Genomic DNA, 72,089 nt, shown 5'->3' on the forward strand with positions numbered 1-72,089 from the left:
TCACGACAAATGCATAACCCGAACCCTAACCCTAACCGCACGCGGATGCCACATAGTCGGAGAAATGGGATGTCGGACTTACGTATGCCTCCCCTGTAGATCTGTGGCCCTATCTTGGGCGCCGCCTTACCCCTCAACTTGATAGCAATTTAAAAAATATATATATTTTAAAATAGTTCAACTAGCCGATCTACATCGACACGTTGTGAACTATTTGAACATGTTTTTCAAAATAGTAAAAAATGGCAAAGTAGTTTATGAATAAGGGGTAAGGCGCCCAAGATAGGGCCCCTGTTATTTTTACCTTTACAAATCACCATTAATAGCAATCGAGGCTAAAGATTTTGATTTGAAGTCATATCACCCAACCCTAGCACAAATGCTCAAAGCCTTCTAAATTGCCTGTGTGCAGTCTTTATTCAAAACATTGCAAATGTCTCCACCTCATGGACATAGATGGGTAGGATACTAGTGCTAATACAGCAGGCTGAGAAATGTTTTGAATGCCTCTTTCCTAAATAGCCTCCAGTAGCTTCAATGGGTAAAGCCTGCGGATCACTGTTTAATTTGTCATTCATTGGACAACCATTCTTTAGTTTCTTCATGAATTAATTTGTAATGCAGCGAACAGGGATGCCAGGGTGAAAATGGTCAATTTCACTATACTTACACCAGCTAGAAGGTAAACCAAAGAGAGAATGTAGGCCTACTGTATGAATGAATTTATATGTTCGTGTCATGTCATAAGACCCATCCCTTACGGCATTATAAGACACCAAAACATAAGTAAACAATATCACATTCACTTCCTGGAAACAGAAACTGCACAAGTAAAAATGGAAATATTTGGTTAATCCCCAAAAAACTAAAATAGATATACATCACACATATGTTTTCTTTGTCCCATGCTTTCTCTAAATATTCTGCAAGTGCAAATATCTTACTGTATGTTCAAAGATCTCTGTACTGTATGACAATTCAGATGGTTTCTCTCTCCCCACCTATACAGTATACAGTAGACAGTTCTAGAATTCTGCACAAATCTAATCTAACAACTAAGATCTTCTCTTATGGGGGTGCTCGGTTACAAATCTTTTCAAATGGGGGTCCACGGCTTAATATGTACTGTATCAATGTGGAGGTCCTTGACAAGAATATGAAAACCACTATCTTAACCACTGAAACCCTAGCATCTGTATTGTGGGGAAAGCTGTCGCTGCCTGCCAGCCTTCTGTCTGTCACACATGAGTAATCTCCACACAGGATCAATATTGAGGTAGGTTTCTCTCCACAGGTGACATCGGTAGTTAAAACAACCCTCTTGGTTGAACACACATCAACAACATCCCCAGGGAAGGATGCTGTCCTTCACAGCTGTGTTACTGTGTGCACATCAAGGACACAGTAAAGGCCTCAATGTCAGGAGAGGTGACAGAGTTTGAATGTTAACCACATTTATTGGGATATCCAGTGATGGGCACAAAAGAAAAAGAAAAAGAACTAGAAAATGTGCTCCTCGGAGCACAGGTCTCCGCCAGTACTATTCCTGATTAATCCTGTCTTAAGTTACTTCAAAAGATGATCTTTTGAAGTGACACACTTATAAACGAAAACATAGTCTCCTGGCGGAGACAAAAAGAAAAAGGACAAGATAAAAACAAGGGAATGAGCAAAATCGACAGAATTAATTGAAAATGGAACTGGAACACAAGACCGATAAAATGATCTTTGTGGGGTTCACTCTCCTGATTGGATGACTTATGTAACCCTGCTGACAATGTGTTTTCTGTTTATTAAAGAGCTGGACAAACAAGGAGACTCCTGTTAAGGTCAGACACTCAACAGAAAATGATTACTATCAGGAGGCTTACATTTTAACAACTAACCTTTTGTTTTAAGGAAACAATATTACTTAAATAATCTTTGAATTAATAAGTCAGAAATGAAAGCTGACTACATACTGTAGCCTAGGTATTGGCAATCTGGGGTTGGCTTACCCCCGTTGGGAAGAATAGGCTCTATGCACAGCAGCCATATTGTGAACAAAACTTGGGCCTCTTCCTTACTTCCTTCATGTGGTCTTGCCAATTATACCATAATAAGTAGGCCTATAAGTGGTAAAACCTGTGAAGGAATTAAGGAAGAGGGCCAATTTGGATGAGATGAAGATTGAAGCGGTTGTGTTTCTGTGGTTAAGAGTCGTTTGCAAGCAGCAGAATCCTGCTCAATGCTCATTCAACATGCCAGACCAAGAACCAATGACGACGCTATACCAGGAGAGGTTTCGTCCATTTTATTGATAAATTATCATTTTTAAAAAGACCTAAGAGCCATCTTTTTCCTTCCAACTGCCACTACCGTTTTCCACGTAATGATTTAACTGTACAAAGAGTTTTTATTTTATTAATATCATTATTTTCTTTTTCATCATCATCATCATCACATTCAGAACAAAATGTTAGAGGTTCGAACTGTGCCCATTGGTCAAGAGAGGGATGCAGAGTTAGCCTGTAGCGTTGCTACTCTAGCTAGCACAGAGTTCACAGGAAGTTCCAAAAAAGGGCGGCAAGCGAGGGAGATACATTCTAAAGCACAGGTGGGAATGAGAACTATTTACGCTTTGAGCATTGTTACTGTAACAGAAAAGGGAGGGGGGGGGGGGGGGGACACCTGGGTTAAGGAAGATTTGGCTGACATGCAAACATGTGTGAAGATCCATGTTTTGCGATGGCTGGTACTGTAATACCGGCAGGAAGGCAACTTAAAGGCAATGAGGAACACAAAGATATTCTAGGGCACTCGTTCCCGTGGGGGTATAGGGACCCCCAGGGATCCTTGGGGGGATTCCAGGGGGTCCCCAGGTAAATGCTTGATAGTTAGGAACTAAATGGAGAGTACAAATGTAAACTCTCAAGAGTGAAATTAACACTGAGGAGTAAATTGGGGTACCAGTCTGTGGTCTAATGCATATCAAACTGGGGGTCCTTGAAGTTAAAAAGGGTTGAAAATCACTGCTCCAAGGCAGGGGTTCCCAAACTCTGCCATGCCAGGGACCCCCAAATAGCCATAGCCTCTGGCTGGGGCCCCCTATTGCAAAATGCCTTAAAACTTAACTAAAACAAACAAAAAATAGCCAATCTACGGTATATGCTCACGGCGCCTTGAAATGTGATGCGTTGTGAGCTTGTAGGTTGGCTATTTTCAAAGATTTGAGCAATTGTCAATAAAGACATGCCCAAAATAGGGACGCCAACAATTTCATGAACTGGATTAGAATTTTAAAAAATAGAGATTTTCCTTTTTTTCCTCTCTCTTCCAATTGGACCCTGGTGGGCCCCCTAAGGGCCACGGGCCCCACTTGAGAACCACTGCTCTAGGGCATAGAAGGAAGAAAGCAGAGATGGTTAGAAGGTCTGATAAACACAAAGGTTATTGCTCGATTAAAAACAAAAAGCAGCATGGCACAAAAAAAACTAAGTCCAACAGTTCGACAAGAGCTCCTCCTGAATGGACGCTCTCTGACTGAAGCCTAATTTATACTCCGTCGTGCGACGGTGTTGCTTGGCGAAAAGGAGAACAACACGACAATCTGTTCTTTTTGGCGAGCATCACCGCCCTGCGATGAGTATAAATTAAGCGTTAATACTGAGCAGTGACATTGGCACTCACAGATGTTTTAAAAAAAGCAAAATCACACTTAGGTAGAGGTTTGTGTATAACTTGCGATGATGTAAATTGTTAATTCAAAATAGTCTCCTCTTTGAATTACATTACACAGCGAAGCAGCTCTCAAAGTCACTCTTTTAGCACATAAAAGCAAACGCAAACAAAGCACATTCTGCAAAATCCAACACTGAATTTGTATTTATATATTATTTTGTATAAAAATGTCGACACCTTGTTTATTTTGCCATTTTAATTAGGAAGAATCCAAACTGAATAATCTGGATTATCAAATATTAAAATCAACAGGAAGTTGACATTTTAACAAAAAAACGAACAACTAAAACAGGTGTTGGGTTAATAGTGTCGGCAGACTGCTTTGCATTCGTTTGAGCGAAAAGAGTGACAAAGGCCTCTTTCACTGTGCGTTTCAACTATTAGATATCATCCTGGCAAAGTAACTACACAACTCAAACCCCAACCAAAGACTCATTTTGCTTTCATGGCAATTTCTTCTCTATCGCTCTCTCTTTTTATAAATTATTATAATTTTTTAAGTCGATCATTTCAACTTAAAACATCATAGAGTTAATACTATGTTGTCAGTGTACACACAGGCAAGGTAAATGGTTACAATACAGTATGAATACGCAGCTTTCTGTAACTGGCTTCAAACTAGCAGCAAAAAACACGTACAATTGCATAAATTGCAGTGCAATGGGTACATTGTTCGTAGGAGTTTGTCTGGTTTTGCTCTGGTCGGTAACAAACGGGTACCATCATCAGTATGTCCACCAGGCTGCTGGGAAAAAAACAACTTAAGTAGTCCCAAATGATCCAAATGCATCCACTTGGCATAAATATCAACCTTAAATAAATGTTATGATTTTATGGCATTCATTTTCCTTTGAGAGAAAGAAAATCACATTTAATCATTTAGCAAACCAATTAATATGCACTTGTTATCGATTCAGAATTTAATTTAATTCAACCACTAAAACCCTAAAGCCTGGAGTCCGCCAGGGCTCTATACTAAACCCCCTCCTGCTTTCTCTCTCTACAAAATTCTGTTACTGGAAATAGCGGATCTACAAGTTCAAAATGCGTCGGTTTGCAACGCGTTGTGAGGTTGTAAATCCGCTATTTTCACAAAACGTTCACCCCCCCAGAATACGGATGCTCGTGTTCAAGTGGTTTAACCACTTAAACCCCATATGGTTGAGTGGAGTTCCTCAGGGCTCTATACAAGTTTATTTTCTGTTTTCTGTTATTGTGGGGAAAGCTTGTCGATCGCCTATTTTCAGCTTAAGCTTTCCCCACAATATGTATGCTGGGGTTTAAGAGGTTAAATCAATTTATGCCAGAAACAGGGCTATTGGATTTCATTCCTTCTGGACCCAGTGGAGACTGTTTACCGACACTTTCGGTTTGCTCAGCGAATCAGAACTCTGGAGCCATGCCAAACAGAGAACCCAGACTTCGAAGTACATCGTTCCTGTCCAGGCCTTTTACGATCCACTCCACTCGAACACCCAAATCACAACAAAAACTTGAATAACAAAAAAAAGAAACTAAGTCGGGTGTTAATGCCAGACTGGGTCAGAGTGGCGGCCGTTCGTCCGTCCGTCCTAGGCAAAGCTGTTTTCAGGGTAGCTGACTTTGATGGCGCCCCAGTAGCAGGCCCGTATCAGACAGATGAGTCCCAGGAGGTAGGCGAACGCCCAGGACACATAGGTGGCGTTGTAGCGACTGGCGAAGTCCCGGGTACCCACCTGTTAACAGAGAAAGGCAAGCACGAGTCAAGAGAACAAAAAAAAACAATACTGGATGTAATGAAGTAAAAACAATATATTATATTTCAGATAAACAACTTAACACATCGGGTGCCAGCATTTTTTCATAACAACTTACCGTGGGTGCCAGCATTCTCCCCATTGACTGCGCTTTGCTGTTTAACGTGTCCGCGTGCGTTACAAGCAAATCCACGCAAAAAAAAGCATTGATTCATGTTCTGCCATGAGCCTGGCTACAGGCTGGAACCATAACATTCCACTCGCGGGTTACAACGGGGGGGGGATCGCGCATCGCGCATGACCGTTTTTCCCCACAGGAAACAGATTTGGAGATATAGGCGTTTCAAAGTAGGAAATAGACAGGAAGCGGATGGGGGGAAAAAAAGTGTTTCCGGTGAGCGATCTGGCACTTCCTTCGCAGGATTACAATGGGTGCTCCCAGAGCTGCTCTAGCCCCGCCCGCGCGGAGAAAAACGAAAAAAACAAAAGACTGAAATCACGGTTCAGACCGTGTTCGGCACCGAAGCTTCGGAACCGACACTATGTAAACACGCGGTTCAGACCGTGTTTGGCACCCGATGTGTTAAGACAGGTACGATGTGCAAGAGCATAAGGCATTGAGTATCTTTAGAAACAGTGCCAAAATGCAGGGAGAAAACGGGCAATATGGAAATGAAGTACACATATTTATGTTTTACACACACACACAAACACACAAACACATACTTAAACAAGTAGCCTGGCTACTCAATAAGGCTATGTTCAGATTGGCAGTCCAAATCATATTTTTGGCCTATCCAGACTGAAATCACATTTCACACGTTTGGTCAAGTCTGAACAGCAAAAAAAATGCATTTAACCACATCCCCCTAAGTTGTTTGAAACGTTCAAGGTTTCCCTATTGCAACATCGTGTGTACGCGTACATAACAGTACATATTTTGTTATGGGTCAAATCTGATTTCTAAAGATGTGGACACTTCTGTGTCCAGAAGCCAGATTTATACTTGATATGATGGTGTCGCTTGCTGAAAATAGCTAATCTACAAGCACACAAAGCGTCACATCAGGACGCAGTATAAGTTAACCACCCAGCATCCCTATTCTGGGCCAAACATTCGGCAACAATAGCGCTATGTTCGTCAAAGAAACTTGGTGTAGATTGAATAAAGAGCGCACCGAGTACAGTTGCAACTCGGCTCTGTTTTACTTAGGAGAGAGGCGTTTAAGTGGTTAAGCATTATTCACGTCATTACATCATTACTAAAGCAACCAATGCAGATAGGTTGACAATGTCTGAATAGACAAATCCATTCTGATCACTTGCAAATAACACTGTGTACAGTCACTCCTAAAGATCATATTTTATAACAGTGTGGACAGTCAGTCCTAAAGATCAGATTTTATAACAGTGTGGACAGTCAGTCCTAAAGATCAGATTTGATAACAGTGTGGACAGTCAATCCTAAAGATCAGCTTTGAGAAAGACAGATTTTCCTGCAGTCTGAAAACAAAGCCTAAAAGAACTGTCTCTGACTCAATAAGCTCTCTGACACTGGAGATTCATGGCAATATTGGCTTCTTGGCAACTAATATCAAAATCATATTAAAATTGACATGAGAGCAACCATTTCTGTAAGATGAAATTATATTTTCAACTAGGGCTACAGTGTTTCATTTGGGAGCTTACTGTGCCAACGCTACATTGATATTGTGTCTGGCTACTGTTGAGTGGTTAAGCATTCAACATGGGTGCATCACACTAAATAAAGATATTGGGTTTTGGTGAGCAAGCATGAATTTCTGGGTGTTCTAGTCATTTGGTTGACTATGTCATTGTAACATATTAATATCCTTCAACATCTATCTACAGTACGTGCTTAGTTCTCCCCTGGTAAACGCAGCTCCCCTGAAATGTTGCTCCAACATGTCGTTGGTCTTGAAACAGGTTTTTGACCATGGTGCATTTTGCACAATGGTATTACGCTGTTGTATGTATGGTGGTCGTGTCAAAGGATTTTTACTCGTACGTACGTACCTGCACACAAGACAACAATAAAGATCACCTTGAGCCTTGATGTGATTACATACACAACCAGCAGTTACTGCGAACCCACTTCATGAGCAAGAGACCTTAAAATGCTTTGAATTTAAAAAAGCTTTTTTAGTAGAACCTTGAGGTTGCATAGTCATGGTATAAGCCCAGATGTTATTTCTAATTCAAAGGGTAAAATAACAATAAAACATATGCTGTCGGGTGGAAACCTCATATGTCCAAAACTGTTACTTTTCAGGATTTTAATTCAGAAATAGCAAACGTAGCAGATCTACAAGCTCAAAGCGCATCGCTCCGCGCCGTGTTTCAATCTTGTACATCTGCTACTTTTGATGCTTTCGTGTGACACTGTAGTATGATCAAGTAGGGCATTCATTTACGAAAGAACACAACAAGTTAGAATATGGAGATAAGAGGTTTCTGCCCGACAGCAACGATTTACAAGTTTTGAATTGAGTTTTTAGTCTGGGTCAGTGAGTGCCAGTCACATGATGTGAGACCCCACGTGGCTCCCAGTGGGTGTAAGATCATCTATTGTATGTGCAGCACTCAGAAAAAAAACACACAAAAAAAACCCTAACCCACAAAACAAGATTTGTAAAATACTGTTGCTGAATATGAGAGTGCTTAAGGAACTTAAGGAACAAGAGAGGCATTCAGCATTCTCATGACACGTCTCTCCCCGTCACACTTTACACAACTGCCAACCGGCATCTAAGAAGAACGCATGGAAGACATACAAAGAGGTCAGCCCCCTCTGGTGGACACATTTTGAAGAGTATTTGAGAGTAATATTTTACAGTACACACACACAGAGAGACTAACGTCTCTACAGAGGAACACAGCACTTACCGTTAAGCCCACGCCGATAAAGATGCAGATCATTCCTACGGTGATGTAAGCACAGCAGCGCCTCCTAGGTAGCGCACTGCCAACAGACGATCTTTGGATGGGTGACAAACAAACAAACAAAACAAGCAGGGCAGTCTGTGAGAAGTGACCAAATGACATAAATATATCATCTCTATCGGGTGGAAACCTCATAATTATGTCCAAAACTGTTTTCAGGATTCAAATTCAAAAATAGCAAAAGTAGCAGATCACCGCGTTTCCAGCTTGTAGACCTGCTACTTTTTACACTTTTGTGTGACGCTGTAGTATGATCAAGTAGGGCGTTAATTTACGAAAAAACACAAAAAGGTTAGAATATGGAAATAAAAGGTTTCTGCCCGACAGCAACAACATATACGGTACTGTACATACATACAAACAGACAGACGGGTGAAACATTTAGACAAATGATTATTTCACAGGCCACCAGGTCGCCTTGGTTGCCTTGACTCAACAGCTTGAAAACGCAGCATTCTAGTCACATAAAACACTTTATCTACAATTAGCAGACCCATTTAACATTAAGTGTACACTATGCTAATGATGTGGCTTCCACTGCCGTGAGGCATCGGCCTCCCGCGGTGCCTTTTTTCCAATCGCAGATGAAAAGCACCAACGTTTGGGTTACATGCCCTGCTCCTGTAGTCATGATGAATTTCATTATTTTATTTTACTCCACAGAGGCCGTCATAAACAGTTAGGTTGAAATGCGCCCCAACTGACTTGAGATCAGTATTTTTCGGGGGGGGGGAAGGAGGAGGGTGGGCTCACTCCACTCTCTCACATGCTTTACATGTGACTGTACTAAAGCATTCTTCAGGAAGCGTTGTTTTTTTTCTTCAGATGGCTTAAGGGTTCTGACTAATCTTTACTAAGTTTCTCTCTGTTCCCTCCCGTCCTACGTGTTTCGTTTCCTGTTTTCCGGTTCTCTCTCGAGTGGACATTTTGTAGCTGTGTCAGACCCAAGCCTCCATCTGACTTTATCTCTCACTTTGTCACTGTCGGGGTGGAAACCTCGCATGTCCAAATCCCTTTACTTTCCAGGAGCCGGTGTTCCAATGGATGCGATGTAGTTATTATGTAGTCACAAGCTCTTGTTAATACTTTTCATTGGCTAAATATTCATAAACCCCACAGACACACTGAACCACTTTCAATGTGGCATACATAATTTGGGCATCATTATAGGCGTTATTTTTTTAATTCTTCAAAAACGTATTTGCATATCTTTCAGGATTAAGAGGGGTTAACTCATCTATGGCACACACTTTTCAGCTCATCAGCACAAAAAGGTATAAGCCAATATGAATATTTATTTTTACCTAAAGCAACTTACAATACAATGAATATTCATGAATGCATTACACTGTGTTGCGATTAAACCCATGACCTGGACCTAAAGTGATATTTCTTTAGTTAAAACAAGAAGGATATTTCTTTTAATATCCTTATTTCTTAAAGCTCTATAATCTGTTAATTTCACTTTTTTATCCTGTGTAAAAATTGGTAAATGGACCAGAAAATGTATTTTCTGTTTACTAAAGAGCTGGAGAGACAGGGAGACCCCTGTTACTGAACAAACACTAGATAGCAGTGATTACTATCCAAATATAGAGCTATTTAACAAAAAAAAGAAAATCACTTACAGCTCTTTTAATATAACCCTGAGCAAAGTAAACTTACATGCAATTTATAATGATGTGTAATGTGTCCAGATTTCAAACTACTGTAATCTGCTTGGATAAATTTGAGAGACTTTTCCTCAGAGAAAGTCTTACTGTATGCCCCCCCCCCCCCCCCCCCCCACCGTTCTTCTAATGCCCACAAAGTTAATTCTACAAACATATCAATGACTTCTGTGCCAAAATGTAATAGTCCATTAATAGCTCAATATACTTGGAGTAAGTGATTATTCAATCATTATGGCTCGCCAAAGCCATCTAGTCTCAAGCATTTTCTCCTCCCAAAATATTATCTAATGCCCCAACTTTCTTACAGAGTACCCTGTTTTTCTAAATAGAAATGGAAAATTGTTAAAAAACTCCCTTTACACACATCCTTTAAGAAAAAGGTGTTGCCCTTAATTTTGAGCCCCATCCCTCCTCTACTCTCGCTCCATATCTAGTTTGCTGTCCGTCTTAAGAGATAAGACAGCCAGATACTTACAGTACATACTCTAGATAAAGAGAGAAAAGGAGACAAAGACAGAGAGAGAGATGTGGATGGGTCATAGAAGTAATCAATAAAATACGTGCTAGCTGTAGCTTGTAGCATGATGTATTATCCTCCACTATCTCGCAGTGCTCTGACATACAGACGCACACACCTTTCCCCATCACCACCCCTGTGTTGAGCATTGTGAGTGCTTGGTCCAATTCCGCTTCCAGGAGCACTAATGCCTGTCACATGTTGAGATTAGCCTCTGGGTAACACCGCCTACACATATCACATGTCCACATTCCTACTACTGTACTTTTGACTGCATTGTATCGATCCAATGAACCAGAAAACTGCTCAAGAGTGATTTCCTAAGCCTAGATTCTTCGGTAGATTTATTTTTTTAGTCTTATAATATAAGACTAAACTGTACTTGAGTATAAGATGTAACAATAACACATTTGAATCTTGAGATACCGGTAGATAAATTCCATCAATCCAGTTCCAGTATCCAGTTCATTCCATCAACTGGATAAGAAAATATCAATCAGAATAAGGCAAGAAGTCATAGAATTCAGTGTAGCATCTGTAATCTGGCATGACACGGCATCTACGAAGACGCGCCCAGTACAAATTCCTACACACAATTTCTAAAAACAGCCGGCAGCATGAATATAAGCACATGTGCATAGGAATTTGTATTGGGCGCATCCAGATGTTATGCCTGAATTATACTTGGTTGCGCGCCTTGGCGAAGACAGAAAATAGCAGATTTACAAGCTCACACAGTGTCGTATTGCGGCGCTTCGTAAGTATGTAGATCTGCTACTTTTGGTGCATGCCAGAGGCAGGCAACTGAGTATTAATCTCTCAAGACAGATACTCCAATTTCTGCTTATTGTTTTACCGAATGGTTCCCAGATTGACTAAGTATAAATCACCTTTCTGAATCACTTGTCTGGGCTGGTTGTCGACAGGGAAACAGAGGTCTGGTTCAGGATAAAGTAAAATTGTGTGGTGAAAATAGCAATCTTAGTTGATTGTGGTGTGTGTATGTTCAGTGGAAGTTGGGGTGGACTCACATTTTTTTGCAGTGTGGACACTTGGCTAGCGTGTTAAACCGTAACTCCATCCACTGCAAGAGAACAGACAATAAAAAGTCATGTTAATTTGCATTTCATGCAGACTGTCCCTGTGTGTACACACACACACGCACGCACGCACACACGCACGCGCGCGCACACGCACTCTACTCTACCGTAGGAGTGAGGAGAATCAACAATAGCCTCATTGGCATTGATTTGAACTAACTAGTCGTGGTAACGTGGAGGTTTACCGGGAAAACATTGACATCTCCTGTATCAAGGACAGAAGTTAGGAATTGGAACAGTTTAAGAGTTTATTCAGCACCTAAAACTATTAAAAAAGATGTTAGCTGGCGGTGTCAATGTTTATTCTATGAAGTGCTTTGATGTTAACAAAGTAGGGTTAATGAAAGTATTTAATTAATTTTTCTCCTACTATGGGTGAACTTAATCAAACATGTCCTTTTTCACACGAGTGAAAATGTGGCTTTCCATACACCTGGCTCTAAAGATGGTTCTCTCTGAAAAGAGGGATTTCTGCAGCACAAGCTGGCGCAATCTGGCCGTCAACCTAGCAGTGACAACCTGTCTCAGACAAGAGAAGTTGGAGCACTGCTAGAACTAACGATTTCTTTTAACTATTATTTCACCACTTAAAAGGGCGATGAAACCGCAGGCTGTAGTTTGTTTTGTGGTTCAGGTTAAAAAGTACAGCAGGGTAAAATATGGCACCCAAATTAATAATGGGTGTTTAGATTTAGGTGTGTCAGATTGTGTATTGTAATGTCTACTGTCTGCTTGAACACTGGCACACCTAAATCTAACACACATCTAACATTCATTTGATTAGTTGCAGCTGTGTTGGTTACTAGTTTTTTTATCTGCTGTAGTTTTTAATCTCAAAAGGAAAACAAAATACAAATTCAGCCTAGGGTTTCATGACCCTTAATGCCTTATGTAAAGGACTGTATGACGAATAGTGAGAATAGATGATCTACAAGCTCACAAGGCGTCACATGGAAATGCTTTGTTGGCTTGTAGATCAGCAGATCAGTATCTTTTGATTTTTTTTGCCTAGGATTACATGTCCAAGACAGGGGACACCAAGTTCAAAGTGGTTAACTAAACATATCCCATGGGCTAAAACTCTCTTTGAAAATAAATAAAGCCACTTTTGCACCAGTGTAAATAAAGACAGAGATTTGGCTTGGATCTGGGTTAGGCTATAGTTAATATGTCCACCCATGGGAGCCCCCAAGCGAGCAGAAAGGCCAGCTTTCTCAACCTGTTGCTGGACTGGGGGAGAGCCATCAGTGGGCAGCTCAGTGAGGGGCTGGGATGAGCGGGCGTCCTCGCCGCCCTATGGATGCCACAAGCAACAACGGGCACAGTGTTAAGAGACGTGGTTCCCAACCCCACGGTTCCAAAGGCAAGGGTTCTATAAGCACAGCTCAGAGGATGGTACGGGTCCCACGTTGTACTTCAGACTCTCAAGAGTAAAGACGTGCAGAGTCAGAATGGATGGATTATTTCTAACAATTTGGGAACCTTGCACCTATTTATAGATTTTATTGACGCTAGTCCGAACAGGGACCACGTGCCTCTATTCTCTCTCACACACCCAGTCCCACCAGGGAGCCAGTTCCTCCTTTTATAACCAGTTGTCAGACCTAGTCCATCAGGATCCCAATCCCTCAATTTATCACATTAATCGATCTTGGACCCAGCCCAATACCTAGTGTTGCTTTATTTTCTTTTTATTTCCTTTGAATCTCAGTCAGTTACCAACAAACATTCATCTGTCTGTGTGTCTTTCTCCATCCATCACTCACCCACCCAAACCTTTATCATCTTTCTATCAACACTCAACAGCCCTGTGCAAACATGACTAGCTCTGTTAACCAGAACTACTACTACCCACTATGACTATCGACTATGTGACAAGAGACGATGTTGTTTACATTGCATGATGAAATGTGTGTATGTATACCCACAATAAACACTACTCCATTCTACAGGTGAGAGGTGGATCGATAACTTTACTTCTGCCTAAGTCCAATTCAATGAAGAGGATTTAGAAGAAGGAAAAGCTTGATTATAAGGAAACTTAATTACTTAAACATTATACAGGTATACTATACCATTCATAACTTACATACCGGATTGACTGTGCAATTTTAAAATCTGCTGCATTCCTGTTGGTTTCTCTTTTTTTTCTGTGATAGTGAAATGTTTTATATTGTGATGAATTTATTATTGTAGTGTGCGACAGCTAATGGGGATCTGTATAATAAACAATAAACAATACAGGGTCAAGTCCATGATTGGTCAGACACAGACAGACTAGACGGGGGAAGGCGGGATTAACGTACTAGGAAGGTGTTTCCACAGTGTCCACAGACGACCCTCATGCCCTCTGGCTGGACGGGCAGCGCCGGCTGGGCGGGCTGCTCCTCCGGGATCACCATCACCGGGCTCAGGTTGATGATGCGTCTGCTGTGGGCGGGGCAAAGACATTCTGATGACGTCACTTTGACGGCACGCGGAAGCAGCGAGGCAAGTTTAGGCAAGTTTAGGGATGTCATCTATTTACAAGATTCAAGTTGACGATTAATTGTCATACAAATAATCGCAATTAACGGTTTTATTGTGTCTTTTTTTACATTGAACATTGTTCCGTGTGAACAAGAATGCCATTTGTGTTTGCCTTTTAGGCTTCGTAATCAAAATTGGCACATGGCATAGTATATGACAAATTACTGACATATTTATTAGAGGAAATAGCTGATCTATAAGCTGCAGATCTGCTATTTCTGCGATTTTTGGAAAAACATTTTCAGCATTTCGTTTTCCATGTTGAACATTTTTTAACATGGAAACGATTATGCAAAATAATTGTGATTGTCTCAAATAATTGCGACAGGCGTAGGCATGTTGTGCAACAGTATGAGTATCATTTGATAGAATACTGTATAGTAGTATACTGTAGTAAAATAGCATTAATATTACACAATACAAGGAGCAATTGTACATACATATCCCTGTATTTCTGTTAAACAAAATACTGAAATAATACAAGCATAATGGAATACATCAATCATACATCAAATAATGTACTATACTATGTACCATATGTAGAGAGTGAGAGGGAGTTCACGTTTTTTGAAAATTAACCATTTAAGTCCTATATACCTCATCGTACGATGAATTAGCAAAAAATAACCTATCTACACACGCACACATTGTTACACAACATTTTAGTTATTTTTGGAATAAAACATACTGTATATATACATATTTGGACGCCAGAATTGGTGTGGTTAAATTTATATTCGGGTGAATTTTTTTCTCAGGTGGTTCCAATATTTGTTTATGATTCAACATTCAGACAAATTGACAATGTTGTCTTTTTGTGATGATGATGATGTAAGTACCAGTTGGGTCGAGGACATCCTATCCTCCTAGATGTGTCTTTACAGATCAGCAGGCAGTTGCAGGGACACCTCACATACTTCTTCCCTGTCGGGGGGTTCTTAATGGGCTGCAACACACAAGATCATTGTATTGACAATGTGATGCAGAGACAGCTCATCATAAAGTAACGATCACAGATCTATACAGGACTCCCCAAAAGGACCCACCAGTCAAAAAGGCTTTTTGATCAAACTGCCCACTTGTGTGGGAATATATCGGACTACATGAGCAATAGGTCTAATCATACACGAGTATGGACGGTGGTGCATCATCTTCAATTTGACGAAGACGGACAGGTAAACAAGGCTCTGTCATCATCACATCTATGCAGTTAAAGTAATGCTTGTTAGGTTCAGACGTGGTTGTCAGTCAGGTTTATGTCAGTACTGGTTCTGTCAAACACACCCAACTGTGACTGCTTAGGAACTGGTTTGATGGGGTTGCGAAGGGTTGTCTGGGGTTCATTTGTACAGAAGAACACGGTGGTGGCGTGTGGCTTAACACCAAAAATGCAGCAAGTGTCAAGTCATCTTTATGCATGTTTTACATCACAACATAAGCTGACCCAAAGTGCTTTCCATTCGTGGATGACCATTGACCAACAACATGATAATCATAATAATTCAGAATACGCAAAAGCAAGACTGAAGTTTTTAAACAACAAATCACAGTAAAAAAGTTAAAAAAATGCATAATTGACAGATGACATTAAAATGCTATTACAATTCTAATTGACTATGATCCGTGCTAGACACAGATCACGGTCGGAGGAGGCTGGTGGAATTCCGTTCCCTGCGGCGACAGCTCTCTCAAATCACAAGCTCAACCAGCCATAAATTAACTCTGGCATCCTTGAGGACACCTATCTGCCATGGGGTCTTAGAAGCATCTTAACCATAGACATATAAAGGTAGACGCCTCCTCCGGCTCTGAAGCGTATGTATGGAGCGTCTGTATCCGCTTCTGGGGGGGGCGAGGAAATTTCCGTGTGCGTCACAGAAGGGGGCGTTCAGTAGGCCAATCAGAGGCAGGTGGGGGCGGGACAACTAGATTCCGACAAGTCCTGGAAAAGACGCGCTGTGGTTGGCCAGTAGTCAACACGCTGTGATTGGCCAGTGCCCGTCCCCCCCGGAAATATGCAGAGGCCAAATATGCAGAGGCCAATGAGGTATCTAGGTTTCTATATCTGTGATCTTAACTTCACTTGTCACCTGAGTTCAGTTCAGTCCCTCTGCTCTGATCACCGTCCCCGTTTACACACACACACACACACACACACACACACACACACACACACACACACACACACACACACACACACACACACACACACACACACACACACACACACACACACACACACACACACACACACACACACACACACACACACACACACACACACACGTATAACGTCATTGTTGAGTCAAGTGCAAACCTCATATCTCCAAAACTGTTACTTTTCAGGATAAAAAAATACAAAAAGGAGCAAGCATAGCAGATCTACAAGCTCAAAACACGTCGCTTCGTGCTGCATTTTGAGCTTGTAAGACCTGCTACTTTTGTGTGACGCTGTAGTATGATCAAGTAGGACGTTAATTTACAGAAAAACAGAAAAAGCTAAAATATGGAGATAGGAGGTTTCTGCCCGACAGCAACGATATATATATATAGCTGACCTAGTGGATATACTGATGCATGACCTTAAATATGAACCTGTCCACTGCTCAGGCTTAATGTACAGCTGTTCCAGATCAGACATATACAGACAGCTGTCCATGACCGTCAGTTATCAGTGAGCTTCGTAGAACCGACGGAAGCTGTCATGGGAAGCAAGCTAAACCCACATCAGGAGGTGTCACTAATGTCAAATTAATGATAACCCCTAATTACAGGACTACCGTTCAATTCATTGCATGTGGTACTGCGAATTCAGAGCAATATCACAATCATATTGTAGTCTCCAATCTACTTACTTTGTTGCTGCTAAATGTCAGTCAGTGTCTCGCTATACTCAGCAGGTGTTGACAGGCTGTCGCTAATTGACTGTCTTGCGCTGACACAGCCCATATACTGCCCAGTCAGAAATGTAGAGATCAGAAAACAACGTGTGATATGTGTTCTTTTATCTTCCTGAGCCAATACTAAGATCACAATAATTCAAAGTTATTGTTTATTGATAAGCTTGTCCGACTCCCACTGACTTAAATGCATTCCATCAGACTTCTTTGCTTCCCCCAGTGCCCAATCTGGGAACCCATTCAGTAAAAAACTAAACAAATATGACTTGAGATGATTACCCAGTTTCTAGAACGTGACATATCTTACTATCAATATACTCCTTAGGTTTGATGTATTTCCTCATGCAACAGGATATTGAGGTGGGACTTAAAACAAAATGAGACTTTGGTAAATGTATGGGTTGTGTAGTTACCTTGCCATAACTCAAAATATTGGTGAGATATGTTTAATAGTTGCTCCGTTGATTAGAAATTGAAATTCCAAAATAGTCTCCTAATTGATTTACATTGCACAGTGAAACAGCTCTCAAAGTCAGCAAATAGACAAACGTGAACAAAGCAGATTCTGACAATAATGTGTGTTACAAAACTCAACACAGCATCTAAAAAAGAAAAAGAAAATGACAATGTCAACTTCCTGTTGATTTTACTAACTGAAGATCCGGAGCCAGATCAACGGATCCAATCGTGTTCCTAAATCAATACTGTGAAAGGAAGTTTTAGTTTCATTTAAATCCCCCTCAGCTATGTCATGATTTGTAATTACAACTTACATATCAGCAGAATCTGTGACCAATCTCACTTACCGTCGCCTCGTTGCAGACGGTACACTTGACCACGTGTTGGTGCAACTTGCCGTCCAGGGTGATGAGCGACTGGCACACACGGCAGTTGATGACGGGCACGCCGCCCGCGTCAGGACTGGCGATGGCTGTGTAAGGGGGAGGTAGTTCCGCTTTTAGGGTACAGGAAGGGGGAGAGGGGGACACAGCACACAGCGAGCTGTTAAAACACATGCAGACAACATGCCATCTATCTCCATGTTCAGCTTCACACACCTGGTTCACTGACCAAAGCTTTAATTCATTCTGCTTGTTTATGCCGATACCAAAAATATATTTTTCGGCCATTAGCGCAATTCTTACAGCAGTGGCAAACGTTTCTGTCACTTGAATGTCAAAATATCTGCATACTCTCTCAGCATGCAGAGTCGTTGGGTAATTTATGCTTTGCACCGGCAGGCCGCTTGTGGCTGTTTTGGCTAGTGTGGTGCTAAAGGTTTTGGAAATGCTTCACTTCTATGAACAAAACAGCTTAAAAAAAGTGTTGGTGTAACTCAGAGAAAGAGAGAAAACACTTTTTTTGTACATGCATAGATCAATGATACAAGCTTCATGCTTGCTCTTCATCACAATCTCTTACATCAACATTGTTCTTGTGAAGCAGGTTATAGATTAAGCATTTATTAAGATTGCTAGTTGCATTTGCTGTTGAGGCAAGGCAATACAGTGACAAGTTTACAGCTGGCTGGTCTCTAATATGAACATATTTTAGAAATACTTCACATTACAAACCAAACTACGAACAAAGAAATTCTACATGCATGTCAACAAAAAAAACTTTCACAAGTTGGCTTTTACAGACATAGCCATTGTGATTGGCTCTTGAGATTTACCATAATTTACCATAAAGTGCTAGCCTATGACAGATTTCAGTCTTTCAGATTTCAAGTCTCGTAAAGAGAACTCCTATGCATGTGAGCGGAGCGGAGCGAGACGATTTTTAACGTAGCGGGGAGCTGGCTTATAAAAAGAATGGAGCGCTACTCGGAGCGAGGACCGCCTGCCGCTCCAAGCCGCTCCGGCGGGGGCCGCCAACCGACTCAGACACACAGACATCCAGAAGTGCACAGCGCACGTCCTTGATCAAGTTTTCATTCAAATTTCGACTTTTTTTTTCCTTTTCTCTTTTTTTTTGCGTGAGCGGCCCGGTCTGAGCGGAGCGCGGAGTGAGAGGTGCGCAAATCAACGTGAGCGACGGGGAGCGGAGCGGGGGGGGGGGGGAATCAACATGAACGAATAGCGAGCGTGACAACTGACAACAGCCCCCTGGAGCGACGAGCGGCATTTCCCCCGCTCCGCTCACATGCTCTGTGTGGGACAGCCCTAGATTCTACACATAATCACATCTAACATTCATTCACTCTCTTATTGGTAATTATGACAACCTGTGAGAAGAACAAAGACAATATAAACATTGTCTTGAATCATCTCACTGGATATAATGTCCAATACGTGCTCTCGGTTACTGATCTGAAGCTAGCAGTGCTGCCAGATTTTGCGAGAGAAATAAGCAACCAGGTCTATGAAAACAAGTAAAAAAAGAAGCGACTATAGGCCGCATGAGCACTTTGAACCTATATACTGTATTCATCGGCTATTTGAATAATGCTATGAATAAATGATTTACAAGCTCACATTCACAACGCGTCGCATCGCAATGCGATGTGAGCTTGTAGATAGGCTATTTTCAAAAAATCTTGAAATAAAATGTGGAATATTTGGGAAGATATTTGAAACATTCTAACATACTGTACATCTGGTACGGGGGCGGGCTCTGAAACATTTTCAGATGGAGGTCAGCAGACAAATGATATGAAAATATTTGAGAACCACTGTTTTATTCACTTAAACCTGGAGTAACTGGAGTCCCTCAGGGCTCAATACTAGTGTCTTTTCTGTTATTGTGGGGAAAGCTTTCGCTGAAAATAGCCGATCGATAATGAGCTCACAATGCGACACAACGCGTCGCGTTGTGAGCTTATCGACCTGCTGTTTTCAGTGAAAGCTTTCTTACAATACGTATGCTGGGGTTTAAGTGGTTAAATAATAATAAAAAAAATTGTAAGCAAGCCCAAATACCGGTAACCTGGCTCCGTCAAATGGAAAAAGCTTGCGACACACATTTTGTTTCACAGCCTACTTCCATCTGAGACTTCGGAAGCAGAATCGATGACAGACGGCGTTTTCATTTTTTCATGCTACTTGGCAGGTGATTGGATGATCCCGCCCCTAGCAGCCGCTGATTGGTTCGAAACCGCAGCAGTTCGGGCAGCTTTACTCCCCGAGCAATCCCAGACCTCCTTCCTGAAATCAAATGCAAATTAGATTTCCGGAGGGAGGGGGGTTTACCAGGCTAAAATACCGGTAAGGAACTACACTTTAGAAACAAGCCCAAAGTAATGCAACCCACAATTGCCAATATCTACAAAGCGACTTTACAGGAAAAACAAAACAAAGTCTCTTATAATAAGTGGACATGGCAACGCTGGAAGCTAGCCTCCTGGCTACAAAACATCCACAAACCCATGACCTTCTGTCTACATCTCTGAATGCTGAACATGTGACTCTTTCCCATGTGTATGTAGTGTAGCTATACTGTTTATCCTTCTGTACGTGTGCATTAAGGAACAATGGGTCCTTTTTACAGAACAGACGTGACTGCGATTGAGTCCAGTAAGATTCATTGCCTGGAGTTAATGAGAGTATGTATGTGCTGAATTGTATGTTAGAATTAAACTGCCAAAGTCAATCAAGTAAATAAGCCAGCGTCACCAGCGCCCATACCCTAGGTGGGGTTGGCGAAAGGGCCTACTCTGTGTGGAGTTTGCATGTTCTCCCCGTGTCTCCTAGGGTAGTTAATACCCTCACAAAAACATGTAGTAATCCTGGTCACTATACTGCCTCCCCCTGGTCAGCCGGGGCGCCTGATGGAGGGGAAGGGTAGCCTGGCGTAGCTAGACTATATCACTGCGTGGATATGAGTCTGGTGCTTCCATGAGGACGATTTGTTTCCCAAGGGGCGGGATCAAAACAATGTCCCTCGACGCAATTGGTTAGACCTACAACCAACTACCAATTACAGTCGCCCATATTCGAATACTGGGCCCTGATTGGTGCCCCACGTCTTCTGGAGCAGGAAATGGATTCTCTATGGAGCGGTGCCAGACCCAAATCGCAGAGTGCAATTTTTTTTTGCACTCGCAGATTCGTCTGGTCCCAGGCTAGGGGAAGGGAACTGGTTGGAATAACGTGTTCCTTCCACGCGCTACGTCCAACCGGGGAAACTCCCCCCTGTCAGGTGACAAGAAGGTCAGTTGGCTCTCATGCATTGAAGGAGGCATGAGCTCGGCCCTGGCCTCCCTAGGTTGGTGGGGGGAGTGTAGTGCCCAGGATCACTTAGCAAATTGGCACCGGGTGAAAAAAGGGTTACAAAATCGAGGGATAAAAATGTATAGATTTGTTAGAGGTTGGAACTAAGAAAGAAAAAGAAGACAGACCCATTATAGGGGAACTGAAGATCTACTTTCCTGCCAATGAACAACAAATATAATACTGAACTATCTGAACACTGCATAGCGATGGCGGCGGAATATAATAGGCTACACTGCAGTCTTTTTTTCTCCTTTGTTTTATGTGGCGTGATTGGCACATTGCTTTGCTGATAAGCTTTCTTTGGCAATGTAACTTGTACTTGGATATGCTTTTGTAAACAAACATTTGTACGTATACATTTTAAGTATAAATCGTCTTGATCCTGTATACAGGTCCCTTACAAGTAATAACATCCATGATAAACATGCTGCTATTACACTTGGCATCGATTTCAAGTCAATTTTAAAGGATGGGTGTGCTGGGGGGCATTTGCCCCATAAGAGCTGTAACCACTTTCATCCCAGATCTACAAGCTCACAACACGCCGTCGCCACGTACAAGCGACACGTTGAGAGCTTGTAGATCAGCTATGTCCTGCTCAATTGCAAATCTTTCACTGCATTATCATTTATTCATAGCATGATATCCTGGCGATGGGTTTCCTTTGCAGTTTTGTAGTAGTCGGCTAAAGTATCTGGATTCAAAAATCAGGGAAAGGGGGTACTGAAGCTAGAAAATGTTTGAGAACCACTCCTGTACAGTATTATTTCCTTTTTCCACAGACACACTGCATTACTCTGCTACTGATGTTGAGCAGGCTGTATGGTCACACCCTCTAGCATTGTATACGTTACTGTCAGCCTACAGTCACATCACAATATTTACATAATGCTGTTCTATTCTGGTGTCTAATTTCATCACTTCGGTAAATAATATATTCACGTTCACGTCACATGGTCTGTGAATGCCGTTTTCACTTCTGTGGGAGAGCTGGATATCACTACAAACACTAGATGCTCCACCATCTTTGCTTTCATTCGAACATGCAGAGGTTATAGTGTAGCTTTAAGTGTGGCTGCAAATATTGATTATTTTCTTTGCAAATATTGATCATTTTTTTCAATTAATCAAATAATCAAAAAGCACATATTGTTTATACTTGTCAATATGCTCATTTCACAGTTTTATTTTATATTTTTAGAAACGTTTCACTGATTATTAATATATGATTTTATTGAATTATCGATAATCAATAATTTAGTATAATCAATTTAATCGATTAGTTTGGTGAATTGTGGCTCCCCTGGCTTTAAAACACCAGTCTCATGCTATGAGACACACTCATTGCTCATTCACATACCGACGCCGAAAGAAACCGAGCAAGGCACCAACCTGCTCACCCGGAGCAGCTAGGGGTTCAGTGTCTTGCTCAAGGACACTTCGACACTAACCCAGGGGGAGCCAGGGATTGAACCGGGGACCTTCCGATTCCCAAGTGGCCGCTCTGCCTTCAGGATAACCGTCAATAATTAAAGGGCGGTTTGAGACAAGGGATCTAATTGGTCAAAAACATGATTTCACTATGATTATTAATTCATTCCTTTGGTAGGAGTACAGATAGCTGGTATTCTCTGAATGTGCTTTGATACCATTGCATCACCATCATATACTGTACATACTACCTCTTGTGGCATATAGTGTATAAAAGAAAAGAAAAAAGTAGAACAAATCTATCATTTGTGTCTGGTGTATAAGTAACTTGGAGGCACAGATAATGAAATAATGGGCTGTCTCTAATGAACATCTGGACAATTTGGTTTAAGGCCCAAACTGACCTTTTAAAAAAACCCTGACCTTTAAAAACGTTTCCTCATTTGGAAGAACAGTAAACGTATGAAACGGTACCAGTGGCTACAGTGCACTATGTGCCATTAATCCCATTTTATCCTTGTGTCATTACAGTACATTCCTCTGGGTTTCTGTTTTCTAATCAGCTTAATCCATACGTTTTGCACCAGTCACTATACTGTACTACTACTACTACTATTTCCATACATGTTCTCTATAGACTCTGTTCTCTTTTAACTTGATCAGTCCTTTACTACGTCACCTCACTCAGGTTTTCACTTCATTCACCACCTTGTCATTGTATCCTACGGCTGAAGAAAATAAAAGGGAGATGAAAGTGTATACAACCACTTTCACTCTGCTGCCCCTATTTTGGGAAAATGTCCGTTTTTTTTCCACCATGAGTTGTGATTTTGTGGGGTGGGGCTGAAATCATCACTTAATGCACTGCAGTGATACTGTAATAGTACTCCAATCAAGGCTCAATTCTGTCTGTCTCCCTCTCTGACACACACACACACACACACACACACACACACACACACACACACACACACACACACACACACACACACACACACACACACACACACACACACACACACACACACACACACACACACACACACACACACACAAATAATGTAACAAAGTCCCACACCAATGTTTATACTGCACATCTGTGGTTTTCACATTGTTGTGCCCAAGCCACAACAATGGGCTTGTCAAAATCTCAAGGCACAACATTTTCCTCCCTATAGGGGAATGAGTGCAGGCAAAGACAGTTCTGCTATTAAAAATAAAGAATTGTAATAATGACTTTTTGTATAGTTATTATACATATATTGCAACAATAACGTCTCAAGTCTCACACAAAATCTCAAGGTAGGGACATGTCTCAAGGGTTGATGTGTTATCGTCAAACATTTCCAGCAGAGAAGCCAACTTTCTCTTCCCCACAAACGAGTCAAATGCTGTCAACATCACTGACCAGCGTGTGTCTGCTCAAAGAAACCTGAAACTGGACTTCCTGGTGTATGTCTGAGTTTGTGCCAGGCTGCCAGCAGAGCCAACACCCAGACTTAGCCATCTTAACCACTTCAGCTCTATTTTATACTACTTAATCGTACGATGGTGTTGTGCGAAAATAGCCAATCTACAAGCTCACAAACATACATTGTGTGAAGCGTTGTGAGCTTGTAAACTGAAAAAAAAAAAGTTAGGAAGGTATTTGCCTATAATTTATGACATGGCCAAAACAGGGACAACAAATTTATGACATGGCCAAAACAGGGACACCAAGGTGGAAAGTGATTAAGAATGAGAACGCCACTCCATTTACGTATTCACATCTGTTGTTCCTGTATAGTCTCGACCAACAGACATGGTCGATATTTGAAAACTGAAACGACTATCTATGAGTCTAGAAGATTTACAACAATGACACAGACTGGTGTATCGGTTTTCTCCCTCGACTTCCTGGGGCAAAACTAACAACACAAGTTCAATATTTAAAAACAAACAATGCGTCCACAAAATCATCCTCTCACTTTCTCATAGCTTTTTCTTTTCTTTTTCTCTGGCATATAAGCAAATATACTGTACACGAAAACTGTAGGAATAACATGATTTCACCTTTTAACCCATTTAGACCGGGAAAGTATCTTTGCCATTTTAGATTTCTTTGGCTATTCAAAAATAGCAGATATACAAGCTCATAGTACCGAGTGCCGCGCTATGAGCTTGTAGATCAGCTGTTTTTGGAAAAATCGTCATTTTTGCAAATCTTGGAATACATATTTTTTGTAATTTGTAAAATATTTAGTTCCAGGGACCCCCAGAAGCAAATAATTGAGTTACAAATGTCCGCTTTAAAAAAAGAAAAGAAATTCAAATATTTGTACAAATCTATTTTTGAAAAGCCAAAGAAATCTAAAATGACACAGATGCTTTCCCGGATTGAATGTCTTAAGTATCCTTTCCTTTCCTTGAAGGACTTCTTCACAGTGACAATACTGTGACTGAGATCAAGTCAACAGTAAGTGGCCTTGTCACTGAGGTTGGGTGACGGTCAGACACAGGGACAGATGGGTGGGTGACCTGTGCTAGCACATCAGAAATACAATCTTGCCATGTTGTCTAAAGACTGGGGCCCTCTTTCTCTGTGCTCTTTTATTGAGCTGCAGGTCAACTCAGCCAGCTTCTGTTATGGTACAATGATGAATTATTGAGATGGCACTCTATGTAGAATTATTTGTTTTGAGTTTTGTCATACTATATTATAGTGTGTGTTTTATATTGTATGTGTTGTTCAATCTATTTTATATCAAATACCTTGTTTTAAGTTGAGTGGGAGGTTTTCTATTCTACTGCATTCTATTTAAGTTTAAACATGATATACCTACCTCTACCAACAGTCACTTTTCAGCACAGCAGCCTACTTTCTCTTCTTGTTTTCTGACCACCTCCTCTGAGGCTTGCTAGCGTCCTAATGCATGGGTGAAATAGTATATAGGAGCTATATGGTTTCACTGGAAGCCCTCTGCGCCGGGGAGAGTAAGATGAGAAGGAGTTTTACTACCATCAACACAACCACAACAACCATTATCACAGCCTGGTGGCTGGCTGAGTACCGCACTGATTCACTCGGTGCCAGATAAGATTAGCTAGCAGGCTGCAGAATGTCTCGACTAGCTGGATAGCTACAGTAGTTTCCTCATTTTACACCATTAGTCTTTCACTGCCAACTTGGTGTTCCTATTTTTGCTATGTCATAATAGGCAAACATGTTCAACAATGGCAAAAATAGCAGATCTACAAGCTCACAACACGTTGCCGTGTTGTGAGCTCGTAGATCAGCTATTTTCGTTATGCAACAAAATGTATAAAATATGCCAAAGTATAAAATATGGCTTAAAAGGTGGTGTAAGCTCTATATTCCGATTGCTATAGTGTTTCTTCAGTAACAGGGGTCTCCCTGTCAAACAGAATGCATTTTGTTTGTTTCATTACGTCCAATTTATTTGTTTATCCTGTATCCCGTAGGCTATGAATTTTCTTTCTCGAACGGAAAATGTATTACTATTGAGCTGGAGAGACAGGGAGACCCCTGCTACTGAACAAACACTCTATAGCAATAATCACTATGGGAATATAGAGCTATCTAACACGTATTTGAACAAAAACATATCTCATACACCACCTTTACCTGAACTGTGGGAAACCTTGTCATGGACATGCCTAGCCTAGAATAACCTTAATCTACTGATGTAAGATATAAATTGGTTCAATAAAAGACTGGCCTTTCCTTGTCTGTGTCACTGAGCTGGTGAATGCTGGCTATTAATGACGATGATACTGAATATATCAAATATTGTTATGATAAAGGATTCTGACAGTCACTGATCTCTGTCCGCTGTCAGGGTTGCACAATTATGGCAAAAATAATAATCCTTGTTATGTTTGCTTAATATTGTAATCATGATTGTGAATAACTACAATTGGCAATGATGATTATTGGTATAAAAAGATGTGTATGGTTTTCTTAATGTCTTTGTCTCTCGTTGTGCTTATCAGTGCCATATCTTTAATGTAATGTTCTCTGTGATTTGATTGTGTCTCTGTTAGCCTGATGGATGTGGAGATGGGTTGCACAATGAACAAAAATGAAAAGCAACCAAGACCCTCTTGTGGAAAAAAAATCAAATATCAATAAAAAACTTTATTGTAAATGTTAATGCATGTCAATCATTATCTAGTCACCTGCTCAATCAAGTATGATAATGAACTTTTGAGGCCAATTATGTCTTATATATTTCCAATCCTCACAAATGTTTAGTCACCCTGATGAATGCTGTGAGTAGGAATTTATTTACTTTCTTGTCATGCATTTACCATTACAATAAAGGCTTTTTCATTTTCCCACAAGAGTTGGGATTTCCATTCCTCTACCTGCATTTTCTTCATGTGTTGTACATTGTTCTGGTTATCAACACTTGTGTAATGATCGATGATGACGAGACGAGGCCACGGTGCAACAGCTGACCAAATAAGATGTTTGAATTAATTGCCAGGTTTCACATAATTGTGGAACGTAAAAAAATCACGATTTTGGATTATCGAATTATGCGGCCCTATACCACCATGGATAAGTTCAATGGATGAAGACAGACCTGCTCACTTCAGGGATGAACTGCACACAGTCTATTTTGTTCTTGATAGTAAATCTGTCACTGCACTGATTCTTGAGTAATGGTTACTGCTACTGGTGACAGTCATTGTGTCGTCGTCAATGGCTCCCTTAAGACAGAAAGGCACTCTAAGTCCTTATCATTGCCTTAGGATCAAATCCATCACTTCTGAAATAGTTAAGAGTGAATCTTGACACTACGTAGACAAGTGGCTCTCAACGTGGAACCTGGGGACACTCAGGGGACCTTGAGGAGGTCCCAAGGGGTCCCCAAGGTAAATGACTGATAGATGATCTTCACCATTATTACACGTACAAGTAAATACAACAACAGAATGTACAAGAATGTCTCTTTTGATCAGAGTTTCACTGTTACCTCAGTACTTACAGTAAACAGACAGTAAAGAAATTATACTAGACCAAATGACAGACCATTCAGACTAAAACAAACATTTTGGATTGGGGTCTCAGAGATTAGAATCCTACATATTATCCTAAAATGGGGGTCCGTGACCTAAAGCATATTATCTAATTGGGGTCCTTGAAATTAAAAAGCACGGACATCCTCAGTACTTAAATATCAATTCCAGTAGCCTGAAAGTACTTACAGGAATGATATCCAGTCTAACCTATTAAGATATATTTCTCCACTCACAAAGTGTTCTATCCACACCAACCACTTGGCAAATGGAGTCATTATTTGTGATGACATCACATTCTGCACGGTAAAAAGAATGATCACGCCACAACTATTTCTTCCATGACTTCATAGAGACAACAGCTCTGCAGTTTTGCCCTCTTTGATTCCCAGTAATCCTGTTTACTCATTGTTTGATAGAGGACTGACTGGATTCCAACAGACCCAAGACACAGAGAATTAGTCATAGGGTTTTGAGGGAGAAAGAGAAACTAGGTCAAGAAATATCAGCATTCATTTGCGTTTTTATGCAGTGCCACAACCAGTTAGAAGTGGTCACATAACAAGTTCGTAGTACAGTCAGTGTTTTAAGTCTTGAGTATTACAGTACTCAGGGGTGAAATATGAATTGTTGAGAATGTTTTTGTTGCCATTTAGCCGTTTGTCCTGGAATGCACCTAAAGAGTATTATATGATCAATGAATTCATTCATTTGCTAAAGTAGATTTCATATATGCCACAGCTGCCCCTGATGGGGGGAAAAAGCTTACGTTTCCTCTCCTGAGTCCTGAGTATAGGATCAAACTGGCAGTTTTTGTGAAGCCCTGTTTTAACTGATACAGGGTTGGGGGGGAATCAGTGACACGAAAATCAGACCATAGACCTGCAAAATACTTGTCCATGCAAATCTAACATCAATGAATGTGTAAGGACATGTTAAGCACATAAACCCTAGCATCCCTATTCTGTGGCGAACATTTGGCAAACATAGCAGCAGATCTACAAGTTCACAACATGGCACAATGCGACACATTGTGAGTAGATCAGCTATTTTCAGCTAAAAGATTTGGTGTAGAAGTGAAAAAAAGAAGGGGGCCTGGTAACAACCTGGTCAACGAAGTATATCGTCTCTGTCGGGTGGAAACCTCATTATGTCCAAAAATGTTAAATTTCAGGATTCAAATTCAATAATAGCAAAAGTAGCATATCTGCAAGGCCAAAACACGTCGCTTCGTGACGCGTTTCGAGCTTGTGGATCTGCTACTTTACTTCTGATGCTTTTGTGTGAAGCTGTAGTATGATCAAGTAGGGTGTTAATTGACAAAAAAAACACAAAATGTTTATTAAGGATATGGAGATAAGAGGTTTCTGCCCGACAACAACAATATAGGGTTTATGGAAGTTTAGGCCATACTGCACCCACCGAGCTTATCTATCTCAAATTCCCACTAAGTTAAAATGACTTATTCCCCCCTCCTTCTTTTCTTGGCTTGCTCTCTCTGATGTTGCCAGCATAGCATACAGGGTTATGCACATGATGTATTTATCCCTCGGGGAGCTTACAGCCTCGGCCAGCATTTATTGTTCTGCTACGCAGCCAGAGAATCTGATGAGAGCAACTCAGTGGGAAAGGCCTCGTTCGGCTCGTGACAAAGACATACATCCCAGTCCCACTGACTGGGTGGGAGAGCTGGAAGATGTGCTGTATGTGCTGAGGTCATTCATGATCTATTATAAAGCATTGGTACAGTAGCCTACATTTGAGATGTTTACTATGACTGTTATATTCTAAACACGGTCATACTACTTTTCATGTATTACGAGCTTGGAATGTAAGATATTTGAAAGCACACTAGCACATGCAGGCAAAACATTGTCCTTTAAAAATTAGACCTATGTCGACTTTGGGCTATTTGTTTGCAATCCAGCTATCTGGAATCCAGTAATATGGCCCCACCCCCCTTGGATATGGGAAATGACAAAATAATCATAAACATCCAATCATTGAATAACGGCATTGCAAAACAATGATAAAAATATGATTATTTAAGCCATTCGTACACCTGCAGGATACATCTGCTCTGTAGATGCCCTATGGTTTGTAGCAGCTGGACACAACTGTGACTACAGTAACAGAATGCAATGGGCATTTCTTTTCCAGCCTCCTCCCCATCACATCCATCACTTATTTGCGACATCTCACTGGCAACAACAACATCATATTCTGGGTTGAGGAGGACCCCCAAAGCTACTGCATAATATACTGTGATGCAAGCATTTCTGCTGCAAAAACACACACATGCAGCAGAACTGTTATAGGATGTTTTACTGTATATGAGGCCTTTCTCTTTTAACCACTTAGATCTATCAAATAATATAAAATATAAATAAATAATACTTATAAAATAAAATATACAATAAATACCATGGGAATGCCATTACAGGGGAGGGAAATTAATACATTCAGAAATGCAGATCGAATATTTTCACTATTTCTGAAATAGTGGCTAACCCACTGCTCTAGTTCTCGCCATTGATCCAAGCCCGTTTCCCATTGACATGTTAAAGCATAGCTCCGTGATTCAGCATGCATTGCATTGCATTGCATGCAGGGAGGGAGGATGGTCCAGTCTAGTCTAGCGGTGTTTACCTCGGGGGCTGCTGGGGTCCTGCAGGTAGGACGGCGGCGGCGGGGCCGCGGTGGTCGGGGTGACGTTCCCCGAGTTGGGGGCCGACAACAGCGGGGACCGCTCGTCCATGCCGTCGGAGGCCATGATTTAAAGGGGGTGGGGGAACGGACGGAGTCCAAAGAAAACGCCCGGACGAAACGACAGCGGCGAGGGGGGGGGGTGGCCGGACGGACGGACTGGAGGACAGGGGCGCTCCGCTCCTCGGCCCGGTGTTTTGTTCTGTAGAGAGCGGAGAAAAGAGGAGCGACTGGCTGGGCGGCTGCGTGGGGCTGCCTGCGCTGCGATGCGCTGCGCTCTGATCCTACGCCGGCACGCTGCTGCTGCTGAGTGACGTCGTCACGGTGACGGCGGTGGTGTTTGGAGGTGGAGCATATCCCATAGCCCGGGGTCCACTTCTGCCTACACATACGTCATGTCCTAGTATGAGCGAATAGGGTTAAGGGGATTAACGTCACGTGATGCCTTTGTTTGGCCCGGAGAAGCGTCAGCTGTGCGAATCCGGGTCAAACTAAGGTGCTCATTGGTCAAAAACCCGGATGTGTGTCTCAAAGAATAGACCAACACGGGAACTACAGATTTCACGCCCACTTTTGAGACAGCGCCTCCAGTCGAGGTCCGTTAGAATGATGTACATTTTTATTAAAAAATAAATAATTACTGGGCTTGATGATGTTTTATATTGCCTGAATCAGTTTTGTTTGTGTTCGTTTACGGGCTAAAAGAGTGACTTTGAGAGCTGTTTCACTGTACAATGTAAATGTTTTGAATTATCAATTTCTAATCAATGGAGCAATTATTTAAAATTTCGTGTCCACCTTTGGAGTTACATCATCATGGCAAGGTACAACCCAAACCTCTACCAAAGTGGTCTTGTCCTTTTACGAAAACTTTGCAAACAACACCCCAGATTCCATGCATGTACCACCAGCATGGAAACTACCGTAAACTGTAGTTTCTCCTCAGCTGAAAAATCTACTGCATAAACAGCTGTTTGGTGGACAAGTTTAAGTCAAGATTGAACTATTGACTAAAGGACCTTTTTTGTGTTATCCTTTTAGCCTGAATGTGCTGTTTACATGTTTGACTAACAAAATATTCAATCAATCAATCAATCAATCAATAAAAGAGGTTGCTCTAAGTGCCACTGTGCTGAATTGTCACCATGAGCGACCTGAGGAAGAAACTCAGTATGTCAAACATAGATTAAGGTTGACCACCAATGGTGTTTTAAAATTCATGGCTGACTCTGCATGAGGACTGAGGAAAGTTTATGGAAACAAGTGTAAAACAGTGACCTTTTGTTTGTGTATCTTATAATCTGCCACATGGAGGCGTAGTTCAGGGAATGCAGTCACATCCAGTAGTGCCCAGATGCAATTCAACATCTGTATGCACTATACAGATGTTGAATTGTACCTTTGGTCTAATACACACTGATCCATAGCTTATCTGCCTCAGTGAACAATTTTAATGCATTTTGTGTTTACATGTTATCCTTTACATGTGCACACTCTTTGTTATCATTTGTATGGGTTTCCTACAGTAGGCCTTTATAATATTATTACGTATACTAATACTACATAATATACTGACTATAGAAACTGATAATCGGCTGACTTGTTAACCAGATCCAAGGCCACTTCAAGAATATGCTTTAGGCTGTGCTTTGTATATGCGACCCGTGATTAACTGGTTTGTAAGGCCAGCTAATCGTCCTGGTACTTTGGAGAGAGTTAAGATGATCTTCGAGCGTCGCTGAGGACACTGCTTTAACCAGGGCATCCAGAGTCTCTTATACTGCTGGCTTGCGGTCCTGACAAGTCAGATAGTGTCAGACGTTTCCATATATGGAGCTGCCTATGTCAGTTATGCCCAAATATGGGAAGATGACGTTAGTCCTGGACGTGATGGTTATGTCTATACATGGAGTTTCTGGGAAGGGTTCGCTGATGTCAGACCCCGTACATATGGCACGTTTAGGTCTCTATGACGACATTGCAGGTCGATTGTCTCCATCTATGGGGATCTCCATATATATAGGCTAGTGCTGGCAAATATGCCCTGAATGTTTTCTACACTGACATTGACATTAAATGTGGAAGCCTCTGTCTGCACACAAGTTAAAGAAGCAACATGAGGCAAACTTGTGTTTATTTAGATTTGCACAACATTATATTGAATGCACATTTTAAATTAAATACAAACACTGTGTTATTCACAATATGCTTAAAAAGGGATCTATGATATCAAATCAAAGAAAAAGGTCCCGCACACTGTCTGGAACTTGCAAAAAGGATGCTCTTTATTAAATCGACGTTTCGGTCACCTTCATCCAAATGATACAAACTTCTGCTAGAGTTTTCCACAGAATTCGGATGCTGGGCTTTAAGTAGTTAACATGCCTTTATCTACTATTGTATCATTTAGAACTGCACTGAGACTTATTTTGAAGGTGCAAATATTCAGTGCTGTAAAGTAACTATAATACATTTACTCAAGTACTGCACTTAAGTACAATTGAGGTACTTTTACTTTACTGGAGTATTTCCAATTGTCTATACTTTTACTTCTACTCCACTACATCTCAGAGGCAAATATTTTAGGCCTACTTTTACTCCACTACAATTATTTGAAAACTTTAGTTACTAGTTACTTTGCAGATATAAATGATTACACTATAAAACAGACATGAACCACTTTAGCCCTATTTTATACCTAGGCTATTTTAACATAGCCGATCCAAGTACTTTTTCCACCACTGCAAATATTTCCATTGCCTAATATAACTACAGATAAAAGTATTGTTCCTGGTTCAAAAGACATTTATAAATAATGGTCTCTCCACGCAGACACCTCTTCTTGTCCCAAGTCTAAGCCAGCAACATCAATTGTCAATAATTGACTTTTCACTTTTCCATTGAAAAAGATAAACCTATTCTTATCTGGAAATGTCTAATTATTAGTGACCTCTACTGGGCAACCACAGCGCTGTATGATGTAAAAGTATACAAGCTTTGAAGGACCAGACTCAGAGCATAGATTCACAGTTTATACATACTTGTCATATTCATACAGAACATGTAATTATGATGACCCAAGTTATGACCAAATAACAAATCCATTTACAATCCATAATGCAATGAACTATATGGTTATCAATGCACACTACTTATATTATTTATCTGTTTTATCTGTTTTCATAATTCACAGTAGAGGCAAATGTCCACATGAGGACTAGGGGTGCAACGTGTTTCCTGGACCTGGGCTTTATCACAATCTTTGAAGTCTAGCCCAAGCAGCCTATACTGTTACCACCATGGTCACAGTGCAGTGCTGCAGGGCAGACCTACGGTATATGCACCATAACGGGAATGCAACTATGTTAGACTGGTACCGTCACATTAGTGCTAAGACTGTGTGTGATTCAGTGAAATGTGATATACAGTACACTAGTGTGGGTGCTGAAAAAAGTGGTGCATTAGTGGAAAACTGAATTTCATATTGTAGCCGTCGGGCAGAAACCTCTCGTCTCCAATCTCCATATTCTAACTTTTTGTGTTTTTGTGTAAATGAATGTCCTACTTGATCATACTACAGCATCAAAAGTAGCAGATCTGCAAGCTCACGCCACGTTTTGAGCTTGGAGATCTGCTACTTTTGGTATTCTTCTTGAATTTGAATACTTAAAAGAAACAGTTTTTGACATATGAGGTTTCCACGATGTTATAGTTTGTATTGCTTGTATAAAACACACAGAAGTTAATTTACCGATGGTAAATGGATAATGGATACATGTGTCATAGGAGTGATAGAGACAAGTAGTAGGCAAGTACATGGATGTCATGTCAAACATGACAAGAATGAAAGACAGCAGCTACAGGATTGGTGCCACATACTTGCACCTGTGGATGTGTTGCAGCTTTGTGTACCATTTTTACAACATGAACCCTAATGTCCCTATTCTGAGCATGTGATAATAGGCGGACATGATGTCATTTTGTAAACCTTTAATTAAAAAAGTGACACAAACACTTATTTTACACTTGTGTTATTCTTCATTGAGATATAACATGACTCATTCAGTGCCTCAACATCCATAACATTGCTTGTCATGTCACACACAAAGGGCTAAAAAAAAAAAAATCAAAATTATTGTCTTCATAAAAGCACAAATCCATGTAATAAGAACAACATTGTGGGATTTCATACATTTTCTCCTGATCGGTTAACTGAAAATGATAAATCCACAGGTTAACATTAAAACATTAAAAGAAGGAAGTTGTACAGCTTGTAGCAACAATATACACAGTATATCATTTTGAAGGGCACAAACCGCTTCAACATACTAGCCTGGAATCAACATACAGTCTTCAGTATTATTAATATTTCTGTCTGCATTGTTTTAGTGACATTGGTGAAAAAAATTATAAACCACAAAAATTCACTTTCAGGTTTTCTTCTTCTACCATTCACATGATAAAAATTGGAAGCTGGGTGGCGGTTGGGAGTGCTTCTCAGAGACAAAGCACGCTGTGCCCACCCCTCCAACCCCCCACCCATCAGAGCCGATGCATTGTGGGACGTGTGAATGACCTTGCTTGAAGTGTGGTCTGGAGCATAGACATATAAAGGTAGACGCCTCCTCTGGCTCTGAGGCGTCTGTATCTCGGGCGCGCACCAGCTTCCGCCCTCAGTCGCGTGCGTCACAGAAGGGGACGTTCGGTAGGCCAATCAGAGGCCTACTGAACGCCCCCTTCTGTGACACACACGAATAGGGAAAAACTTCCTTGGACCAGGGGCGGAAGCAATATAAGGGTATTGCGATACAGGTCGCTCCAATGAACTGCAGAGGCCAATGAGGTATCTAGGTTTCTATATCTATGGTCTGGAGTGTGAGAACATTTTGTTTAAACAGAATGACATTTTCTACAACACATGATTCTTATAATCCGTACTGGTGGGTTTCTAATAACAAATTAGATTTGGTCACGTTTAATTAAAAATGTATGTCAACCACGGTAACACCTGAGTCCCTATTTTGGGCATATTGACAAAATATGCCAACATGTGTCCTCATAAAATCTTTAAAAAAATAAAGAAATTAAGAAAATAAATGAGAAATAAATTAAGAAAATAGCAGATATACGTGTCACATCATGATGTGCTGTGAGCTTGTAGATCGGCTAATTTAGCTATTTCAACGAAGTTCAAGTACTATACATTGTGTTTAGGTGGTTAAGAAACCTCCAGTTTTTACCCCATTTTCTCCTTTTTTGCTTTTACAAATCGGACCCTGAATAGACGTATTTGAATGACATCAGTTGAACATCAAACACCATCAGGTGAACCTCAAACCAGTGTTAATTTTGACAGCAAAGTCACAGCCTTTTGTTTTATACAATTCCATGTTTTATAAAACTAAAACTAAATGTTTTAGTCAACAAAATCCAGAGTTCATTTAGTCTAACATGTATTTTGGCAGGCCTTGATGGCGTCATAATGCCTGATTTATACTTAGATGTGTGCCGAAAATAGTCAATCTACAAGTTCAGACGCGTTGTAGATCAGCTATTTGTGAAGCTTCACACCCACACGCAGCGAAGCATAAAATGACTACTGGATCTCTTCTCCAGTAACCTAACATTTTGGTCTAGTTTTTATTTGTTGACGAAATTGCCTATATTTTGTCATAGTTTTAGCCATCATAGCTTACTTTTTATTTTGTTTTCTTCAGTGAAAAAAGGTAGTCGACTAACACTTTTCGTCATGGTTTTAGTCGACGAAATGAACACTGCCTCAAACAGTTGCATTGAAAGTGTTCAACAAATCGCGTCCCAGCATGGACATTGGAACTGTGGGGCTCACAATAAACGAATGCTCGATCTTCAACCCGTCCAAATCAATTAGTAACGGGAGTGACAACGGGTCAACTTGTCGGACTCCGCTGATACCGGCGTGCCGGACGTAGTATTTACTCAAAGGGCATTTCAAGTCTTTCTGCCGTAAACATGAAATGGTTGTTCCCGTGTCTACCAGAAATCGAACCATTTTCCCCGACACACTCAAACTTAATTGTGGCAGCTGCGTAGGTGACGCAGAAAGACGAACGACTTTCAATCCGGTGAAAAAGTGTTTTGTAGTAGCGCCAATGTCAGTGAAGCCGGGAGGGGCGGTCAGATGGGGAGACACTCTGCTGCCTGTGGGGGAGAGGGAGAAAAAAACAATGTGGGCATGTCATTGTAGACAAACATTTTCAAAAAATGCAAAAATACCAGATCTACAAGCTTATAACCTATTGCACCGTGGCGCGTTGTTACCTTATAGGCCATGCTGTTTGCCGTGTGACACCTTTAGTGACTGTTTCTTTGATAAATAAAGTTTAATATTGTATCGTTTTCATTTTGTCTACTTGTAATCCTCAATCATACCATCATTCTGCTCTGCCTGCTCCTTGCTGAAGAATCCTTGGTCTTTGTTTACACATCCTCCAGCTATAACCACATGAAGATAGTTTTAATAACAACCCTTCAACAGATTGTATACTGACCGGACAATTAACTCAACATGTACATGAGAAACAGACCGGTTTAAAATAATACAGCACATACCTATCATTATAAATATAATTAAATTATAAATATGAGCTGAATTACTGATTCCTGTGTATTATAGTGATGTCACTCTCCTCAAATCAAGTACTTGGTTTACTTTAACCTGATAACCTGTTATTCATTTGGAATTATTAAATGAAGAAAATTATAGTTTGTTAATATTACTTTACTTGACATTATATCCAACTGGAAATGGGCAATACAAATACAACTGATTGTTAGTGTTTTTGTGGGCTGTTAGTAATTTGATGTGGCTATTTTAAAATGCTTCAGTAATATTAGTACCTTATTCCCCCAGCATAAACTGAGGTTGTTGGAGGCAGAAATATTGCTGATCAATTAGAAATAATGTATTAAATAATATGGATTGAAGAAGGCAATAATGTAAAAAAAATAGTCAGGTATAAGATTCAACGAATTTCTGTAAACTTAAAGTTTTACAGAAAGATCTGTGAAGCTATTAAACTACTGTTAAAAGGATAGTTCACCCCAAAAATGACTTCTTTTCTATCAATTACACACCCCATGGAGACTTGAATTCATGGATTTTCTTTTGTTTTTGTCGCATTCCTAAGCCAATCATTTGATGACCGGCGGAAAGATGCTAATGTATCCGGTAGGAGACACAAAGGAGACACTTTGAGTCTCCTACCGGTGAGACCGCCGGTCATCAAATTAAAACAGAAAGACAATCAATTCATTGTGAAGAATGTAATATCCATGTGGTTTTGCTCTTGCAAGAACTTGACTGATGTAAATCTGAAAACATACTGGATGCCATGAAGTAGAATAGGTTTGATACTTACTGTCTAGTTGGCGTTCACATTGACAATTCATGAAAAGAGAAAACATAATTCATATTTAAAAAACCTATATGGTCAATTAAAATGGATCTCAATTATTGTGTATGATATGTATCATTCTGTCATTTAATCAAATGATTGCTGTATGTTTGACTCATTCCCTGAAAATACAAATTACGTTAACGTATACAGCAAGATAAGTGATAATACTTTGAGTTCATCTTCAGATGCTGTTTAGTTTAGTTCAACACATTGACAGGCAAAACATGCAAATCAATTATGTGAAGAGATGAAATGAAAAAGAGACAATGTCAATGAGGTCAATGTATTTACAGTAACACTTTCCTCAGTTATAACAGAAAAGCTCCTGAGTGTGAATCAGATCACAATATTGTTAACATTAAAGATCTCAGTACAAGAGATGCTTTGGGATGCTCACAAACATAGTAACTGGTGGGATTTAGCAGAAAAGGTGAGCTTTGTTGGTATAATGCAAATTACAGAAGTAAACATTAGATTTGAAACTTCAAGCAACATAATAATTCATTTTGAAGACGTGTGAGAACTTGATCTGAAAACACATTGGAGGACATGAATTTAAATAGATTTGATACTCACAGTCTAGTTCGCATTTCCGTTCATAATTCATAAAGAGACAAAACATATTCATGTTCAGAATAATGATAATTAACAGACATTACTGATCCAAATAGTTAAATAACCTGACATCTGGAATAATGAAATAATTTAAGGGAACTGCTATCTCAATTATTGAGTACAATAATAACTATATTCTGTCAATTCTTCACCATGTTAGCACACGGACAAACATGCAGATCAAATATGTGAAGTGATTAAAAGTCAGCTTAGAGATACAATAGCAATAATGTCATCATATTGTTAACATATTGACTGAGACATAAGTACAATTTAAGAATATAATTTGGATGATCATGACTCATGACTTAATAATAACTGGTGTGATTTTGTGTGGGTTTTTATGCGAATTACACAATAACTTCTACAACATTAGATTTGAAACCTCATTCAATGTAAGATGTCAATTATAAAACACATCGGAGTAGAATAGGTTTGATACTCACTTTCTAAGTCACGTTCACATTCATAATTCATAAAGAAAAGACAGAAAAAAAATCATAGTTAGAAAAGTGATACTTCACATACAGAAAGATGACTGATCATTTAAACCATGCAAGGCACCAACCAGTTGGGGGGGTTAAGTGTCTTGCTCATAGATACTTTTAACACAGAGCCAGGAGTAGGCAGGGAATCGAACCAGGAATCTTCCGATTCCCACGCTGCCGTGCTACCTCCTGAGCCACTGCTGCCCTAAGCCATGCAAGGCACCGACCTGCTCATAGGGAGCAGCTTAGTGGTCAACGCTGAATTCACACCAGCAACGTTGTTTCGCTGCCACGTTCTGAGACTGTGGCGAGGTTCAATGCTAGTCTATGGAGAGTAGCGACTGCCGTTTCAGCCAAGTCAGCAAAAAGCGAAGCGAAAAAAACTTTTACAGCAAATTCTTTCTAGAGTAGTGACAACTGCAGTCACCAAAAAGGGATGTGTCAAAGCTGAGAAAAGCTCAACTTTGACACTTTGACACCGGTTCGATTCCCTGGCTACTCCTGGCTCTGTGTTAGTAGGCATATTACACTTGACACCATAGAAAAAGACTACTGAACGGACGTAGCAAATATTCATAACACTGTTTTAAATTAGCAGTTGTAGGTGTGAAATTTCAAGAATGTGCATCTACACGGCTTATTGCCTACGCAAATTTTAATCCTTTACAAACAAGTTTGCATAAAACATCCAGATCAAATAAGAGATACATCACAGAAAGATCATTGAATTATATCTAAAGCAGTGGTTCTCAAACTTTTTCATGTCAAGGACCCCCAAATTATGCATTTGGCCCAGGGACCCCCATCTGAAAATATTTTGTGCCAGGGACCCCCAAAAGAGTTTTGTGATTTGTTTAAAAAAATATATATATATATTCAAAATGTCCCAAACATTTTCAAGATTTTTCCAAATGTGTCCATAAATAGCAGATGTACAAGCTTGCAGCGTGTCACAAAGTCACGCACTGTGAGCTTGTAGATCTGCTATATTTGAATATCCAATGTATAAATGGATAAAGTGGTTAAAATGATTGTGATGCTGTATTAACACATTTTGCTGGGGCCCCCGGGGGTCCCCGGACCCCACTTTGAGAACCGCTGATGTGCAGTAGAACATTCCTCAGTCACAAAGGCAGAAAATATTCTGAATGTAAATCAGATCATAACATTGTAAATTATTAGATTTAGCAATTACAGCTCTCTCCATCCAGATGGAGACAAAGACAATGGACATAAAAGTTATGAATCAGCTTTAAATTAAGTGACACATAAATAATGAAAACAAAAGTGAGAGTGGTTACACTTCCTAGCCTTTTTCTCAGCATATCCAGTAACATGACTGAAGCTGGTCATCGATATGAGACTGACTGGTTTAATGTAATACTGTCAATATTTGTCATTATTATTTATATTTTATATTCTTCATAATGTAAAAACGTTATTATTATGTATTAAAAGTGTGGACTAAGATATCAATACAAGGTATTATTTGGGAGAATTCACAGAAAAGGTCAGATGTGGGGTTACAAAATAATCTACATAGATATGTAAGATCCACTGAGTTTGTGTTCTGCTATTGTGACTTGTAAGAACCATGAAGGCTATGAAGTAGAATAGGTTTGATACTCACCAACTAGTCCGTGTTCAAATGATTAATTCATAAAAGAAAAAGACAAAGCACATTCACGTTTATAAAACTGATACTTACGGTAACATACAGAAAGAATCTGGTCATTTACAAAATGTTACAAGAAGGATTATGGAATAATGCAATAAAATAAAATAAAGGTAAGTAAGGTAAATGAATCCTGAATCCTGCATCTTAATTACTGTGCATAATAATATGTATTGTCAATAAATCACATTTAATTTCAAACTGTTTATAATAAAACGTTCAGTTATGATGGCAGATCAACGTTATTGACACATCACAGGTGTACTCCTGTAAACCTGTGATGTGACAATAAAGTTGATTCGGACTCTGAGAAAATGTTCTTATTTGTTCCAATCATGCATATTATTTGGGACACGGTTAGCAGAAAAGGTAAGATCGTTTGTGGTGTTAATGTGAGTACTTGATGGAAATCTGAAAACGTACAGGAGGTCATGAAATGGATACTCACGTACTAAGTGGCGTTCACATTCCGGTTCATAATTAAAAAAAAAAGAGAAAACATATCTGTGTTGAGAAACATACTTTACTGGCAAAATTATTACCTTGATTATGGAATTAAATAACCGACAATAATCTGTTATCACAATTAGCCTATTGGGCGCAATAATACATAATATCATAATGTCAATTCATTAAAATCAAGTCCATTCCCTGTAACCATATATGACATTAACTTTCATAGTGTCTACTGTAACATTAACAAACAGCTGAACTCTTCACCATGTTAGCAAATGTACTAAACATGCATCAAATACGTGCAGTGATTATAAGTCAGCTTAGAGCAATAGCAATAATGTCATCATATTGTAAAGTAGAACTGTAAACTAAGACATCAGTGCAACTTACGAGATTAATTCGGATGCTTAATAATAACTGGTGGGATTTAGCAGAAAATGTAACATTTGGTGTTATTATGCAAATTACACAATAATAACTTCAACACTTTAACATTATAAGAGGACAAGTAAGATCTTTTCAGTTACTTTTCTGCTATTGTGAGAATTTGATGTCAATTTTAAAACACAGCGGAGGACATGAAGTAGAATAGGTTTGATACTCACTTTCTAAGTCACGTTCACATTCATAATGCATGTAAAAGACAAAAGAAATCATGGTTAGAAAAGTAATACTTCACATACAGAAAGATGACTGATCATTTACACACCACGCAAGGTACCAACCTGCTCATCGGGAGCAGTAGTTGGGGGTTAAGTGTCTTGCTCATGGACAGTTTAACAGCCAGGGATCGAACCGGGAATCTTTCGATTCCCAAGCTGCCGTGCTACCTCCTGAGCCACTGCCGCCCTAAGCCATGCAAGGCATCAACCTGCTCATAGGGAGCAGCTAGTGGTCAACGCTGAATTCCCACCAGCAGCATTGTTTCCCTGCCACCTTCTGAGACTGTGGCGAGGTTCAATGCTAGTCTATGGAGAGGAGCGAGCATAGTTGTCAGCTAAGTCAGCAAAAAGGGAAGTGTTAAAACTGAGAAAAGCTAAATTGACACTTTGGCGCAGAGAGACAAGCCAATCAGAAGCGTGCAGTGCTCTGACGTAGGCGTGGAGGCATATGCACTTGACACCACAGAAAAAGACTAGCGAATATTCATAACAATGTTTTAAACTAGCAGTAATAGGTGTTGAATTAATTAAAAATAAATTACATCTACATAGCTTATTTCCTACCTAAAATAACATTATTTACAAACCAGCTGCCTGTGAACGTTGCTGATGGGTAGAGCTGCTCGTTTTTATCCTCTCAGACCACTGTGACTCTTATGAGACATTTCACTCATAACCTTAGACAGGCCTAATTTATAGCATTTGTGAATGTTCACACTGTTAACATTTTGCTTGATCATGCTACTGGTGTTAATTCAGCGTAAGTGTCTTGCTCAAGGACACTTTGACACTTTGAAAGGAGGAGCAGAGGACGCTCGGACGATCTCCTGAGCCACTGCTGTGTGTGTGTGTGTGTGTGTGTGTGTGTGTGTGTGTGTGTGTGTGTGTGTGTGTGTGTGTGTGTGTGTGTGTGTGTGTGTGTGTGTGTGTGTGTATATATAGCACATATATATAGTCAACATAAATGACCTGAAGATCTCTGTGATGCTACTCTTTTACTTAGAAACTGTTTAGCTGTGACATTTACAGACAAGTACACTTTTCACCACATTAAGGTACGGTAATAAAATATGGAAAAAGCATGCAGATCGATGTTAAATGTCATTTTTGAGACACAATATCAATAGGTTCAATCAATATCAATAAAATGGTACCGTCTTGCTTTATACAAAATGTTTAGCTGTATAAAGAAAAAGGAAGACTTTTAGGGCGTGATCACACCAAGACCCGTCACTACATGGCACGGGCGTTTCAGAAACGCTTCGGCATGTACGCCTTTGGAGCTGACCAGCATGTAACCGGGTGATCAAATAAAGAACCACGGGGAGTACACTGATTCGGTTAGGTTCATTAGATTAGGCAGGGAGGTGTGAGCAATCTGAGACCAGATTTATTGCGAATGAGAGGCGGTCGTTATTACTTTAAAAGTAATAACTTGTAACGTTATGTCAGACATCAGATTGACGTCCACAGCGGGTTATATACTAAAGTAGAATTAACAACCAATCTTCACTGAACCATTATGGTACTCATTTATACATTTAGATTGATCCAGGGGGTTTGCTTATGAATATAGTCCCATTGTTAAAGGCATAGTATGTCACTTTTCCCTGTGTTTACATAAGAAAAAAAGATTAAAATCCTTTATCCATCATTTCCCTCTATACCATAAGTTATTAATCAGCCACTGGAGTAGTGTGGTGGTGTTTACCTACAGAAACACATTGCCCTCTTGCTGTATTTTGGTGGTTTGCCTGTCCCAAAAACGTCCGCCTCTAGAGAGGGTAATGTTTTTCTGCAGGTAAACACCACCACACTGCTCCAAGTGGCTGATAACAGCTAATATAGAGCAGTTATTCCCTACCTGGGGTCCCGACCCCCAGGGTGGTCCTGAAACTATTGCGGGGGTCCCCAGATGATTAGCTTAATGTGCAACATTGTTTTCTCCCTCAACAGTAAACAAACCAATACAGTATAAGTGTATACAGGCTATCTGCACATTTCTAAAGTGATAATTTAATGACTTTTAAGACCTTTTAATACCAACTTTAATACCAAAATTGTCAAATATTACATAAGAAACAGGCACATATTGTGAAACTAGCCGTGCTTGTAGTTCAGCTATTTTACAATATTTATCTGTGGAACCGAGTCAAACTAAATGTCAAGTGCTTGCATGGTGGGGGGTCTCCAGTCAAAATATTATTTTTTGGGGGGTCGCAGCCTGAAAAGTTTCGGAACACTTGGTATAGAGGGAAATTATTTCTTTCATTTTGTGTTATTATTGTTTAATATGTAAACACATAGGCACAATTACATACTATTCTTTTGCAGATAAAACCTTATTGAACCCCATAGTATAATTTATACCTAAAGAGATACACATGATCACAAGATTATACACATGTCAAGGTTAATGATAAATCAACAGGCCAGCAGATCACTTACGATAGCACACTAATCCCAGGGCGATCTCCTGCTCCTTCTTTCCATGTTTGACCCCGCAGATGTAAACGCCGTCGTCCGTCTTCCGGTAGTCTCTCAGCGTCAGGGACAGGTTGCCTTTCCTCAGCTCCTGGATGTTCAGAGACAGTCTGCCCTCGTAGCCCCTCCCCTCTATCGTCCGACCATTCTTGTAAATATAAATGCACTCGGTCTCCCTGTACCACCGGACGGTCATGGAGGTCGCGTTGGTCTCGGGGACGAGGCAACACATGAGGGTGACTTCCCTGCCGAACTGACCCAGACAAAAACCTTCGCCTCTAGTGACGAGTTTGAATTGACCTGTTTGGGAGTATAAAGAAAAGGACTTAGTGACATGCAGCGGTAACTCTGTTCATTTAGACCATTAAGACCTGAGGCAGATTCTTCGAATGCCTTCTAAACCAGTAATCGTAAACTTTCCAGATTTTTCAAATGAGTTCAACATTTTTTTGAATAGCAAACGCAATAAATCGCAATAATGGGTTAAATGTGTTCATAATAATGAAGATAATCAGTGATAACACACTTAACCCACTTTATAATGTGTTAGTATATATTGATTATTATATATTGATTATTGTATAAGACTGTCTGTCAAAGTTCCAGATCTTAAATTAGCATTTGATTGTGTTCTGGCCCATCATCTAATGACTTTGAATGAAATTGGCCTGAGGCCAACCTTACTTTTACTACGTAAAGTGGCCCCTGAGTGAAAAAGTTGTTTTGAGAAGTGCTCATCTTGTCTATCAAGTGTCCCTGATCAAGACATTTAACTAGGGTTAAATGTCTTAATCACTGCTCCCCGAGTCCCCGGTGCTGTATTAATAGCAGCACCCACCGCTCCCAATAGTTAGGATGGGTAAGTGCAGAGGACAAATTTCACGCATACCCCAACAACAACAACTACTGCAGGGCAAACTAGAAAAACCTGCTTGGTGATTGGAGACGGCAAAACCCTCAAAAACCCTCAAAAAGCTTAATTTCAAGAAGCTCTATACAAAGCTACCCCACTACATAACTATTTCTAACAGCCAGTTTTTCCAACTTGCAATGTTTGACATAGCGCTGTTTACACAATGCTGTGCCCAACTGTACCGGTATATACTTTCCCCAGTTTGCTTCTTAAATTGTTTTATTTTGCTTGCTTTGGCAATGTAAAACATGTAATGTTTTCTCATGCCAATAAAGATCCTTTGAATAGCAATTGAATTGATTATTGTTGCTCTCAACATAGATATTATAGTTACTGTTCTCAACGGTCTGGGAATCAGTATTTCTAAAATCTTGGCTATGGGCCTGCAGCTGCACATAGACAGAGCATGAAATAATCCATTGGTTCTCAAGGTGGGGTCCGGGAACTCCCAGGGGTCCTCGGGGGTGCCAGGGGCAGATGTGACAAGTCACATCTGCTACCAGGGGGTCCCCAGCAAAATTAGTTAATAAAGCGTCACAATCATTTTAACCCCTTTATCCATATTTGATACTTTGGCTATTCAAAAATAGCAGATCTACAAGCTCATAGCACGGCACCGAGTGCCGCGCTATGAGCTTGTAGATCTGCTATTTTTTTTTTATCGTGAAAATTTGGGAGGCATGCGTTAATCCGACAGACCTTTTCTCCGACTATGTGGCATCCGCGTGCGGTTAGGGTTAGGGTGAGGGTTTGGTTCGGGTTTAGTATTGGAAACGTCGGAGCGCTGCGCTGTCGGAGGAATGCGCTGTCGGACTAACATACTGCACCCTGAAAATTTGTGCAAACCTTTGAATATATATTTCTCAAATCTTTGCTTCTGGGGGACCCTGGAACAAAATATTTTGAGATGGGGGTCCGTGGCTAAATACGTATCATTTTGGGGGTCCTTGACATGAAAAGGTTGGAGAACCACTGAAATAATCAACATGCAAACTGTCTACAACAGTGTAGGAAGTCCACATTCACAGTACCTAACTGTCTGTCTATGCATGGTACATGAGTCATTTGGTTTACTCTTTCAATTATTTTGTCAAATTCAAGGAAGACATCAAGCAGAAATAGTTAAGACTATGCATGTTTCACACCAATTGACCTTTCGGCATGGCGGAGATAAAGGTCTGGGTCTGTCTGATAGTTATCTCCGCCCAGTCACGGGCAGGTAGGTGGAGATCATTACAGCATGTTTAATTAATTATTTAATGTTTAAATCTGTTTAATTAAACATGCTGTTGGTTCTCAAACTTTTATTTTTTTGTATCATGGATCTCCAAATCATTTGGAGATCCATGATTCATGATCATGATCCATGAAAAGTTTGAGAACTAATTAATTTGAAATTAATCTATTTGACTGCAGACCCCCATCTGAGACCCCCCAAAATAATCTCAGACAAACAATCTCGTGAGGCATTACATTTAGGTTGTGAGCACACTGGCCAATACAAACTAATAGGTGAGTGCGCTCGGTTCCACAGATATATTGTGAAAATAACCAATCTTGCAAGGCGTTGTGAGCTTGTAGATTGGCTTTTTTTTTTTTTTTAAGATCCACCGCCTTATACTATTTGACAATTTGGCCAATGTTTGACCAGTTTTTATAGTATAGTTTGTTGATTACTTTAGATGCAGTAATGGTCTTTTTTCATTTAATTTAATTTAATTGATTTTATTTTATTTCTTCTTCTCTTTTTTAAAAAGATATTAACAAGGTCTTAAAAGTCCTTAAATTGTCACTGTCATGTGGGGACCCCCCTGGGGGTCCTGACACAGACCCACAGGTTGAGAACCACTGTACTAGGATGTAACATTGCTTTGATGTCAGAACAACATATCTCCAGCCCCGCTCTACAAGTTGTACCAGGAAGTAAGAAACACTGAAACAGCGTGTTGTAACTTGAGAGAGAGTGACCTACCACGAACTCTGGACTTCGCCATATCTCCTCCTGTGCAGAACAAAAATACAAGAATTATCCTACCACACAAAAACATCCTTAATGTATCTATCAAATCATGTGTGCATCTTGCAATCTTATGTTTTCACGGTGATGTCGGGTCTCATAATAATTACAGAACGAACTAGCCATGGATCGTGGATGAACTTCAACCTGGTGTTTGCACTTTCTCCCTTTTTGGTCCGTACATCTACATAAACGTTCATATTTCAAATATAAAGTGCTTACTCCATAGCCACGGATGTTACAATTATATATGGGCCCTCGGATGTACCCGTATATTCCTTATTGTTCAATAAAAAGCATCTTAATCCGATCGGTGGCCATTTTCTTTTTCTTTGTTTTTATGTATCAGACTGCAATACACCTCCCAACCAATAGAGTCACGCAGTTGAAAGCATGGAGTAAATACAAAGAAAATGGCCACCGATCGGATTAAAATGCTTTTTATTGATCAATACGGAAGGTGCGGGTACTTCTGAGGGCCCGTACATAATTGTAACATCCATGGTCATGTGGTAAGCATTTTATATTTGAAATCTGAACGTTTATGTAGATGTACGGGCCGTAAATGGAGAAAGTACAAACAACAGGTAGAAGTTCATCCGTGACTGTCTTGATATGACAGTCATGTTTCAGGGCTAAGAACGAACCAACCTGACCCTACCTGATCACACACACTGAAACATCCAGTAAATATCTACATTAAACATCGAGATATTGAGACCTTCTTACCTTTCACTAGGCCTACTTGTGATGCTTTAGATGTGAAAAGCAAAAAGAGGATTGAAATCCAAGCAGAGCTTACCTGTCTGTCACTGAATACAAACAACTAAAGCGAAAGTCTTCATGACATTTTCGGAACCTCCTTCCACTGGAGGGTTGGCTTAATGACTAGGCTGTAATGACGCACTTTCGCCAATAGGTGACCCCACAGCATAGGCTATGTTTTGTAAATGAAATCTGGAAACAAAAAGCTTTAATACTGTATTTCTCTCACACACACACACACACACACACACACACACACACACACACACACACACACACACACACACACACACACACACACACACACACACACACACACACACACACACACACACACACACACACACCATTATTATTATAATCTTTAATTTATTTATCTAAATTATTGTTTGTGAATTGGTGGTTTTATCTAGACCAGTGGTTCTCCATTTCCCTGATTTCTGAATCAGTGATCAGTGACTACATTTGCATAGAAAACCATAGATGCTGTAGATAAAGAATAAGTCAGGCAAACACAGGAGAAGGAGCACACATCAATATTAAGGAGGTGCTGACCAAATGCAAAACTTATTAAAAAAGAAAGAGGTCGCACAGCTTGTAGCCATGATGCATACTATTTTATTTTAAAAGATAGAGACCAACGTTTCGACAGGTAGTCTTCCTCTGGGTTTGACAAAAGTGAGTACAAACATCACATTTATACAGATTACGGAATGGTACACAGGTGATGAGCTACTCTCCAAGAGGAGTATCCTCAATCCTACTAGTAGGATGGGTGAGCAGTTCTAACTATAATTGTAATTGTAACCAGAGTAACCGGCATTTAACCAATAAAACACTAAACAAAACATTCATGGTATACAAAGAATACGAATACACATTTGTAAGATAATCTTAAAAATAGAGAACCAGATCCATCAGGTCCAAATCTGGTCACAGAGCCATGTACTGTAAGAGGAGACAATCAAACATGACAAAAAGGACTCTTTTGTGGAAAGCTCCTGGAAGAGAAACCTCACACAATCCATAATTATGGCATTACAGATATTATTAAAAAGTCAGTAAGATTACGAGAAATGGGGAAAAAAAGGAAATTGAGTAACATTTTTCTAAGGAAGAAAAGGGGATTAAATGAAACAAAAGATAATGCACCAGTTTCACCAACATAATATTCTTCACAAAAGCAGTAGATTACATAAATGACCCAGTTAGTGTTGCAAGAGATGTTATTATTATTATGATTATTATTAGAAGTAGGCCTAATAATAGTAGTAGTAGTATTTTTTGCCTGAGTGAGGGTGTTTGAAAAAAAAAAAAATGCATTGCGCTATTGCATTGTGCACAGGTGCCACACTTGTAGTGTGTTGCAGTCTAATAAGTGGAGGGGGAGCTCTCAATATGCTTCTTTTTGCTAATAAGAAAAACTAAAAGATATGTTATGGTGACAATATAGTGATAATAATGTTATTAGGGGGTCGAGGGGGTCCAAAAAAACTTTTTTTCCTATCGATTAGTCACCTCATGGAGACTTGAATTCATTGATATTTTTATTTTTTTTGCATTCCTAAGCCAATAATTTGATGACCGGCAGCGGTTTTGGTAGGAGACACAAAGTCTCCTTTGTGTCTCCTACCGGAACCGCTGCTTATCTGTCCACTGGTCATCAAATTATTGGCTTAGGAATGCGACAAAAATAAATAAATCCATGTGCCAGTCTGGCACAACGCTTTTTTGTTGGGGTGAACTGTCCCTTTAACTCCTGATATGCTAATGACTTCACTACTTTCACTTTTATTCATCCGGTACTGTTTTGTTGTAACATGAGTGGGGAATTGAATTAGCTCTTCAAGTCTAAATCAGCACAATTAGACACAGGTAAGAGATTCTTTTTACATATCTCAACCTTTCATAATGTTAAGATATGACTGCACTCTGCAGTGTCACTGGATCAATTCAGGGATTGTGTGCAGGTATTGTCAGTCAGTATGTTTGTAGTCATGCACTTGGAGTCAACAGATTCAACTCCTGAACCAGAGAGAGATAGTGCTGGAAAAGGAACACAGATAGATGCCTTCCTCTAATAACCATTCATGTGTGTTTTGTTGTTGTTGTTGTTGTTGATGTTTTCTTTCATACTGGGCTCCTTGTAAGGCCACAGTGTTCTTGTGGTTGCATTATTGTATACTTCAACCTCAGATTGGCTCCACTTTTGATAGGCCAAGGTCAATAAGTCCACAGGAATAGGGACATTAGCACACAGTTTTCCAACAAGATTTAAAGACTTGAATAATATTAATGTAGCTGTCATCAGCCAGTACAGCACCAATGCATGCAACTTCCCTCATTTAAGTCCGGTCTTTGAGCACCGTCACTTGTCTGGTCATATATGACAACAGGGTGAACATAGCCAGCCATGACGGGACACACACAATAAATGCTACAGTTCGTCCCTGCATTATGCTTGCAGCCATAGTGAATGATGTTGGCATTCATATATTAGTGTGTTCAGACTTCAACCTAAGCATGGTCAGGCAAACTAAACCAGCCTACATCACCCAATATCATACATACTTTTTTTTCCCTTCTCAAAACTGAACTTCAGTTGTCACTGTCTCAGTCAACTTTATCTTGATGCAAAGGAAACCTCTTGACCTCACATTTCACACACTCAATGTATGAGAAATGTGGGTCTTGAGGAAACCACAAACTTCCTGTCTGCCTTAAACAGTTGTATCTCACATTCTCCTTTTATACACACACATTCTAAACAACACAGTTGCGCAGACTCACTTCCCGTAGATTGCACACTACAGGTTGGTTTTAACCGGTTCTCACATGCACACTCATGCATCCACATGAACTTACAAGAACTGTCATACACACAGACTTAGTGTCAATGTGTTATTAGAATGTCAGTACCCAACATGTTACTCTATACATTCAGTACATTGACACAGCAACATCCTGGATGTTAGAGTGATATTCCAGGGCCAGAAGGTAAATTTGACAGTTTTTTTCTTGTTTGTTTGCTTATGCTCTCCCTCTGTGTCAGGTAACACTGGAGCCGGGGTTAAAACATAATCTAGAATATGAACATCAGTCCCCACCGGCTCATCAGCCTCCCTCTTGTTACCTGGACAACAGAACAGCACAGATAACGGCACTCTACTGTTTTTCTCTGGCAAACCAGACTATCAGGCCTATTTAGACCACATGTGCAGCGCAGTGACGCAGTATTGATGCTCGTGAAGTGAGGCCCATAGCACCAACTGGAAGCGTTGTGCTGCTGTGCGCTGAGGAGAGAACACCCATTGAAAACACACACAAATAATTTTGTCGCGTGACGCCTGCAAATAGAACAGTGGCGTTTCAGAACGCCAGGCGGGACGTCAACATGCACTCTGTGGTGTGGTGGGTAAGTTTCCCAGGCGGCTAAGTCCTGTATGGCTGCATAATTTTGCCAATCGAATTTTGCCCCACCAACAGGTCCCTGTCACCCAAACAATATTTCACCGACTAAAAGTACAATGATGTTATGCATATATAGCCACTTTCTCCAGTCAGCATAATATCTCCCATCACCTGTTTCTGGCGATGAACAGTAAGACAACAGCTGAGATTTAGGTGGGCTAACTGGGCTTAACTTATAGTACAATGTGACCTCCAATCGTATGCCATATTATCCCAAGATCGTAGCTTGGTGACGGTTGACCAATTTGCGTCACAGTCCGCACTATACCCCGTTGGTAAAAAGAAAATGTCCCGTTACTTCAGTCCAACCATGTTGATATGACAATACATTCTTGAATTCTTGAAAGAAGATTGCAGGTCACATTTTATTATTTTATTTATACATGTTATGAATGTTAGTTGTGTTAATTTTTCTATTTTCCTTTATACAGGAGACATGGCAGAGGCCAAGAGAAGAGGTGAGCATAGGTCCCAACACTGTTTCTTATTTCCTGAAAGATGAACCATTGACTGTTATGGGTTTGGGGTGAGGTGTGTGGCAGAGGGGTACTTCAACAATAAATACATACCAGTCAAAGGTTTGGACTCTTCCATTCAATGGTTGTAATATTTCTCAAAGTAACTACATTTTGCATTATAACTTTGCACACTCTTGATATTCTCTCAGTCAGATTTATGAGGTAGTGACCTGGAATGTTTTTTGTATGCACCCCTCTGTCGCGGTCCAAAACTATACTTTATTGGCGAAAAAAAGTAGTCTGCGGTTGTTGGAAAAAGTAGTGTTGATAGCGGGAGTTGATCCCAGGGGGTGTGGATTGGGAGTCTAGTGATTAAAAGCAAAGCTGTCCTCAAAGCAAAAGGTGGAAAAAATATTAATCATATTCTGGTTTGTTTAACATATTTGTTTACTAAATTAATCCATAATATGGATGAACACATATTATGTGTTCTTTCATAGTTCCGATGTCTTCAGTTTTAATGTACAATGATAAAACTTATAAAAAATAAAGTAAAAACATTGAATGCGAGTTGAAGGTGAGTCCAAACTTTTGACTGGTACCGTATATTCACAGACAGACATGTGACTTGTTAAAAAAGAAAACCTCAAGCCTGAACCATAAAAAAAGAAATTCAAAAGATATTTGTCAATGACTCATTGTACATATGTGTACAAGCAAAATGTTGGTGGGACATATTGCACAAAGACTGTGCAACAAAAACAATACACGATTAAGATGATAAGAGACAATACTAGATTCTACTTATATTGAAATGCTGGATTGTAATGAAATTAATAATTAATAATAATAAGCGATGTGAGCTTGTAGATCATTTTCACTATGTAGTACGATGAAGTATTCAAGGTTAAATGTGCAATTGTTAAACTGGTCATCTGCTAATGTTACATGATGTAACATTCATAGAAGTATAATTATAACAATTCAAATGTATCCTATTAAAATTGGCTTAAGGGAATGGCGGGCGGACCTCTGATGTCACGCTCATGTCACCATGACTCAGCCATAACCATATAAGGAGTTCCCAATGCAGCTACGCCCAAATATAGAGTGTGTTGCGTAACTTCAATGTGTCGTCATTGTGTCAGGTGCAAACAAATCAGTCAGCTCCATATACAGTGTGGGCACAAAAGGGGCATGCCCATATGGGCATATTACAGCTTGTCTTGAGCTAGTTAGTCAGAGCGCAGGTGTCATCACATCAAGCTGAGTAAGTAAGTACAGTGGAACATACAGCACGTCCCCTCAATGACTTGCCCCAGGCAGAGGCGCTGCCCTTGGTGCTGAGCTCTGCCTCTGTTGCACTGGCTCGCCTCGTTGAGGTGCTCACCTGTCTGACGGCCCAGCGAGACTGTCATTAATGTTGTTCTTTCTTTCTTTCTTTCTTTCTTTCTTTCTTTCTTTCTTTCTTTCTGTCTTTCTTTCTTTCTTTCTTTCTTTCTTTCTTTCTTTCTTTCTTTCTTTCTTTCTTTCTTTCTTTCTTTCTTTCTCCATCAGGTCTCAACGTAAATGATGATGAAATTCGTATTGTGATGGTTGGGAAGTATGGAGCTGGAAAGAGCTTCACAGGAAACACCATCCTTGGATATAAAGCTTTTAAATCTAAGTTTTCACTTATATCTTGGACAACGAGCTGTAATATGGTCAGAGGTATAGTGGCTGGCACTGGTAGAGCGGTTTCTGTTATTGAAACCCCAGGCTTGTTTGACCCCAGGTTCAGTAAAGATGAAGCCATTAAAGAGATCAAACAATGTATTTGTTTATCTGCTCCTGGTCCCCATGTGTTCCTGCTTGTGGTAAAACTGGGGAGATTCACAGATGAGGAGAAGAAATCTGTGGAAATGATCCAGCAAGCGTTTGGCCAAATGTCAAGTAAATACACCATGATTCTCTTCACTAAAGGTGACCAGCTTGAAGATGAACCAGTTGAAGACATTTTGAATGATTCTCCAGAACTAAAAGAATTAATCAACAAATGTAGTGGTCTCTATCATGTCTTCGACAACAAAACCAATGATCCCTCTCAGGTCACTGATCTTCTGGAGATAATCCATGTGATGGTGATGAAGAACGGTGGAAGCCACTACACCAATGAGATGTTCCAAGAAGCAGAGACAGTAATAGAGAAAGAGAAAGAGAGAATTATAAAAGAGAATGAAGAGAAAAGACTTAAAGAGGAAGAAGAACTCAGAAGAAAATATGAGAATAAAGCAATAGTGAATGGCTGAATGCTATAAAAATGGTTTCACTAAAGAAATGTGAGAAAGAGCAGCATGAAGAAAAAGCAAGGAAACAAGGTGAGAGAATGAAGGGAGCTGTCATTGGAGTAGTAACTGGTGGGAGGGACTTGTCATAGAGAGCTGTCATTGGATGAGTGGGGTTGTAGTTAGACTAGCAGGTCTTGGTACAATACAGTAGGAGGTGGTTTAAAGGCCGAAGGGCTGCTGAACACTATAAATTACACTATATATTTAACCCTGAGAGTGTACAATTTTAACCAAATGGACCCCTAAACAGTGGTGGAAGAAGTATTTAGATGTATTACTTAAGTAAAAGTAGCATTACCACAATATAAAAATGCTCTGTTTAAAAGGAGTACAAAGTAAAAGTACAAAAGTATTGGCATCAATATATACTTAAAAAAAAAAGAAAAAGACGAAAAATGCAGAATGTCCCATATCTAAATTATTATTATAATTTTTCAAAACACGTTGTGACACGTAAATAGCCAAAGTACAAAATAGGGTTTTGCAATAATTATCTAAATCTGTAGTAACTTGTAACTAAAGCTGTCAGATAACAACTTTCCACCACTGCCCGCCTGTAAAGGATTTGGATATGTGACGGCCCTGCCCCTCTGCCCTTCTGTTTGCAACTTGTGTGGACTCCCTTCTTTTGCCATGTTAAACCCTAGTGCATGACAGATACAATTGTACACTTTCAGAGTTACATTGTAAAGAGATAGTTAGAAATCATATAACAGTGAAATACATATTATTCATTGAGTATGTTAACATGTCTGTGGTTCATCTAATCTAAACTGTGTATGCTCTACCTGTAGGCCTATATTCCATAAAAGAGATACAAAGGGAGAGGAGACTGGAGGCACTGGAGAAAGAAGTGATAGAGCTCAGAGATAAACAGAAGGAAACAGAAGGCTGAATGAACATGACAAGGACTTCCAGGAACAACAAGGTACTGGACAACCCTAACCCTGGGCACACGGTCAGGGTACTAAAGTATAATTCGTTTCACACACACACACACACACGCACGCACGCACTCACTCACGCCTGCACGCACACACAGATCTGACAAATCAGACACAGTTGACTGGTCTCAAATTCAACAATTTATTCTGGCCATATCAATAAACATGCTCATCTTTCAGCCTGATCTTCTTCAGAGCTCTGATGAAGACCAAAAGTCACACGTTACTTAGCCTATCTTTGTTATTATACAATTATATTTATTTTTTAAATCCTCCTTCAAGGTGCAACATATCTGATGAAGACCCAGGAAGACAAAGAGGCATGGAACAAGCTAAAGTCTGTGAGGGATCAGTTAGTTCAAAAAGTCTCAGAGCCCGTCCTGAAATCACTACTGGACAAACTTCTGGGTAAGGATGTCATCAATGATACAGAAATGGAGTCATTCAAAGTTGTGCATGACAGGGCAGACAAAGCACGGGAAATCATCGACATGGTGCGAAGAAAGGGAAACAAGCCGTGTTCCATAATGATTGACATCCTTCGCCAGCTGGACCGTAACCTTAGTGAACTGCTGCAGTAGCATTAACCCTCCCCTATTATATATGGCTCAGACTGACACACTAACCCGCAATGTGATGTGAGTGAGAACATGTGAGGGAGGAGAAAACAGAAGACGCTCATGGTGATTGGGATGTTTAACTGCTGTACAGAATGATGTCAGCAATAGGGGGAGGCCAATGTCAGTTTGGAAGAGAGTAATGTCAACATTACATTACATCTACAATCTACATACAGGTCATGGTACAAAGGGGAAAGAAAAATAAAGAGAAAGGGATAACAGGAAACAGAGAAGCAAAGAAAATAAAAACATTAATGTTTCTGCTTCATGACATAATGATTAAACTTTGTTTCATATGAAAACATATATATAACTAGAGTTTTCTAAGTATGAAGATGGTTATATTGGATAACACCTGAGGCTCCTGCTTAGTAATAATGGCTATAAGATCCCTTTCAGGTGCTGTTTTCAAAATCTTCCTTGCCAGGTTGGACTATAAAATGTGATCCTGCCTTCTGTCCTCCTCCTCTGTAGAGCTGGACTATTATCCCAGCAGTCATGTAGGTTTTATATTTCGGGCTCTAAATTCAGCTTTTTAGAAACTAGGTGCTAGTCTGGACTACATGGAGGTAATATCACCTGTTAAAATAATAAAGGGTTATTATGGCTAGAGAGGTATGTTGAATTCAACCAGCTATGGGGCTAATGGGGGAAAACAAAATATGACAACACCCATATTAATAATATTTAGATACAAAATGGGTACATTGTAGCATCAGGTTACTTTGCTTAGCAGTAAAGTCTGCGTACACGCTTTTCTGTTTTGTCACGTTAACTAGACAGTATATGATATACAGCCCTAGAATCCTTGGTCACCAGGTGGCAGCAGTTGGACATTGAATCTGCAGGCTTCTCACTGGCAAAACACAGGCTAATTTGTGCCAAGTACAATAACATTAATATATTTAATTAGTACACAGAGAGTCACAATTATTATATAATCATGTAATCGCAATTATAGAGATAGTCGCAATTATTTTGTCATAATCATTTCCATGTTGAAAAAATGACAATCTTTTTTTTGTCTAAGAAATGTCAGACAAGGTGCAGAAGGCTAGGCTGATTATCAGACTGAAGCTGCGTGGAGCTTCAGTCTGAAATTGGCTCCAGTGTCGGTGATTACAAGTTTTTACAGGGCTGCCACTGAGGTGATTGCACGTCAATACTCGTGTCGCATCCTCCTTCTCTCCGTCCTTCACAGGGCACGAGGTGGTCCGTGGATCATGGGTGGTCACCGTCCTATATCACCTCTCTGGTTCTGGCGGAATGAGTGCACGACTGAATATACACAAATCCACGGAGCGCTGCCCTGCGCGCAGCCATTGCTGCGGTGTCAACGCTCCGCGGACGCGACACCACAGCAATGGCCGCCTACAGGCAGCTACGGGTAGCATGTCTGTGGATTCGTCTATATCTAAACTTCCTTTGGGAAGAACAAATATTTGGGGCACATAATTGGCAGGTGGTGTGATTCATTACCCAGCACCAATCACAACGCACACTGTCAATTGTGTGCCCCATTCGTTTGCTTCCCTGTCAATTTGTGATGATGTTTGTGGTGATCAGAGGAAGTTTTGATAAATTTCGTCCTTCACTCAAGGCGGTCAGGACCGTACAGAAAGTCATCCGTGTGCAGCTCGTGGAAAAGTGGAGATATTTTACTATACACATGTTTTCTGGCAGAACTTTCAAATGGATATGAAACTAGAGGACAATATCTGACTCCAAGCCTTAGGAATTAATTATAGGGTGAGTACAGACGCAGCTTAGAGCACTTTAATGCCGCGCAGATCAGCCTGCTAACCGTACGCGGGTGGGACCGATCTATGGCTGTGTATTTGAAATACATGAAATGTATGTAAGATCACAGACATTCTAGGGCAACAACATTTGCACAGAATGTCCATCGCAAAGCCTGGCCCTTCATCGGCGGTGGCGTCCCTACCACTGTCCACCTGCACACCTGCTTCTCCACCAGTGCATCTGTTCTGTCCTCCCAGCTCCAGCTCCTTCTCACAACCACCTCCTCCTCTCCACTTTGCTCAGTTCTGTCTCTTCTTTACAGGGCTCTAATTACGCTGCCACACCCAAACTCAGGTGCAGGTCCTTATCACCCAGCCTAGGTTAGTGCTGGTCAGTGGAAAGAAAAATATAAATACATGCAACTCAACAACACTCAGAAATAAATCACAGCAATATCACTAATCTCACAACAATAATCTCACTTAAAGACATGCACAAAATAAACCATAGAAAATACGACACAAAATAATAAACCAAAAGCACAAAGCATTCTATACTTCCACCGGCTTACAACTGGACTAGAGATCAAAGCTTTGAATGTCAAGTTGCGTCATTGTCATTGTAGTCCATGGGCCAGACGAGAAGTCAGGGACACGTAAGGTGGCAAAATCTCTTTGGCACCATTTTGTTTGTAGGGTCCATATAAGTACTTTGAAACATGATAACCTTTTCAAATGAGTAGCTTTAATACTTTTTTAGGACATTCATGTTTTTGCCATTATCTCCCCACATTATCTGCACAGTAGTTCTGTACCTGGCCAATAGAACCGTTCGCAATTTGGTGTTAGGAGAATTTCTCACTTGAACTGAGTCAATGGGTACCTAGACATGAAAAATCACAGAGGTTCTCATCCGCCATAGTGCCACGAATGGCGCAATGGCCAAATCAAAAATGCCATCGCCTATGATGAAAATCCAACTTTTTTTGTTTCTGAGTGTATATACACATGCAATACCTCCATGTTGACTAATTGTGGGGTGGGGAATTCATTTCTGTTATGACCACTTTGGGTGATGTTGACCTTGAAAGGTCATGGTCAAGGTCATCTTGCTATTTCGAAGACCTTGGCCATAACTTGGCCATTGTTAGGACTAAAAACAGGTGTAATAAGACTAATTAAACTAATTCTGGCATTTATAATTCCTTTCTGATATTGTTTTGACCATTAAGGAGCATCTTGTCATTGAAATATGTAAGTCAATGCAATTTTTCAATAACTCAATTACTCAATAACTTTCATTCTTTCAACTTTCAACTTTACAAAAGACATACAAAGACATACAAATAAAATCGTAACTCAAAATCAAATAACAATTCCTCTCAAAGTGCACCATATGTGTGCATGCTGGTTAGTGTGATGGACTTTTACAGGATGGATTTTAGATGTTTCCATGGCAGAATATGATGCATGGAACTCCAGCAGCACGGCACCCACATCGGCGAGTGTCACTTGCCTGAATACTTGCATACTGTGAGCAGACTTGGTGGTAAGGCCTTCAGACACTTAGATGGCATGAGTGTACCAAAGTGCTCCTCCAATCCATGTTCCATTGGTGCTAGTCTTGCCTGAGGTTCCCCGGCTGTCGCAACAGGTCGCAAGCCCTATGCACCAGAAAGACACCTTGGATGTGGCCTCTGATCACACTACTTGTGGGAGGGAGAGCATCCATTCCAGCACTGGCACAGGTATAGTTTTCTACCCTGAGGTAATCAAATGTCTTGCTGTTGTACTTGAACTGGACCCTGCCCAGACAAGCACCAAGTACTTCTCTGTCAACGCGGTGTCTTGTTCGGTCAAGGTGTCTGCCTCTCCAAAGATTGTCAGATATTGCACTGGGTCAAAAGCCATAGCTGCATGTTTGGTCCCCACCTTACTCATGCAGTCATCTCCAGTCAGGATGTGTGCCTTGATCACTGTCTTGGCTAGTGGTGCTCCAAGATGAGAGACTGCTTGATGCAGTGGGAGAATGCGCCGCTTCTCACCAGTGCCATACTGCTGCCAGATCTCCTTCATCCTCAGTGCTTGGAAGTATATGGGGTGTAGTATAGCAGTAATGTGAAGGTGTGTGTGTGTCATTGGAGACTATGACAACTCTCTTGCACTGTTTCACATGAACAGCCCACTCCACATGCACCACCATGGGGCGGCAGTGGCTCAGGGGTAGAGTGGCCGGGTAGAGTGAACTGGAAACCGCAAGGTTCCTAGTTCGATCCCGGGCACCCCCAGAGTTAGTGTCGAAGTGTCCTTGAGCAAGACATTGAACCCCTAATTTCTCTGAGCAGTTTGGTGCCTTGCATGGTTTCCTCCGCCATCGGTGTGTGAATGGGTGAATGTAACGTACAATCTATGTAAAGCGCTTTGGATAAAAACGCTATATAAATGCACCATTTAGCATTTACCACCAGCCTGTCAGCCTCAGCACCAATGGCTGTCCTGGAACCTATGGCCTGCAAGTGTGTACGGACCTGCAAGTTTCCAGACTGTTCCTGCCTTGCCAACAAATTAAAGTGCACAGAAATGTGCAAGCTACAAACCTGCAGCAATCAGAAGGAAGAGGAGGAAGATGAAGTGGAACTGATTGATTATGATGATGATAATGACGACGATGACGAATACTGAAGAATTGATATTGGTATGACAGTTATGATGATGATGATGATGATCATTGATTAAAGTACCTCTCAAGCCTACTCCATAAACCGACTCTGTCACGGACCCTGTGGTCCACAGACTTGGACCTCCTCTCTGTCCCTAAGGCAAACAAGTGAACCATGTTCTGAACCTTGTTCTGAAGGCTCTGTCGGGGACAGAGCCTTCAGTGTGGCAGCCCCCACCCTGTGGAACTCTCTCCCAATAGGGATTGGTCATGCTCCTGCTCCATGCTCATGCAACACTGCACTCTTAAGGCTGTGTGTCTTGAAAGACACCTATTCTCTCAGGCTTATGGCATATAGTTGTTTGTTGTTTTGTTAGTTTGGCTGTTGGTTGGACTATTATTATTATTATTTTATTAATATTAAAGTGAATGAAAGAGAGAAAATTATTCCCCCCCCCCCCCCTCTGTATCACATGTTCTGTTCAAAAAAAGTGGCACGCTTTCTTCATTATTTGAATATATGGTTGGTGTCTTTGAAGACTGATAACTGTGACTAATCTACCACTTGGGAAAGGCTATCATGATCAAATATCATCTAGGGATATAGACCTATTCAAAATACAAAACTAGATTTTGCAAATGTTGCACTTGAGTGACCCCGATTAGTGAAAATGCTGTTCACATCGTATCACAACGTGAAGTGTTGTGAGCTTGTAGACATGCCATTTGCTGAATGTTTACCCCAGAATAGGCATGCTAGGGTTCATGTGGTTAAATAAGTGAATGTAAGAGATTGAATAATGTTTTTTTTCCCTCTGTATGACATGTTCTATTCAAAAAAGGTTAGGCGATTTTTTCATTCTTTGGATCTATGGTTGGTGTCATTGAAGGCTGATAACTAGGACTAAGCTACTACTTGGGAAGGGTTATCATGTTGAAATATTATCTAGGGATATAGACCTTTTCAAAATACCAAACTAGAATTTGCCACCTTGAGTGTCCCTGATTAGTGAAAATTCTGACCTGGGCCCATGGACTATTGTCTGTGTGTCTAGAGAGAGAGAGAGAGAGAGAGAGAGAGAGAGAGAGAGAGAGAGAGAGAGAGAGAGAGAGAGAGAGAGAGAGAGAGAGAGAGAGAGAGAGAGAGAGAGAGAGAGGTTGGTAGGTAGGTACTTTATTCATCCACAAGGGGAATTTAACGGCAGACATCAATAAAAACACAGAGACAGAGACAAACGGAGACATAAATATTGTAGTCTTATATGCCACATGTTACAATTAGTATAGAATTCAATTATTTTGTATGAAGATTTCTATTTACCAGTGTTTTCATTTAGAACAGAGCATAGTCTGTGCTAAGGGGACATCTAATACCTAAAAAAATGTTTTTGGGTGAACTATCCCTTTAACTACTGATAAGGAAATTACTTTACTACTTTCACTTTTACTGTTTTGTTGTAATGTGAGTGGGGCATTGTAGGAATTAGCTCTTCAAGTCTAAATCATCACAATTAGGCACAGGTAAGAGATTCTTTTTACATAATGTTAATAATTTTAAGATGTGACTGCACTCTGCTGTCACTGGATCGATTCAGGGATTGTGAGCTGGTATTGTCAGTATTCACTGTTTGTGTCTTGTGACCGTCACTGCACAAAGAAAGATGGCTCCATAGTGATATGATATTGTTCTTGAATATGTCCACGTCCTTAACATTCCAAACAACACTGCAGGACACTCCACCATTATGTGTTTTATGAGTGGGTGGTTTTACTAGTTCTGGTCTGTTTCTGTTAAGTGTGTCGACCTGCGAATAAGCTACAGTAGATACAGTGCAGTATTCTGGCTACATTCGATAGTTTTGTCAACGACTTAACCCTTCCCCAGCATAAATGACTAAATACTCCTAAAACAGAAATAAGTCGAGTGTAACAGTGAAACTATGAGTATTCCTGTATAGGCAAACACTACCTACACACCTATTCTATTAATAGACTCAGCTCTGCATACACATACACACCCAAGTCCATTGAAGAATAATCATTCTGTCAATCATACTGTATCTAGCTCTATCTAACTATTAATACCGTGGGTTTACTGCTGCTACCATAAACAGAGCTCCCTCGTAAAAGAGATCTCACTGTATCTCAATGGGACTTCACCTGTATAAATACAGTTAAAAAAAATGTATACTGGTGTGTGTATACTGTATCCAAATATTTCTCTTAATGCAGTTAATGTGTGTACTGTATACAGTCCTGTATATCATTTCTAATGTACTGTTCATGTGTGTATACTGCATATAGTGTAACTATCATACTAGATCACATACAGCTGAGCTGGGCCTGGGACACATAAATCAGTATTACTTTTTTTCTGTTTTATGATGATACTGAGTGGAACAGTGGACTTTAATCATCAGTGACTTGACTGACTTGACTTACTTGAACCCTGTTGAGGGGCATAGGGCGTTCTTCCAGTAGTCACTGGAATCTTGACTAATTGGAAGATAATGATTATGAACCTATAGCACTTTTCATACATAGAAATGCAGCTCAAAGTGCTGTAATACAGCAACAATTATAACAGATTAAAACAACAAGGTCATAATAAGAATCAGTCAATATACCATTTAGGTCACTATGATATACAATATGTAGTGACACTATAGCAATATAATTTTACAGCATACTGTATGACAATTATGCTATTTAATGTACACTATAAAGAATGATATGCTATTTACAATGTACAATATAGCAATATAATGGTGATATGATGTACACCAGTTGTTCTCAAACTTTTTCATGTCAAGTACACCCAAATTATGTATAAGGCTGCGGACCCCCATCTGAAAATATTTCGTGCCAGGGATCCCCATACAAAATATGTGCTGTTAATGTTTCAGAAATATTCTATTTTTTGCTGGGGATCCACTGGAACCCCCTCAGGGACCCCTAGGGGCCCCCAGACCCCACTTTGAGAACCACAGTGATGTACACTGTATGATACACTTCACGTGCCATATAGCAAAATAGATAGCATTATACACTGTACACTGATAGTATAGTCCAGTGATTATGAACCTTTTTCCGACCACAGATACTTTTTACGTCTGGCAATCTATGCTGTAAAATCCTCAGTAGGCCATGTTAATGAGACATATTTTGTGTCAGGTCCTAGTTCCAGGGATTGTCAGTAGGGGGCAGTGTTCTTGTTCAATTCAATTCAATTCAATTCAATTTTATTAAAGTGTCAAATCACAACAAGTTGTCTCAAGACACTTTACATGTAGAGAAGAGACCCGACAATCCCACCCTGAACAAGCAATTTTTGCGACAGTGGCAACGAAAAACTCCCTCTTAACTGGAAGAAACGTCAGGCAGGCCCTAGGTTCAAGGGTGGCGGCCTTCTGCCTCGACCGTGTCGGGGCAAAGAGGAGAGAGAGAGGGAGAGAGAGAGAGAGAGAGAGAGAGAGAGAGAGAGAGAGAGACAGACAGAGACAGAGACAGAGACAGAGAGAGAGAGATACAGTGCAGGTAGTAACAGTAACAATAGTAGCACATATAATAGTGTAATATATGATATATATGATAGTATAATATAGTACAGCAATAATGTGTATGTAGTATATAATGGTATAATATAAGAATATTAAGATAATATACAGTATATATATAGTATAGTGGTATAGTGCAGTGTAGTAGAAATCCACGGTCGTGCTCCATGGAGAGGCCCGGTCCGCAGTCACAGTCTTGAGCCGCAGCTGGGGGTCCGTATTGACAGTCCATGGACCTGCGACGTGGGAAATAAAAGAAACTCCGGGGAGCGGGTCCCCGGTTGTAGAATTAGTGGCAGGCCTTACTAGAGCGTGAATCCGTACAGGGTTAATTACGATTGTACCATTGGGACACAAACCCACACAACCAAAGGGAGAACGAGAAGAGAGAGGACGAGAGGAGAGAGGGGGGGGAGGGTGGGGAGGGGAGAGAGGATAACTATAGGGTGACTGAGTCTATACACTTCGGCTATAGGCTTTATCATAGAGAAAGGTTTTTAGTCTAGTCTTAAATATACAGAGTGTGTCTGCTTTGCGGACTGAGACTGGGAGAAGGTTCCACAGCTGAGGTGCCTGAAACTTAAATGCTCTGCCTCCTGTTCTAACTTTTTTGGGGTTTCCTGGAGCCGTAAGCATTTTTTCATACTGTGGGCGCAGTGGTGTTCTGGTTGGTTTATGGGGCTCGATGAGTTCTTTGAGATATATTGGTGCCTGTCCATTGAGAGCCTTGTATGTGAGGAGGAGAACTTTAAACTCGATTCTGTATTTAACCGGGAGCCAGTGCAAAGAGGCCAATGAAGGAGTGATATGATCTCTTCTTCTGGTTCCTGTCAGTATGCGCGCAGCGGCATTCTGGACAAGCTGCAGGCTATTTAGGGATTTATTTGGGCAGCCTGATAGTAAGGCGTTGCAATAGTCCAGCCTAGAAGTAACAAATGCGTTACTTCTAGGCTGGACTATTGCAACGCCTTACTATCAGTAAGCCTCATGGAGATAAGGACATAAGGACATGGTCTTGATAGACCACTACCACTTACGCAGGTATACCTGTAGGTAACAAATACCAATAAAATAAAACAGTGAGCACCAACTCACCATGTCTGCCTCCTGCAGTTAATTATTAACTACTGATAAGGACCCGACTTTAATACTTTCACTTTTATTCATACAGTGCTGTTTTGTAGTAGCCTGAGTCAATAATGTGTGTGTGGAATTGTAGGAACTAGCTCTTCACGTCTAAATTGTTTTAGTGGGCAAATGCAATTGCTTTATTTGCACTACAGTTTTAGGTATTATAGTGAGGTTTTATGTAGTGTAACTAGGTGTATTCACTTTATTTCGGCCCTAGCAGCTGGCCAGGACCTGAACAGATTTTGTTCAGTACTTGCATGGAATGTCGATAAATCTCCTTGAACCTTGAAATAAAATCACAAGTAGGCACAGTTAAGATATAATTTTTTTTACATTTCTCAGCCTTTAAAGGATTCACAGACACTACAGTTAAACACACAAACCCAAAAGATCAGAAGCACCTTGCTAAACACGTACACCCATGGAATAAATTATAATAATAAACACTTTCAATTCAATCACTACTGTAATGTTTATGAAATCCTGAAAGCCCACATGTATATGACACCATGAAAATGAAACCATACCCTGACATGTCGACATACGCTCAAAGAAAGTGTGTGTGTGTGTGTGTGTGTGTGTGTGTGTGTGTGTGTGTGTGTGTGTGTGTGTGTGTGTGTGTGTGTGTGTGTGTGTGTGTGTGTGTGTGTGTGTGTGTGTGTGTGTGTGTGTGAGAGAGAGAGAGAATAAGAGACAGACAGACAGACAGAGAGATCAATATTGTAGTCCTCCTATATGCCACGTATTAAAGTTGGAACATCTACTGGCCAGAGTGTGTTATTACAGCCTGGACAATAAGAGCCAATAGGCTACATTGTACATGATGATCTGACATGAATACTTTCATTTCCGTTTCAGTTTTATGCCTGCCGTGAAGATCTGTTTGGGTTCAGATTAACTGTTGCTTTAAAAAATCTACAACATATCACAACTAGTCGAAGGTTAGAGAATCTCTTTTAAAATATCTTAATGTTTAATGTAGATATTTACTGGATTTTTCAGTGTTAGTGATCAGGTAGCGTTGGTTGGTTGTATAGAGACTTGAGATCTGACGTCATATTGCAAAGGAAAAAGTCACAATGATTCACAAAAAATGTACAGGTAAATGTCATGAACTTTAGGTGTGTTAATATGTACATTTTTCTTCATACAGGAGACATGGCGTCATGGTGGTCCAGATGGAAAGGAGACGATGTCTTAACACGTTCATTGGCAGGTATTCATTCATTCATTCATCTGCCACTGCCAGCGGTTTTACCTCATTTTGACGATCCACAGAATGTTTTTTTTCCCACGCTGATGTAAACAAACGATGTCTCGGTGGAAAACAAGTATCTCTTCTTTCCACCAGAAAAACAACAACTTTGTAACCGCGATCGTCCGTTCTGTAGTATCGGCAGTTGAACATAGCTTGTTTTCACCAAAAACGCAATCTGGGAAAAATAAATCAGAAATATATATATATATATATATATATATATATATATATATATATATATATATATATATATATATATATATATATATATATATACATGTATATATAAATCTGATAACATTGTAGTGGACGGGGTGACAATGTTTTAGATGACTTCATTTCCGGGTGTATCCTTTTCTCGAAGTCAAGGCATCATTCATAGGTTGGCGAAGAGCACCCTCTAGCGAAATCACTAAAAACACCCGATGATGTAATATTACGTCATTGGTGGTCAAGCGTTGAATTTGAGATGGCGTAATATTATGTCCATGGCAGTCAGTGTGTTAATGTCATGAGCTTTGCATTTGACAAAATACTTGAAAGACTAAACAAATAGCCTACTCATGCATGAGAAAGGTAAAGTTAGGTAGTGTGAATGTGGACCACTGTTGCGCTGGGATACCCACCAAGAACGCGTCGCTCACTCGCTTTTATTGTGCATGCAGGTTTGTGCGCGACTGTTCTCGCCAAACCTGGACACGTCTGGACAATGCATTTATTTTCTAGCCTGGGACCAGACGAATCTGCGAGTGCAAAAAAAAATTGCACTCTGCGATTTGGGTCTGGCACCGCTCCATAGAGAATCCATTTCCTGCTCCAGAAGACGGGGGTAACCAATCAGGGCCCAGTATTCGAATATGGGAGACTGTAATTCGTAGTTGGTTTGTACTGTAGGTCTAACCAATTGCGTCGAGAGTGATTGTTTTGATCCCGCCCCCTTGGAAAAAAAATGTCCTCATAGAAGCACCAGCCTCATATCCACGCAGTGATATAGTCTGTCTACGCCAGGCTATTTATTTTCTGCCCAGAAAAATGTATCTTTACATATGCGCAAGTGGAACCGAGTATCGATCCGTGCACGGCCAGTGAGAACGGCTGCATGGAGCAGCAGAAAAAACGGCATCTGTGTGCTTATGCTTGCATGCCCGGTGGATTTCAGGCATTGATCTGTGTGTAGCTGCAGGGCCTAAAGGTGTCATTTACACTTGGGACAATGGGGTGACTGGGGACACCACTGGGGACACCATTTTTAAAAATGTTCAATTCGGTTCCCACTTAACTTTCCTTTTCATAAAGTGTGCCAACGAATGTGAATGAACCATGCTAAACTGCTAAAGAGTTTATATATTTGTGTATGTGTATAGGGCATAGCAGTGGTGGCCATCTTGTGGTGCCACAGATAGAAAGCCCATTACATTTTCCCATAGAGATTGCTGAAAATATTTATATAAATTATTTTAAAATCGGACCAAGCCATTCAGCCTCCTGGTGAAACATGACCATAAAACATTTGATTCTGTCTCAAAAAAATATTTGAAAACCGCAAAGAAAGGTTATTTATTAAATATAATATAATCAAATATGTTATGGTCATGATTGATGGCTTGGTTCCAGGCTTAAAATAATCTCTATGGGAAAAATGAATGGTCTTTTGATCTGTGGCACCACAAAATGGTGTGTGTGTGTGTGTGTGTGTGTGTGTGTGTGTGTGTGTGTGTGTGTGTGTGTGTGTGTGTGTACACACACACACACACACACACACACACACACACACACACACACACACACACACACACACACACACACTAGGGCTGGTAAACGAATATTCGATACAAAAAACAATGCATCAAGTTATAAAAACAAACAAAATATGTTTTATTGGATCCGAGAAACTTGATACATTGTTTTTTGTATTGTCCCTGTCAAATAAACATAAAAAATATATATTATACATATTTTTTATAATAATAATAATATTTGAATATATTCGAATATCTGCCAATTTTTAAGACCAATATTCGAATATCATTTCTGAGGAAAGTTACCAGCCCTAACACACGCACACGCGCGCGCGCACACGCACGCACGCACGCACGCACGCGCGCGCGCGCACACGCACACGCACACACACACACACACACACACACACACACACACACACACACACACACACACACTGTGTGATACTTGTAGATCTGCTATTATCACTATGCAGTATAAGTATCACTAAGTATAAGTGGTTAAAATGTGCAATTGTTAAACTGGTCATCTGCTGATGTAACATGATACATTTATTCAAATTAATTTATTTCATTATATTAATTCAAATGTATTCATATAATTACAATATAATACATACATTACCTACATTCATACCTTATAAATGTCATCAATGTTGTTCCCCTTTCTTTCTTTCTGCATCAGATCTCATAATAAATGATGATGAAATTCGTATTGTGATGGTTGGGAAGACTGGAGTTGGGAAGAGTGCCTCTGGAAACACCATCCTGGGTCATAAAGCTTTTATATCTAGGATGTCAAGTTCATCATTAACAACGTGTTGTGAGAAGTCCAGAGGTGTAGTGGCTGGCAGAGAGGTTTCTGTTATTGACACCCCAGGCTTGTTTGACACCAGGTGCGGTAACAATGAAACCCTTAAAGAGATCAAACAATGTATTTGTTTATCTGCTCCTGGTCCCCATGTGTTCCTGAATGTGTTCATACTGGGGAGATTCACATGTGAGGAGCAGAAATCAGTGGAAATGATTCAGGAACTATTTGGCCAAATGTCAAATAAATACACCATGATTCTCTTCACACATGGTGACCACCTTGAAGAGGAAGATGCTACAGTTGAAGACATTGTGGATCGTAATCCAGGACTAAAAGAATTAATCAACAAATGTAGTGGTCTCTATCATGTCTTCAACAACAGAAATAAGGATCCACCTCAGGTCACTAAGCTTCTGGAGAAAATCAACATGATGGTGATGAAGAATGGTGGAAGCCACTACACCAATGAGATGTTCCAAGAAGCAGCAAAGAGACAAGGTGAGAAGTCATTTCCTCATCAAGGGAGCTGTCATTGGAGGAGTAAGTGGTGGGAGGGTCTTGTCATAGAGGGCTGTCATTGGAGGAGTAAGTGGTGGGAGGGTCGTGTCATAGAGAGCTGTCATTAGAGGAGTAAGTGGTGGGAGGGTCTTGTCAAGAGAGCTGTATTGGAGGGGTTGTTGTTACACTCTGTGTAGCAGTCTTCAGTCTTGTTGGTACAGTAATAGGGGATGGTTTAGGGGCTGCAGGACTGCCAAACGCTGAACACTGACTGTTTATTTAATCCTGAAAGTGTACAATTGTAACCATATGGACCCATAAGCAGTGGTGGAAGAAGTATTCAGATATATTACTTAAATAAAAGTAGCATTACCACAATATAGAAACACTGTTTAAAATAAATGTCCTGTACTAAAAATTGTACTTGAATATTGGCATCAATACACCAAAAGAAAAAATACTCATTATGCTTATATTATTATTATCATTATTATTATTATTACAATTATTATTATTATTATTATTATTATTATTATTATTATTATTATTATTATTATTATTATATATTTTAAAACGTTTTCAAAAATCTACAAGATCTACAAGCTCGCATTGTGATGCGTAAATAGCCAAAGCACAAGGGTTTTTGAATAATAATCTAAATCTGGAGTAACTTGTAACTAAAGCTGTCAAATAATAACTTTCCACCACTGCCCACCCATAAGGGTCCATTTGGATGAATTATACACTTTCAGAGTTACAAAAATATAAATTAATACCCTGTTATTGTGTAGTTGAGGTTTTTTAAATGTTTGTGACCAAGGCAAACCAATGGGCAGGTCAAAATCTCTGGGGATAGGTCCAAATAATATTACAGTCAAAGAGATAAAGAGAAAAATATATTCATTGAGGATGTTAAAATGTCTGTGGTTCATCTACTTTTGTAAACTAAACCGTGTATGCTGTATCTGTATAGGCTTACGTTCTATAAAAGAGACACACGTGGAAAGGAGACTGCAGGCACTGGAGAAAGAAAATAAAGAGCTCAGAGTTAAACAGGAGGAAGCAGACAGAAGGCTGAATGAACACGACAAGGTCTTCCAGGAACGACAAGGTAATGGACATGCACGTTATTTGCACTCACTCACTCACTCACTCACCCACCCACCCACCCACCCACACACACACACACACACACACACACACACACACACACACACACACACACACACACACACACACACACACACACACACACACACACACACACACACACACACACACACACACACACACACACACACACTGAGATCTGACATCAAATTCAACAATTTATTCTGGCCATGTCAGTGAACATCTCTGAGCTCTGATGAAGACCAAAAGTCACAGGTTAATTCTCTTTGTTGTTATTATACAAGGTGCAACATATCTGATGAAGACCCAGGAAGACAAAGACGCATGCAAGCTGAAGTCTGTGAGGGATCAGTTAATTCAAAAAATCTCAGAGCCCGTCCTGAAACGCCTACTGGACCAACTTCTGGGTAAGGATGTCATCAATGATAATGAAATGGAGTCATTCAAAGTTATACATGACAGGGCAGACAAGGCACGGGAAATCATCGACATGGTGCGAAGAAAGGGAAACAAGCCGTGTTCCGTAATGATTGACATCCTTCGCCAGCTGGATCGTAACCTTGGTGAACTGCTGCAGTAGTATTATACTCCCTATGGCTCAGACTGGCACCCTAACCCGCAATGTGAGAACATGTGAGGGAGGAGAAAGGAGAAGACACTCATGGTGATTGGGATGTTTAACTGCTGTACAGAACGGTGTCAGCAGCGGGTGGGGACGGAGGACGTGGGCGAAGGAGCAGGACATAACTAGTACTTTACTTTTGGTACTTCATATTTTGATCACAATACTTTTGTACTTTTACTCAAGTCAATTTTGATTTCCGGACTTTTACTTGTAACAGATTATGTCTGCATTGCAGTATTGACACTTTTACTTAACCCTTCCATTGTGTTAGGGTCATTTTTTACCCGCTTTCAAGTTTAAACAGGTAAAAAGTACCCTTTACATTTCTTTAATTGGAACAAAGGTAGCCTGGCGTAGACAGACTATATCACTGCGTGGATATGAGTCTGGTGCTTCCATGAGGACGTTTTTTTCTCTCAAGGGGCGGGATAAAAACAATGGCCCTCGACGCAATTGGTTAGACCTACAACCAACTACCAATTACAGTCTCCCATATTCGAATACTGGGCCCTGATTGGTTACACACGTCTTATGGAGCAGGAAATGGATTCTCTATGGAGCGGTGCCAGACCCAAATCGCAGAGTGCAATTTTTTTTTGCACTCGCAGATTCGTCTGGTCCCAGGCTAGGAACAAGGCTTCATGGTATCCTCAGAAACAACTAACGCAACACAATTAATTACCACCATTTTGGTTAATTCTGATGGTAAAAAAAAAAAAGTGAAATCTGTGGTGTTAAGGGTCAAATTTGACTCCGCAGAGAAGTGTGGCTCTTTAAATTTAAATTAAAACAAGTAATTAAAAAAAAAGTTAAAAAAATTTATTAGTCTATTATAGCTAGATAACATAATTATCCATTGCCTTCATTATAGGAAATGTGATGAGTGACTTTTAACATTTTTATAATTGAAAACGAGATATATTGAAAGATGAAACCCTAGCCCTAACCCAAAATAATATTTATAAAAGTGTTTACATGGATATGAATGCATAACAAGTCAACTATGAGGTGGGAGAAAAAAAGTATTTTGGGCTGAGTTAAATCACGGGTCAAATTAGACCCGCTAACACCAAAAGTGTATGCAGG

At 40.3% G+C, this 72,089-nt stretch overlaps 3 protein-coding genes and 1 long non-coding RNA gene across 7 annotated transcripts in view; 1 reads left to right on the plus strand and 3 right to left on the minus strand.

The window, feature by feature from the left end:
• Positions 1 to 2,278: 2,278 nt before the first annotated feature.
• pip4p2 (phosphatidylinositol-4,5-bisphosphate 4-phosphatase 2) lies at positions 2,279 to 30,786 on the minus strand. 3 transcript variants are annotated; one of them, XM_084080596.1, is made up of 8 exons: positions 30,459 to 30,786; positions 17,946 to 18,070; positions 15,079 to 15,185; positions 14,017 to 14,140; positions 12,930 to 13,004; positions 11,642 to 11,694; positions 8,364 to 8,454; positions 2,279 to 5,435 (listed from the first exon to the last, which is right to left on the minus strand). In XM_084080596.1, the coding sequence occupies exons 1-8, from the start codon at positions 30,580 to 30,582 to the stop codon at positions 5,292 to 5,294; spliced, it is 843 nt and encodes a 280-aa protein (XP_083936722.1). In that variant the 5' UTR covers positions 30,583 to 30,786; the 3' UTR covers positions 2,279 to 5,291. The 3 variants fall into 3 exon arrangements, with proteins under 3 accessions (XP_083936722.1, XP_083936721.1, XP_083936723.1); XM_084080595.1 differs by having other exon boundaries at positions 17,946 to 18,094; XM_084080597.1 differs by lacking the exon at positions 12,930 to 13,004 and having other exon boundaries at positions 17,946 to 18,094.
• A 4,507-nt stretch (positions 30,787 to 35,293) lies between these two features.
• Positions 35,294 to 41,038, minus strand: LOC311061104. Its single transcript, XR_014602366.1, has 3 exons — positions 37,916 to 41,038; positions 36,927 to 36,989; positions 35,294 to 36,695 (listed from the first exon to the last, which is right to left on the minus strand). It is a non-coding gene; the product is annotated as an uncharacterized lncRNA (long non-coding RNA).
• Positions 41,039 to 41,627: 589 nt separating this feature from the next.
• LOC311061103 (myelin-oligodendrocyte glycoprotein-like) lies at positions 41,628 to 48,109 on the minus strand. Of its 2 annotated transcripts, none has more exons than XM_084079630.1 (4): positions 47,994 to 48,109; positions 47,220 to 47,249; positions 44,299 to 44,634; positions 41,628 to 41,796 (listed from the first exon to the last, which is right to left on the minus strand). In XM_084079630.1, the coding sequence occupies exons 2-4, from the start codon at positions 47,239 to 47,241 to the stop codon at positions 41,723 to 41,725; spliced, it is 432 nt and encodes a 143-aa protein (XP_083935756.1). In that variant the 5' UTR covers positions 47,242 to 47,249; positions 47,994 to 48,109; the 3' UTR covers positions 41,628 to 41,722. The 2 variants fall into 2 exon arrangements, with proteins under 2 accessions (XP_083935756.1, XP_083935757.1); XM_084079631.1 differs by lacking the exon at positions 41,628 to 41,796 and adding an exon at positions 41,833 to 42,495.
• A 20,891-nt stretch (positions 48,110 to 69,000) lies between these two features.
• LOC311061190 (uncharacterized protein) overlaps positions 69,001 to 72,089 on the plus strand; it is a gene marked incomplete at both ends in the record, with an annotated part of 13,552 nt that continues 10,463 nt past the window's right edge. The window contains 3 exons of the mRNA XM_084079748.1: positions 69,001 to 69,247; positions 70,221 to 70,358; positions 70,663 to 70,941. Of these exons, the coding sequence (XP_083935874.1) occupies positions 69,001 to 69,247; positions 70,221 to 70,358; positions 70,663 to 70,941 (664 nt within the window). The remainder of the gene's footprint in view (positions 69,248 to 70,220; positions 70,359 to 70,662; positions 70,942 to 72,089) is intronic.

The sequence above is a fragment of the Gymnoscopelus microlampas genome, assembly GCF_963454915.1.
Source record: "Gymnoscopelus microlampas genome assembly, chromosome: 15".
NCBI lineage: Eukaryota > Metazoa > Chordata > Actinopteri > Myctophiformes > Myctophidae > Gymnoscopelus > Gymnoscopelus microlampas.

Excerpts from the sequence above, each read along its gene's own strand:
- LOC311061103 (XM_084079630.1), bottom strand. The coding sequence starts at position 47,241 with ATGGCGAAGTCCAGAGTTCGTG. Across the intron at positions 44,635-47,219 it reads GGCGAAGTCCAGAGTTCGTG|GTCAATTCAAACTCGTCACT; the intron begins GTAGGTCACTCT and ends ACTCCCAAACAG. Across the intron at positions 41,797-44,298 it reads CCTGGGATTAGTGTGCTATC|AAAGTGAGTATCAAACCTAT; the intron begins GTAAGTGATCTG and ends AACGTGACTTAG.
- pip4p2 (XM_084080595.1), bottom strand. The coding sequence starts at position 30,582 with ATGGCCTCCGACGGCATGGACGAGCGGTCCCCGCTGTTGTCGGCCCCC. Across the intron at positions 18,095-30,458 it reads GGACCCCAGCAGCCCCCGAG|CGGAACTACCTCCCCCTTAC; the intron begins GTAAACACCGCT and ends GTACCCTAAAAG. Across the intron at positions 5,436-8,363 it reads TTATCGGCGTGGGCTTAACG|GTGGGTACCCGGGACTTCGC; the intron begins GTAAGTGCTGTG and ends CTCTGTTAACAG.